This window comes from Lemur catta, chromosome 22, assembly GCF_020740605.2.
Source record: "Lemur catta isolate mLemCat1 chromosome 22, mLemCat1.pri, whole genome shotgun sequence".
NCBI lineage: Eukaryota > Metazoa > Chordata > Mammalia > Primates > Lemuridae > Lemur > Lemur catta.
Genome location: NC_059149.1, coordinates 12,152,273 through 12,224,361, shown reverse-complemented (window position 1 = coordinate 12,224,361; position 72,089 = coordinate 12,152,273).

Genomic DNA, 72,089 nt, shown 5'->3' with positions numbered 1-72,089 from the left:
ATCCAATGAATACTGTATTTTCAATCCTCATTTGAAAAAAATCCCCATACAAGTGGACCTGTGCAGTTCAAACCCATGTTGTTCAGGGGTCAACTTTATAGCAAAAGCGACTTTGCAAATGTCATTAAGTTAAGGATCCTGAGCTGGGGATAGCAGCCTGGATTATTCAGGTGTGTCCAATATAACCACAAGGGCCCTTGGAAGAGGGAGGCAAGTAGGTCAGAGTCAAGGAATAGGTGATGAGGAGAGGAGAAGAGAGATAGAAAGAGGTTGATGGAAGGAGTAAGGAATTGGATCTTCCTGGATGCTCCAGAAGGAAAGCAGCCCTGCAGACTTATTTCAGATTTGTGCTCTGCAGAGCTGTCAGATAAATTTATGTTTTAAGCCACTATGTCAGTGTTGATTTGTTACAATAGCAAGAGAAAGGAATACACTGGCCAATTGTAAATCCAACGTGCAGGCAAAGGAAAGACATTTTTGATATTCACGCCTCAAAGGCCGTACCTTCCTTTCCCTTTTAGCAGGAATTGACTAGAGAAGGTACTTACTAATTGAAGGCCCAGTATGAGAAAGAGTACGAGGTTCAGGAAAGAAGAGACCCAAAGGACAGAGGTGAGAGGCATTCCCATGATGAGGGTGAAGGGAAGTTCCAGGTAGGTAACTATGCAGGCTATGAGAAGGCAACTGCTCCAAGCTGGAACAGCGCTAGGCAAAGGTGGGGGGTAAGAGGCTGGTTGGATGACTGCTCATTTGACTATCTTGGGTGATGATTAAGAGCTCAGCCTCCAGAAGCCAGAATGCTTGGGTTTCCATCTCAGTTGCATCACTTACTAACCCTGCAGCCACATTATTTAACTCAAATTTTCTTTTTTTGCAGAGTGGAAATAATAATAGTAATAATGTTACCATGTAGAGTTGAGTTGAGGGTGAAGTTAATATTAATACATGTAGAGTGCACAAAACCATTTTAAAGTTTCTGGCACATAATGAGGCCTCACTTATGTTACCCTTTTAGTTCTAAAAATGTTTTATAGATCTGTGGGATAATTTGGGGATGAGTTACCGGTAGGCACATGGAATATTGAACAAATATTCCCCTCCTCGAGACAGTTACAGTATTATAGCACAAGTTTTAGCTGTCAAGGATGTTTACCATCATGATTATATAGCCATTAACTATTGATTTAATCAACATTGTGGCTTAAGGGTTTTGGGAGACAGAAAGGGGTGGGGTGTGTGCGTGTGTGTGGTAGGGAGATGAGTTGGGTGGACAGGAAAGCAAATGATAAAGTATCAAACTGTAAAATCAAGAAGTAGCAATCTGAGCACATTATTTAGAAACAGCTAGAAGAGTTAATATTGATTATCTCTAGGGATTGCAATACTGGAGTAGGGTGAAGTAAGACAGGGAACTATTGATTTCCATTATAAGCCCCATGGTACTATCTGACTTTTTAAAGTATGTACCTATATATTTACTATTTTTAAATTCTTTTGTATAGACAGGGTCTTGCTTATGTTGCCCAGGCTAGTCTTGAAATCCTAGCCTCAAGCAATCCTCCCATCCACCTCCCAAAGTGCTGGGATTATAGGTGTGAGCTGCCACACCTTGCCAGGACCTATATACCTTGATAAAATTTTTTTAAAAAAGGAATGATCAAATTTACATATTTGATAGAACACATTTAGCAAGGCAGGGCAAGCCACATTAAGTTTCAATACCCAAAGTGTGACAACACTCTTTGACTCTATTGTCCAAAAATGTGAGCTGTAGAGCAAAAATTAACTGTAGGGTCTTGGAAATTGCAAATAGTCAGCAACCTTTCGATCTTGTCTCTAATGATGTTTCAAAACCAGTGGTGCTCAACCTGGGCTGCAAATAAAAACCTCCTGGGTTATCATAGTCACCCAGGGGACTTCTAGAAGTTCCAATTTCCCAGCCCTATCCCAGACCAATTAAGTCAGAATCTCTGGGGGTAGGATGCAAACATCAGTATTTGAAAGCTCCCCAGGTGATGACAACATGTCACCAAGATTGAGAACAACTGCCTGAAAATATTTTGGGTGGTGCTTGGTGGGATTTCCTTGTATTCACTGGTTTTGTAGCAAGCAACACTCCCCATTTATCAGCTTGGTAGGAACAGATGTAGAACTGGTGGTAGTGTTCAAAAAAAAATATGAAGGGTGTGTATGCATATATATATATAAATATATACACACGCTTTCTAAATATTAAAAATATATAAATTTCCTAAGTATTATAATTTGTATTGGGACCATGTTTGAGCACTTCTTTGGTTAATTTTGTCAAACTGTAACTAGCCTTACACTAGTTTTTTGACTTATTCAATGTGTGACTCAGATTCCTAAGTCTTAGAGATTTGAACACTGATTGCTGTTGAAACACATTGATCTGTGTGAATGCAGGATTTCCTAAAGAACTAATGAATAATAACTAAATTACACCAGGAAGACTCAGTATTAATTACCATGTAATTCATACTGCAGTTTATAAGTCAGATACAGAATCCAATAATTATAGGACAATTGCTATGTAATTACCTTGACTCTACATAGTAATTACAGTGTAATTTTGTCAATAGTTCACATCACATATTCATAAAGAGAACAGCTATTACTTTGCATCCTGGAGTTGAAAATAACTAGCTGGATTATTCTAACATTGGTTTAGGAAGGGATCAATATATGATCTTCACTTTAGTTTAGGATCCAGAAATCATTGAAGATTTAGTTTGTAACCTGCTCAGTATTTGGCATTGTAGTAATTGATGCTAGAGATATTTAACATGCAACACACGTGGTGCAGGAAGAATTTAAGCTGCTATTCTGAAACATCCAAAATGTAAATTAAATCATATATAACTAAGCAGATGAAAGCAAATATTCATGAGGAGGAATACTTTGATTAAGAAGATTTAGAACAGAGTAGAAAATGCTGCTCTTCCTATGAAGACATAGCCTGGATAGTTTTATTCTAGTTGAACTTGATTTGTTCAAAGGTTTCTTTAACAGGTGGGTTGACTATGATTTGTTTAGCTCCCTGCAGGGAGGGGTTTTGTTTTACCGTTTGATATTTTAGCTCCACTGGCAACACACTATACTGGGTAAGGAAGACAGATCCAGAAGGGGGAGGAGTGAATAGAAATATCATGAAATGGTGTAAAACCTAATATTGTTTTCTCCCCAGTGAAGCAGTCTGAGATGAAATCTAAAGAAAGACAAAGAAGTTTCTGCTCACATCCAAGGAGAGCTGAGGCTGAAGCAGGAATGGCATGTGAGTAAATTTCCTATGGGTCAGTCTAGAGATAATGTGTGTGCCAGTACAGGGATTGAGTCATTTCATGGATTTCATCAGAGTGGCAAAGAAATGGTGACAGGACACACAGATTTGTCAGATCTTCACCACCCACAAAAAGGGTTACTCTTTGACATCAGTTCCCTGGAGAACAGAAAAATCCCAAATGGGATGGGATCTTGGAAACGTTCAGGAAATCCTGTCTCTCCAATAGGGACACAGACGTCCTCAGGTGGAGGGTTGAGAGGACAATTCCTTCTGACACTCTAGGCTGAGGTTCTCAATACCCTGGACTTGAAACATTTCATTCCAATTGTTTAAAGTGGCAAAAGTGACAGCCACAGCACTATCTGGAAGATTATAGAATAAAAATGAAGCTCAGTTAGTTAATGAAACCCAATCTACTGACTTCCAAAGCTTTTCTGCCAGGGAAGGATGGCCAGACCTTCCTGAGAGCTAGGCTCCTGGGCATTTATAATTAGAAACCATAGAAAGGATCAACTTTCAATGGTGCCAAAATAGATTGATGACTCCCTGAATCCTGTTCACCCGAACTTAATGAGGTAATTGTTAGCTAATCGATGAGGCAATGAAACTACAAACGGGATGCGAACTCCACTTGGGCAAGACTTTGCAAATGGAAGGAGTGGCCTGTAAATGTATGGTAGCCTTCCTGAAGCCTGAGGTGCCCACCGAATTAGGTAAAAAGGAAAGAACTCCACAGTGTGGCCTTTAATGCCCTCTACAAAGTGTCTTCACTAATAACTGGGGTCTTTTCTCTCTCTGTGCACTTTTGTGTATCCTGCACTTCAGTCATCCAGAATACTTGTCTTTTGTTAAGCAGTCCTTGCAATGTCCTGCCACCAGCCTCTTCCCTTTGTCTGAATTGGGCCATCCATCATTGTGTCTTCTGTCCAAATTTTACTCATTTTTAAGGTCCAGCATAAATGCTCCTCTGCCTGGAAGCATTTGCTTAGTCACGTGACCCCCTTTCCTTCTTGGAAATCCTAGCTTTGTTCTGTGTGTGTTTTTACACACATCTTCTCTATTGGCTTGTAAATTCCTGGAGGCAGCTACCATGATTTATGTGTTTTTGGATTATTTCAACATCATTACTATTAAATTTCACATATAACAAAACTAGAATGAATGTACCTGTTGAAATGGACTTTGCTAAATTTAAGTATTTCTATGCTATATAAATTATTAATACTAGACTCCAAGTTACTGATTCATGGAGTAAACATATTTAGTATAGGTTTCTGAGCCCTCTCCCCCCTCAAAAAATGTTTGTTTCATCCTAATACAACTATTAACAACTTGCTTTTTGAATGACACTGAAGATTTGGTGTAAGAATTTGAAGTGACCTCTTTGATATGAACAGGATACCTAAGATTCTGTTATTAGACCCAGGCGGCTCTCTTTGAAGAAATTATAGTTCTGTCAAGACTTAAAAAAAATAATTTAAAGAGATTTATTTTGAGCCGAATGTGTGTGACCAGCCTAAAGCATATGACCTCAAGAGGTACTGAGAAAATGTCACAGTTTGGTTTTAACATTCGTGAATACAGGAATTACATGTAAAATCATAAATCAATGCAGGGAAGGTGTACATTGGTCTGGCCTGAAAAGGTGGGACGTCTTGAAGCAGGGGCTTGCAGGTTATAGGTGGGTTTAAATCTGTTAAGACTTGTAAGTCACACCAGATTTGAAGGTAGGGACAGTGAAGAAGAAATCCCTGCATATTGTCAGGAGAGCCCCAGGTGGGGGTTCAGCAGACCAGGGGGCTCCCCATTTTACCTAATAACTGGCCATGTGATTTGGGACACACCAGGGAACACCTCTGCAAAATGAAGGTTTATGTTATGTGAGCTCTGAGACTTCATAAGTCTTAAGAAATCATGTTGTGAATATATATCTTGGAGAGAAATACTGTAATGAAAAGAAAACAAAAGGCTAGAATGAAACTCCAAACTGTTAGGAAAGGTAATTATGAAGCAATGATAACTTTTTCCTGAGACTTGGCCTTAGGTAAATTATGGCTAATTTAATTTTAATTCTCTCCTTTCCCTCCCTTTCCTCAGTCATTTATCCTTGTTTCAATTCCAAGGGCATTGCTTTCAGATTTCTTGACTGATCCCATGTGAAGTTTACAGCAGAAGGCAGTTTAAGGTATTGCTGTTCCTTCAGAACTCACTGTAGGGGGCACAAGAGCCCTGACAAATTTTCAAGGCCCAGAGAAGGAGGTTCTAGTGTGGGATTGGTAGGGATTCCCCCAGGTGATGAGCCCTTCAAATGTCTTCCAGCCCACCCTCATCTCAAAAGAGAGTTGAGCAATTAGGACAAATACCTGGTTCTCATTAGTTGAGACAGATGTCTATGATTAGGATTTCAATCATACTGGCACCTGAGGAGTCTGGTTCCTGGTGATGTTTTTCCAGGCCTGACCACAGGCATTGCAAAGGTGTGTCCTGGCAGGCTCATGGGGGAAGCTGCCCTCCCCACACCAGGCTTGGGGCACAGCCGGTGGATTGCAGTCTCTGCAGGGAGCTGCTTTCATGGTCTCAGACCCCTCTGGCTAGTCATGCTGTCCCCATATTTGCCCCTCCTGGCCCAGGTATCATCCAGGTACCTAGTTTTCTCCTCCTTAGTTATTAACATATATATATTCTTAGGTATTTTATTTTCTTTGTTGCTATTGTGAAAGATACTGAGTCTTTGATTTGGTTCTCAGCTTGACTGTTGTTGGTGTATAGGGATGCTACTGATTTGTGTACATTGATTTTGTAACCTGAGACTTGGCTAAATTTGTTTATCAATTACAGTAGCCTCATGCCAGAATCGTTGGGATTTCCTAGATATAAGATCATATTGTCAGCAAAGAGCGATAGTTTGTCCTCTTTTGCCCCCATTTGGATACCCTTGATTTCCTTCTCTTTTCTGATTGCTCTAGCTAGGATTTCCGGCACTATGTTAAATAGAAGTGGTGATAGAGGGCAACCTTATCTGGTTCCAGTTCTAAGCAGGAATGCTTTCCATTTTTTCCCGTTCAATATGATGTTGGCTGTGGGTTTGTCATATATGGCTTTTATAATTTTGAAGTAAGTCCCGTCCATGCCTCTTTTGTTAAGTGTTCTTATCATAAAAGGGTGCTGAACTTTGTCAAATGCTTTTTCTGCGTTTATTGAGAGAATCATATGGTCTTTGCTTTTACTTCTAATTATGTGGTGAGTTATATTTATAGATTTGCACATGTTGAACCATCCCTGTGTCTCTGGGATGGAGCCCACTTGGTTGTGATCTCCATCTGAGGTCTGTTGAGGCGTCCTTAGGGTGGGGGGTGGAGAAACCCTTGAAGACCTAGTATATTTCCACTCTGAGTCCTCCCATCTTGTGCCTCTCTCCACACTTCTGAGTCCATAGAGCTGTTTGAGGCTCCCTTAAAAGTGAGACACCCCCGGTCTGTGCTGACTCACCTGACCCACCACCACCCTGGGGGAAGATGGGACAGGGCTAGTAGGTACCTGTTTCTCCAGTTTTAGCCTCTTACATACCATTGCAGTAAGTGATTAAAGACTTAATTCTTTCACTTCAGACTTGTTGCTTTAATCAGCTACTCCAACACCTAGGAGCTCAGCACTCTTTCTCCCAGCTCAGCCTGGCCCTGTCAGCACCTTCACTTTCCAAAGAACTGAAATATTGTAGCTCAAGTCAGTTTCTCAGAGCATGTAGGATTAAAAGGTTTCAATGATCAGGACACTACAGGACCCAGCAACTAGCCAGGGAAGACACCCTTTCAGTTTAGTTACTTACATCAGGAGCAAGCCTGAGGCCCCTTATCTGTCACAAAGGGGCTGCACCTCCCCTTCCATGACAATGAAGATTTATTGGAAGAGCACGTATGTTTCCTCACAGCCCGACATGATGCCTGGCACACAGTTGGAGGTTAATGTCTATGTTAATTGTGAAAAAAAATCATAATTGTGTTATGTAATTAATGAATATATGGCTCAAATATTCTTATCAGATTGTTACTAATTTCATCTCAGTGGGGGTAATTAACAAATAAAGTAAATCCCCTGAATTATACTAATATAGGATGAATTAGAATCTAATTATTTGGACAGTCCAGATTTTAAGAGAAACAATTCAAGGTCTTATAAGTAATATATTCTTAGAAACATATACATTAGCAGTTGTCTGTGAAAAAAAAATATACATATCTATCTTGAGTTCTTCTGTCTTTAAAAAAAGTTGCATTCCCTGAATTGATACAGTTTTTCTGTCTGAGCTAGATACATATTCACTTTTGCTTACTCGTTCTGATCTTTGGTGTTGCAATTGACTTTCTCTTCTCTTGACCAAGACTTACTTGAAATAAGCCTAGAGGTGATTTGTAAAACCATAATAGGATTTAGTGAGGGACTGTGGTATAGAGATGAAATATATATGTTTTATAAAGTCTAGATCTTTCGTGCAGAATAAAATTCAGATTTTTGTTTGTTTGTAGCTTCAGGGAAACTGAAGGGGGCTAGGGTGAATGTTTCTTCATTGGCTTCCCAAAGCATTTGATTTAACTGGATGAAGGCTATGCAGAGGATATCCATTTGTCTACCTAACAGGAAAGTAGTAGGTCATTGATTTAGGGTCTTGCCCCAAAGTGAGAGGCTGTTGTGATGAGTGTAACTCAAGACCATTTATACGTATGCTAAACAGTAAGACAAGAATTCAAAGTACCATTGAGTGTTCTAGAGACACTAAGACACTGTCGTTTTTCTAGGAATTGTTCCTGCGTACAAAGTGAAGTCACTTTTCCCCAAATTACCCAGTAAGGTAGCCAGCAATAGTGTGCTAGATACACCAAAATAATTAATCTGAAGATAACTTTAGATGCTCAGCTAATTTGCTTTCTTAATTATGTTTTATATCACTTGATGCCCAATAAAAATTCAGCACATTTTCATGGTGTTTAAGGTTGATTTAATAATATTTTAATTAAAAAATCAGCATTTATAATATACAAAGTAATTAGGAAAAGAGGATTGTCAGATTTTGAAGGAAAGGGACCACTGAATCACAGCCCCAACTTTCATTTGCAGCTGCTGTAAGTAAATTATATAATCTTCTGGAGAGCAATTTGGCAATATGAATGAAAAATCATATAATGTATATTTTTTTCAATACTGTAATTCTCGTTCTAGGAATTTACCATAAAGAAATAATGTTGTATGCACAAAGCTATGTATACGGAGGATATTCAACACAGTCTGGCTTATACTACCAAAAAAATGGAGCCAAATTAAATGTTCAGCAACAGAGGCTTGGTGGCATAAATTAGCAGTCGTCAAAAGTGATGATGCAGATCTATATTTTTTCAGAACATATTGCTAAGTGAAAAGTAGTTTCAAAGCAAAATGTATGGTATGAAGTCTTTTTCTAAGTTTGAAGAATGGTTTGTCAACCTATAGTAAAATCTGGAAGGCTATAAATTAGTTTTCAGTTGTGGTCATGTTTAGATGGTGGAATGATGGGTGATTATTTTCCTTTTTTCTGGACCTTCCATTTTTTCCCCCCGAGGAACATGAATTACTTATGTAATTACCCCAGATGTTATCTCTGTAAGAACTTTAGGAAATAATTCCACCTATATCTTTTAAACAATAGAGTTTTATGATTATTTAGAGCATGCCAAAGAAGAAATTTTAATTTTTCATTTAACATTTCTATAGCACTTACCATATTCTAGGCACTATTTTTTTTCTCTCTCTCTTCTTTTCTTCCTTCCCATCCCCCCTTCCCCACCATTTCTTCCCTCCTTTCTCTTTCTTCCCTCTGTTCTTTTATGTATTCACCTCTCCTCCTCTCCCTCTTTATAGATTTTTTATTGCAGTAAAATTTACTATTTTTGGTAGAAGTCTATGAGTTTTGTTAAATACATGCAGTAGTTTAGCTACCGCAATCAAGACAGAACAGTTTCATGAGCCACCACCCCAAGTCACTCATACCCCTTTGTAGTAAGCCCTTATAATCCCAGCCCCCAGGAACTACTGATCCCTTTTCTCTCCTTGTTGTTTTGCTTTTTTCCCCGAATGTTATATACTTGCAATAATACATCTGAACCCTTCAGAATCTGGCTCTATTACTTAGCACAATGCATTTGAGATTCATGCATGCTGTTGGGTATATCAGTAGCTTGTTCTTTTTTATTGCTGAGTAGTATATTCAATTATATGGATAGACCACAGTTTGTTTACCCATTCACTAGTTGAAGGACATTTGAGTTATTCCTAGATTTTGGCAGTAATGAATTAAGTAGCTCAAACATTTGCATATAGCTTTTTATGTGGACATATGTTTTCATTTCTCTTGGGTAACTACCTAGGAATGAGATTACTGGGTGATACGTTCAGTATATGTTTAAGTTTATAAGAAGCTGCCAAGGTGTTTTTCAAAGTGGCTGTACCATTTTGCCTTCCCTCCAGTGATGTGTGAGAGTTACAGTTGCTCTGCCTCCTTGGCAGTACTTGGTATTGTCAGTTTTGTTTTTAAATTTAGCAGCTGCTATTTTAAGTGTTTACAAATATTAGCTCATTTAACCCTATGAGAGAGATAGTATTATTATCTCAGTTTTGTGAATGAAGAAATTGACATAGATATCAAGTCACTGTCTCAAATGTGCACAGCCAGTAAGTGGCAGAGCTGAATTGGAACCCAGATAGTCTAACCCCAGAATATAGGCTCTTAATATACCATACTATGCTTCTCTTTCAGTCAGTACAGGAAAGAAAGGCTTGCTATCATTCCAGTGTGAAAGTTCATCTATCTCTACTCTTGGAAAGTTGGCTAAATTTTCTGAATCTCAAATTAATTGGCCAAAACTGTACAGTGTGGTTTCACATAGTACAATTCCCATCAGCTAATTAAAGGATGTTGGTAGGCTGGGTCCTGGGAGTCTGTCAGAATGCTGTGAACTTGCTGTATTCCCCAAGGTCCAGAATCCTGCTCTCAGCCCTGCAAACCTAGAAACATAATCCTTTAGGTGTCCCAGGAATGACTGAACTCAGCCGTGTTGGAAGACTTAAGATATAAGGTTCACAAGGCATTGATATGTAAAACATAATGGAAAATTATTAATTTACAGTGAGAAATATAATGACCAAAGGGGAAAAATATTCATTTCCATTTGACAGCACATCTTCTCCCTGTAGAAAAACTGCATGGGAGCCAAGTTATAATCAGAAGGTTTCTGGGTGTGCCTAGAAACATAACTAAGAGAGTTCTTGATTTTAATAGCCTGAAGCCTTTAAACACTCAGTCATAAAACTAAGTCCTGGCAGTTTGTGCTTGAAATATTCTCATTTGTTCATTTGCACAGTATGCATCAGTCTGCCCAGGGGCTACAGAGAATAATCCAGTGCCTGCCTTTTCATTGCTCCAGCTCTGATCAGCCCAACATCTCACTGATATCTTCTTTCCTTAGACATGAATCTTCTCTCTAGTTAAAATCAATTCTTATTCATCTTCAATGACCTAATATTTGTTGATCATCTATTGTGGCCAAGAGTCTTCTAGGAGTAGGGGATACAGCTCATTTTAGAAAGCATTCTGTCTTTTTAAGATTTTGAAGTATCTCTTGTTGGATCCATTTTGTGTTGATACATATGCAGCCTTCTAAGGATGACCTCATTTATCAGGTCTTGATGGGGCACCTCATTGTGGTTCCCATGTACTGACTTAGAACATGTATTCTTTGAACTTGTGTGCTTGATTATGTTTTGTCTCTCTCCACAACCCCTGGTTTCAACTCTAACCAATATGTGAATACTTTTTAAGTCTAAATCTTTTGTAAACACATTTGCTCTCCTGAGCCAAATCCATGGATTACAATTGGCTAGATGCCACCATCTGGATGTTTTGCTAGCCTCTCAAACTCAATGTGCCTCAGATCAAGTCTGCCATTTTCCTTTCACAAACCAGCTCTCATTTTTTTAACTGCTTACTTTTTAAATGAATGCAATAGGCATCATCCAGCCATTGCAGACTTTAGTTCTCTTGCTCCCATTTTTTCCTACACCCAAAGAGTTGACAAGTTGCATGAAGAATGCTTATAAACCTAGCTCTTTCAAGCACTTGGCAGTTTATTTTCCATTACTGTTGCTGTTAGCTGGTTTAGGTTTTCATCTCTTCTCTCCTGGATACTAAGGAAGTTGATGAACTATGCTCACTAAATCTACTCTCCTTTGCTTTCTATTTTTTTCTCTCCTTTTTCATTATATCCAACCATTCAACATATCCAACTAGCACCATGTCATCAGACATGGTGACTGGTGTGTGATACCATGTAAAGGCCACAGGCTTTTGAGCAGCAGACTCTTCTCTTGCTGTTGTCTCAGAGAACTGCTCTTGGCTCTTCTGTCCATTTGCCATTTTGAGTCCCAGCTACTTCATCCTGGGCAACACTACTTGCAATGGACTGAATGTTCAAAATTCCTGTGTTGAAATCCTAACCCTTAAGGTGATGGTATTAGGAGGTGAGGCCTTTGTGAAGTGGTTAGTGCCCTTATAAAAGAGGCCCTAGAAAGATCCCTTGTCTCTTCCACTATGTGAGGACGCTGCTCAAATATGGACATTTGTGAACCAGGAAGTGGGCCCTCAGTAGACACTGAATCTGTTGGTAATTTGATCTTGGACTTCCCAGCCTCTAGAACTGTGAGAAATAAATTTCTGTTGTTTATAAACCATCCTTTCTATTGTGTTGTGTTGTAGCAGCCTGAATGGACCAAGACACCACTCTAGAGCTTTGGTTTTACATGCCATTTCTCTCTTTTCTTGACTGTTTCCTTTAGACTTAAATGCATTGGGGCATCTCCTGAATCTTGTGCCTGCCTTTTTCTGAAATGCCAACTAACTATGCTTCTCTTGCTGTTACGGCAAGTTAGCCTTCCCTCTTTCTTACCCTACCCACCCCTCTCCTCCTCTCCTATGTTTTCCTCCTTTGTTCATCATGAATCCAACCCTACTTAACCTCTGTTTTCCCAGCTTTCTTCCTTCGCCTTCCCTTCCTTCCTGTCAGTCCTTCCATTGTCTCCACTTGCCTTGCTCAGAGATTCAGACAATACCAACACTCCCTAGGTCAAAATCTTTAATATCTCCCAATGAAGAAAACACTTCTTACTCAGATATCTGCAGCATGTTACCATATTGGCCAAGCTTATATTTTCAGGCTTAATTGTTATTATTTTCCTACAAAGAGCCTTGTTTCACTTAAAATAGGGTCCTCCTTCTCTCCTGGTATCCCTTTTCCTAATCTTTGATTCATCCTGGTTGCTAAGCTTATAAAGTTATTTTATTTCTTCTAATCTGTAGAAATTCTACTCCTTAAGCAAATTCATTTTCTCTTTGAGCCTATTCTATTACCCTCACTCTGAAAAGTATCTCTGGAGACTTTAAATTAGAAAAGTACTTTGTTTTTAGGTCATGTTTTATTGTGCTTAAAAGTTATTTGTATACATTTTTCCTGCTCTTCCAGATCGTAAATTTACTGAAGGTTGAAGCTAAGGCATATTAGCTTTCAGACACCCACGCATGGCTACTCAAAGTGCTTAATGACATAAATCTATTAAAGGAAGGAATGAGAAGATGAGGAGTCATTGCAGCCTGAAACGCAATTCCAAGTGTTCTCCATTCACACTTCTGCCATATAATTTTCCTTTTTATCCACATACATATAGATGGGTCAGTATTTGCAGGCAAAGCCCACTCTTTTTCTTTTCTGCCCCCTTAAAGGCTTTGTTGTGGACCACAGCCCTTAGGGTGCCCTTCTTTCCTTCATCCTTTTCTGAGTCTAGCTACCAGTGTGCGGGCTGCAGCCCTCCACCCTTCACTGGCTGTGTGGGAAATTCCTGACATAATAGTCTGACCTGAAATGTCACTGAGGCAGGTTTGTACTGGTTTCCAGTCCAATGCAAACAGCAGGAAGAAATGACAGCATTCTGCTCAACACTTCACCAGTTAAGCTGTCATTAAAAGGGAAACACCTGCTACCCAGAGAGTCTTTATATTTCACTTTACTGCAGGGGTCTACTCTGGACTTGTCAACTGATTGCTGTGGGGCCAAGTTGGAAAAAAATACATTATCGCTCCCTGTAACTATCAAGTAAGGAAAGAAGTTTCCTCTGCATGATTAGGCCCATCCACAAAACAGGCCCGTGGAGAGGCTAGAAGCACATGCTATACTTTAGAAAAAGAGAAATGCATCATGTCTAGCTGTTACATGAAATAATAGAAGATAGACAGAGAGTCATGGTGCAATTAGATTACTTGCAGTCAGTGGGAATCTCTGTCCACAGCAGCCTTCTCTGTTATTCCAAAATTATTTGTTACAGATTAAAAGACAGCAACACAAAGTGCTAGATCTGTGATCTTTTGAATTATAATAGCGTAGTTTGAGGGTTCAAGTTCCAGCTCAACATCTTATTGTTTGATTTTGAACAAAATAGTTCACTCCTCTGAGACAATGACTTCATCAGTATAATGCTGAGATTAGACTGAGTGATCTCAGAATTTGCCTATCTGGTTCTAATAGTCTAAGACTCTGCGACTAGTTAATGCTTCTAGTTTCCTGTACTTATGTAACCTAAAGGACCAGTCAGTAGCACTTTATAAGGCAGAGCATTTTCTCAAGATTTACAGTGGAATCTCCGTGGTTCATGCTCACAGAGGGGGCAGTGAATAGTTTGAATTATGGGATACTTTTTCAGAAATGCCATTTTTATTACTTTCAAATGGGGACAGTAAATATGCTAGGCTAACAAAATGTTGCCAGGATGTTTTGCCAAATATAGATCTTTGTGTGAATGTATCAGAATGATGTGTAATTAACTTTTATTGTTTATACATCATGGTGAGCTTTTAAAGTGCCTAAAAACAGTTTGTTCTCTAAAGTGGTTTCATGAGTATCTTTGTTGCCAGATTTTTATTTACATGATGCCCTGTATGATGATTCATATTACATGTCAACTTGATTGGGCTAAGGGATGCCCAGATAGCTGGGTGTACCTGTGAGGATGTTTCTGGAAGAGATTAGCATTTGAATCAGCAGACTGAGTGAAGAAGATGGCTGAGCTGGGACATCCATTTCCTCCTGCCCTTAGACATCAGCATTCCTGCTTCTCAGGGTTTTGCAGGTGACAGATAGTGGAACCTTTCAGCCTCTGTAACTATATGAGCCAATTCCTATAATAAATTTCCTCTTATATATAATCTATATTTCTATCCTCTTGGTCTGTTCCTCTGGAGAACCCTGATGCATACATCCTATGCAAAATTTGTTGGTGCAAAGGTTGAAACTTATATTTTCTTACTGTTAAAACTTTAAGATAAGTGATATTTAGGATATTTTGAATGATGATGATTTGGTATTACAAAATATCCCTGGATACATATTTCTTTTATGTAACCATTTATTACTAAGCCCTGAAATGATAACGTCTCTGTAGGCTTTGTCTTCACAGTTATCTCATTTATTCAGAAGTTTTGTTTCCTCTTCTTTTTCCAGCTTGAGGTACAAGCTTATGTTGAGAAATAAAAGAGGTTCTTCAGAGTTGGAGCTCTTTGATGCAAAGAGTCATTGGCCATCCCTCCTACCTCCTTACCCTTCAGGTCCTACATATCCTAGTAGAACCTTCGATCCCTTCTTATCTTGTTGTCCTATTGGACATCCCAATTCCAAAGCTCCTCAGTGTAGTTCAGAAAATGCCAATCCAAATAGAGTAAAGCACTGAGGCTTAGGAAATGACAACTGATAGTCACTGACAACCAGGGTTCCCATCAAAGTCTGTGAATTCTTCATTAAGTCCATAACTATTCACTGAATGCCTACCACAAATAAACTTGTAGGGGTTGAGCAAAGGATGAGTAAAATAGAGCCCCACTCTCAGGGAGCTTGCTTACAAGCTAATAGAGGAGGCTAATTTCTTCATAATTATACTTCTATTTTCTAGGGGAACTAATTTTTTTCTTTGTCTTCAGGCTTCAATATCCACAGCAGTATGCAGAAGCTATCACCCTCTCAGCTATGGTGACCACAAAAGGCACGTTTTTTTTTTTTCATTAGGCTTAAACTATGCCAAGGGAGAAGATGACCTCAACATAATATTACTTGGCTTAATTGCATCTTCCACAAAACAAATAATTTACAAAATTACTTGAAACCACAAAGTAGCCTGATGACATATTGAAAATGCCAGAACAAGTGAATAGGGAGAAAGAATATGGATTTTTTTTTTTCAAACCAAAAATTAAACTGAGTTGTTGGGGGTGGGTTGGGATGGGAGAGGATCTTGGCTTAAGTTAGCATCAACTGATAGGCCATGTGAAGGAAGAAGTCCAATGCACTGGGAAGCCTCCACCACCTCTGTCAAGATGGAATCTGTGCTGGCCTCTCCATATAACTTCATTGCTTCCAACATTATTAGGAAGAGATAGCACAAACATTTGCTTTACTTGGTGACACAGAAGCAAATCTAGACCTGCTGTCTGTGCAGTGTGACCCAAGACACTTCAAGGCCAAGATGACGTCATCTTGTTCTTCCCCTAACCTATAGCAACCAAGATTCCCACCATTAAAATTAGTAATTAGGTACTTTCTGGAGACATTTACTCTGTGGGTAGATTAAGGCCTTATTACTTAGAAGGCTAATATCTTGGGTAGTGTCTCACTCTGTTTTCTACTGCTGTAATAGAATAGCTGAGATTAGGTAATTTATATTAATAATAAACAGAGACTTATTTGGCTCATGATTCCAGAGGCTGGGAAGTCTAAGATGGAGGAGATGTATCTGGTGACAGCCTTCTTGTGGCATCATCCCATGATGGAAGGGCAAAGAGAGAGCACGAAAGAACCAAACTTGCTTTTATAACAAACCCACTCTTGCCACACAAACCCACTCCTGCAACAATGAACCTACTCCCACAATAACTACATGAGGGCAGAACCCTCAAGGCTTAATCACCTCTTAAAAGCCACCTTTCAACATTGTTGTTCTTAAGATTAAGTTTCCAACAAGTGCTTTTTTGAGGACACATTCAAACCATATCAGGTAGCGTCTATATAGCAGAGCTTTGCTGATGTAGAGTCCATTAAGGTTCAGTTTGATGTAAGGGAGAGAAGTGAACTGGGGAAAAAGAATAAGAAATTGATAAGGTTTCATGAATGAAGCGTGGAAGGGAGAGAAAGGAGAGAAAAACAAACTAGGGCTGCTCTAAAGATTCAGAGGATTTAGAAAAGGTGTCAAAGGCTTTGTCCATTCAGGGGCTGAAAGAGCCACGTTTTTTTTTGCCTTTTCTCCTTTTACCCTTTTCTGACCAAGAGCATGGCTGGGGTGACTCAGTAATAAGTGGTACCAGATTGTGCGTGCTTGCTTGTGGGGTAGGGGCTGATGGTTTTGGTGAGCCAAACCAGTCACCAAGAGACTCTTCACTGAGACGGGAGTGTGTTTTCATGGATTGGAGATAGCACTGGGCTGGCTACCAGGTGACCTGAGTTCTTGGCCTTGCTCTGCCAAGAATTACTGTGTGGCCTTAGGCAAGTCTATTCTTCTTTCTGTAGACCCCTTTTCTTTAACTCCACCATGCTAGGGATGGTGGGGCCATATAGGACTAGCTGCCTTGTTCCTAATTGGACCTTGTGTTCATATTTTGTAAAAATGGAATAGGCTGTAGTATCTGAGACACCTGGGTCATACAGCCATCATTATCTCAGAAATAAAATTCAATTTCATAGCAAGACATGGTTCTGAACTCTCATATGCTACTTGGGGAGAATCTAATGCGTACAACAGTTGAGTACAAGGCTACATACCCCAATACCTTCCTAATCCTTTTCCACCTGCTGAGTCATCTTCCAAAATCCGGGTATGTGGCTCCTGCGATATGCCCAGCCTTGCCCTGAGCTAGACAGCAGGCATCGAGCAAGGGCAGAAGCTTGGATTCTAATATAACAACCGGAGCCAATTTACAGGAGCAATATGATTTTCTAAATTATTGGAATTAGCTAGTCAAGCCTGAGAGTTACAATTACTCAGAGGCTCACAAGCCCTTATAACATCTGGCAAACTCCAACTGGGGCAGAAAGGAAAAAAAAAAATACATGCAGACACATACCATACCCAACAAGAAGCAAATAAACAAGAAATAAACCCAAGGCATCAACATCCATTTTTATTATGACATCCTTAAGGTCACCATGTCAAGGGATGGAAGGAAATTAAAAGAAAACTTCTCAGAGGACACTGCTTACAAGGATTCCTTTACTTATAGCTTGTTAATTTTCACAGTACAGTTAGCTGCCCTGGGTCGTGAATTAAAGAAACAGATGAAAAAAAAATATCACGCTTTTAACTGTACTGGAGGCCCCTTGCATACTCCTGTGCCTTTTGATGAGAAACATTAAACATTTTTAATTTAGCACATCAATTTGAAAATCTAATTTTTTTTTTAATGCTTTGTAGCAGCAGACGTGTTCACGGTGCTGTCACTACCATAGAAGAATTATGAGAAACTTGAACCGCAAAAAGTAAATTAGAAAAATCTCATTTCAGTTACTCTAAAAAGAGGGGAAATTAGATTTTGATTAAAATCACTCACACATACAATTTTAGGTAAACTAATTTAGCAAGACTGACTATGTAATTTTTTTTCCTGCCAGTATGTCCTTTTAAGACTGGCTGCGAGGTATTTGTACCCATAACCTTTCTTACAACCAACGGATGAAAAAAAGAAACTAATAAAGTGGCCTCTTGACCACTGTGTTCGAGGCCTGGTAGGGAGAGATTAAAGTAGTGTATTTGTCAATATAATAGGCAGAAGCTGCGAATGAATTAAGATTCCTTGTACAAGTCTTTTTTAGCTGGCCCTCAGCCGTGCCTTTTCAACTTTTTTTTTTTAAGGTTTCAACTTGGAAATTTTTAGTTTAAGGAATGATGTGTCAGCTAATGTAGGGGATTAATTGCATCATTAGTGCTGCATAATGTACAGTCCATGGCCAGAGGCCCCAGTCTGGGTTAGACAAATGCTGCCACCTCCAAGGTGAGACAGGAACACAACAGCCGCTGGTTTTCATTAATTAAAGGCAGACCCACCTCGTCTACAAAGGTGTTGCCAGTTGAAGCCAAACGATTATGCATAGAAATGTGTTTTGTAAACTGTAAAGTGTTGCCCAAGACTGTAGCATCAGTATTATTCTGGTGTCTGGGTTCAAATTACTTCCCTCCGGGCTCTGAGCTTGGCCCTCTGAAATCCCAGCATAGAATCTAGGTTTTAGTTATTAAGCATCTGTTACCAAAGCTGATTTTGAAAATTGCATTGTTAATGCATTAGAAAGTTTTAAATTAAAGCTGAGGGGCAAATTACTAACTCTCTGTAAGAACAGGAAGGGCTGGTGTACGGAACTGATCCCCTTCTCTGCTGCGTACAATACTTGAAGAAACAGGTTTCCTTGAACTTGACAAAGAGAGGGGCTGAGATGTGCATTTTGTAATGGGTATGAGAGTCTCTGAAAATGGTAACACATAATGTACAGGCAAGATACCATTTACAAAGACATAAACTACAAACATAACAGTTGAGAAGAACAAATGTAAGTAGACGAAAGGCAAGGAGAGTAGAGAGAGAGGTGTTATTTACCAATCCTTGCCATCACCACGGTCTCTCAGTCCCGGTGTTCTGCAGGAGGAGAGATTGCAGGGATAAGATTGAATCAGGAAATAGAAGAACAGAAGGAAAAATGAGAAAATAAAGAGTGAATTAGGCTGTGGAGGTAGGAAATCCAGAGAGAGAAAAGAGAGGAGAAAGATGCTGCAGAGAGGGAAAGGAAAAGAAGAAAGCAAGAATCAGAAAAATACAGGGGAAGGAAAGAAGGTGTCAGAGATGATCTTGATTTCTCTTAATCATCCTCATCCATTTTTAATACATTTTGGTCGGATAAGCCTCAGATATCACTTTCAGCTTTGGAAATGCCAGACATTTTTCTTAAAACCTTCTTTAAAATATCCATAAAAGTACTGGAGCATTTTTTCACTGGGCATCAGCCCCTGCAGTTTTCCCTCCTAACCGGGAGTCCAAGCCCCACTGCTGTAACCACTCCCTTACAAATACCCACGATTGTCCTTTTCTTCCCAAGCCCTGCTTGAACCCAACCAGTCACCTTCTGCTTGTCCATCACATAATTAAATGTTTATGGATAAAAATCATACAACGGAGCACTGACTTCTCTTTTTAAATTTATTTTTTATTTTTTTATTTCAGAATATTATGGGGGTACAAATGTTTAGGTTACATATATTGCCTTTGCCCTGCCTGAGTCAGAGCTACAAGCGTGCTCATCCCCCAGACAGTGCGCATTGCACCTATTAGGTGTGCGTATACTCATCCCCCCTTCCCCTCCCCCATGCCCCAATTGCCAGCCTCAAATTAACAGGTGAAATTTTTTCTGGTGTTTCTATCCTCTTGTTGCATGAAGTGACTACAGGCATATCCCTCAGAACATCTTCTGGGTTGATGCCACCTGGTTTTGAATCCCCAAACTGCATAAGGCATAAATATTTCACAATGGGACATTTTTGAGGTGGATATTGATACAGAAAATATGTATATTTATATGCCCTAAACTCAACACAATACTTTAAACAAAATGATTTTCAGGAAAAGACTCAATTTGAATTCCCAATACAATTGGTAGACTAAGTACCACTAAGTAGATGTTTTGTAAAGCATGCCACGTGTCAACAAAACAGATGTGCATCTGGCTTGCTGAGAGAGGCCACATTATTGCATGCAAAACAGCTGTCTGTTAATAACTATACTAATTTTTGAGATAAGAAAGAGATTTTAAACATTATTATACATCTTAACATGGTAGCTGATGTATTTATAATATGTGTGTGTATATATATATATCATTAAGAATTTTTTTTTGGTGAAAGCTGGGATGCTAATTCTAAAATGAATATAGAAATGCAAAAGGCCAAGAATGGCCAAGGCAATTTTAAAGATGAAAAAAATTTGGAGAGTTTTCAAATGATGTGCCATTGATACAAGGACAGACACATAGGTAAATGGAACAGAAGAGAGAATTCAGAAACACATTGTGATTCCTAGTTGATAAAAAACCATGGCACTGAAGCATAGGGGGAAGAGGATATATTTTTAAATAGTGATACTGAGTCAATGGAATATTCACATATAACAAAAAGAAATTTGAACCCCTACCTCAAACAAAATACCCAAAAATTGTTTCCAGTGGATCTGCATATATGTGACAAGTAAAACAATAAAGGCTCTAGGACATGGCATAGGAAAATATCTGCATAAACCTGGAATAAGGAAAGATTTCTCAAACAGAATGTACACATACATAAAGAAAAAGATTGATGAATTGGGCTGCATTAAAATTAAAAATTTCCAATAATCCAAACAGTACTTAAGAAGACTGGAAAAGGAAGTTTGCACAAATATAACTGAAGAGGGCTTGAACTCAGAATATATAAATAACACCTGCAAATCGGTAAGGAAAAGAGGACCAACCTATTAGAAGAATGAACAAAAACCTTGAGCAGGTAGTTTACAAAACAAGATATACAGATGGTCAACAGGTACACAAAAAGATGCCTAACCTCATTAGTCATTGGGGAAATCTAAATTAAAACCACAATGAGATAGCATTAGATTCTCACCCAAATGGCTACAATTAAGAAAATAAATAAAAAGTTAATACCAAATGTTAGCAAGGACATGAAGCAACTGGAACTCTCAAACAGTGCTGGTGGGAATGTAAATTGGTGCAACTAGTCTGGAAAACTGTTTTGAAAGAACTACTAACATTCTGGATATATCTGCAAAAGATATGTATGCATAAATTACATTGAAAGACATGTACATGAATTTTCATAATAGAATGAGATTGCATTGAACATATAGCTCAATTTTTAAAATTGGCATCTTTGTAGTATTTAGCCTTTTAATCTATAAATATGGTATATCTCTCCATTTATCTGGATCTCCAAATACTGTTTTATGGTTCTCTATTTCAAGATCTTATATATCTTCCATTAGATTTATTCCTAAGCATTTAATATTTTAGATGGTAATGTAAGTGTTCAATGGTATCATTTAAAAATTTTATTTTCTAATTATGCAGGTATATGGACATACCATTGGTTTTGTATAATGACTTTGGCAGATTGATCTAGCAATATTGTTCAATTTACTTAATTCTAATTGTAGATATTTGGGTAATGTCTATACATAGCAATTGTGTGGTGTGTGAATAATGACAGTTTATTATTTTCTTTCAAATTCTTACACCTTTTATTTCTTTTTCTTGTCTTATTTTTCTGGCTAAGATATTCAGAACACTGTTAAATGGAAGGGATGTCAGCAGACATCCTTGTCTTATTCAAGATCTAGAAGTGAAAACTTTTAATATTTAGTATTAACTTTATGTTTGCTATAGGTTTTTTGCAGATGTTGTTCATCAGAGTAAGAAGGATTATTTTTCCTTTTGTAGTTAACTGATTGATTTTCAAATGCTTTAACCAATTTTACATTCCTGGTATCAAGCCCACTTAGTACTGATGAATTATCATTTTATATATTCCATAATTATTTGCTAAATTTTTGTTTATAAATTTTTGTATAAGAAAACTAGGCTTCTAATTTTCCTTATCATGTTTTGGTATTAATGTCATGTTGGTCCTGCAATATTGGCTGGGAAAAATTTGTCTTTAAAAAAAAATTTCCAGATAAGTTTATTTTGCCATGAATGTAAAATTGTTCTAAAAAGTAAAATCTATTAAATCCTAAAATACATGGATAAATGTCAATAAATAAAACCAGGGTTATTAGAGGGGGTTAGAATGTACATGTAATTGAAAATTAAACATTTTTTTTTGTTGTTGTCTTCTCCTTATTTGTGCTTAGACTGGTGGAACGGGCATGGACTCCATATCAGGCACACTCATTTGGATCCCAGCTCTGTTATTCACAACTCTATGACCTTGGGCAAATTACTCAAACTTTCTAATTCTCAGTAAATCCCATCTACAAAATCTAAACTCTATGTATCCCAATACCAATTTCATTATATTATTGGTAAGAATAAATGACTTAACATATGTGATTAATGTGGTGCCTGGTACATTGTAAGTTCTCAGTAAACCTAACTGGTAGTGATTATAGGTGTAAGAGTCACCTTTATAGTGTTTACTGTTGGCAACGTTCCTGATTCTTGTTATAAGCAAACATACCACTATGTGGTACAATGTGCCAGTTGTGGATAACATATGTTTCTAAAGGATTTTATAGGTTAAAAAGTGGTTTTAACATCTCTTTTTGATATTTACAACAAATCTGTAAATTAGGTGGAGAGAAAGGAAGATGTTGTTATCACTGCCTTTTGTTATAGAGATGAGAAAACTGAGTTTTCTTAGGCAAGTGCCTTGCCTAAGATGCTATAGCTAGGATGTTTTTATTATGAAGGGAAAATAAAAATAAAAATAAAAATAATGCCCTAAATTTTTTAAAAAACCAACTCAAATAAAAAGATTCAAGAATTCAAAAATAAAGTAAAAAAGCAACATAAAAAATAGATGGCAGAGTTCAGGAAAGCAACTAAAGATAAACATAAAAATTTCCCCAGAATGGAGAACCATGTTAGAAGCAGTAAGGAGGACAGATGTTGCTAAAATCAAGTCAAGGCCATGGAAAGGATGCTTGGGAAGATCACACACAAAAAAATGGAGAACCCAGAGATAAAGATGATTCCAAAGAGGAAAATAGATATGTAAAATAAGTAGAATTCAATATGCTAATAACCATTTTTAATGAGAGAAACATACCTTAATATAATAAAACTTCCTTGAATCTATTGTCCTGAAAAGCACACTGTCTCAAGAAAAGAAAACTAATATAAAATAATAGATATTGAAATATAGCCCAAGTAATTTAGTGCGTTCTAAAGGGAAGAGAAATCCCATAAAAATCCAGATAGAAAAAGCAAGAGGGAGGATGTTAAAGCTTGAATTCAGTCTACTGTACTGTATCATTTCATTTTAAAGTAGGATGGATCAATGTCTACAGGTTTTTATAGGCATAGAAAGCAGACGTAAGTATTTTATTTTACATCAGCTTAGGTTTCATGTGAAAAAAAGTCATTCTTAAACATGCAAGTAATTGAGAAATGTCATGCTTATAAATGCTTTTCAAATAATTACTTTACGATGAAATCCATCAACCAAGTGAAATTAAATAAAGGAAATTAAATAAAGGATTGAAGGAAAAGCAACAGTATGAAAGATCTCAAAGTAAGCAATGAATCCATTTAAATACGCAAGTTTAAAAATGTTATGGTTACAAAAGAGGATGTAACTGATATTAAACCTTGATAGTATAAAATGACAATAACTTAAACCAAAAAATTTTAAGGAGACAGAGAAGAGGGGCATTAGAATGACAAGAGAGGGTATTAATTTCCTCATCTTTCATAGCCGGATGTCAAAAGATGGAGTCTAAAGGTGATAAGTCAATAAATAGAGGTTGAAGCATATAATTTATAGTTATATAAGAACCTGAAGGTTTACGTACAGTAAATCTTTGAAATTATCTGAATATGACAAAATTAACACTAAGAAAACATATACTACAAGAAAAAGGGCAAGTAATAGCAGTATAAAAACAGAAACAGGACCATAAACTAAGATGAAACATTAAGATTCAATATGTTTCTTATAAAAATGAGTACAAATGGAATAAATTCACTTAATAAAGCAAGAGTTCTCAGATTACATAAAAGGCACAAATTTAAAGCAAAATAACTCCAAAAGACTAAATATAAGTCAACATACAAAGGCATATCAGGTAAATGAATACATGCTGCTAAAAGTGGACAACACAATAACAAAAACTAGGGGTAATAACTATTAATATTATAAAAGAGTGAATTCAAAACAAAAAGCATGACATGAAACAAAAATAAGGAATTTATATTAGTAAAGGGTGTACACCACATTAGAAGAAAACATTAATTTTTTTGCACCAACTAACATAGCATCAAAATATTTATAGGCCAAGATTCCAGTAAATAAATAAGAAATTGACAAAATTCTAATAGTAGGACTCTCTAATGCACTGTTCTTATCCCATGACAGGTGACAAAAATAAAAAAATAACTAAAATCACATTGAGTTTTTATAATATAAATAATAAGGATGATCACATATATACTTACATGAGCACATATCTATTTTAGTTCCTGAAGGTATTTCACATACCTTCACTTTATTTTATGAAAAAGTCAGAAATTTATAGAAGCTTCTACCTTACAATTTTGGCAAGTTTCCCTGAAGCCATAGAATTTCATGAACTAGAGTTTGAAAACCTCTGAATTAAGAAACGAGAGCTATATTACTGGACAGGCAGCATGAAAGGATTTCCTTTCAATATCAAACAACTTTTCCCATTGCTATTTCAGAGAAAACATTGTTCTGATTACAGGTGTCTGGGAAGCTGTTAGTTATAGCCAATTCTACCATTTTTCTAACAAAGGAACTAAGGAAAACCTGGAATCATTCATCATCTCTCAAAGATGACTTGAGTAATGACACTTGAGTTTGCAAAGCCCGTGAGCTAGTGAGGGCTAGCTGGTGTACCCATCCAAGGTTCTCTAATCTTTCCCCATGACACATTCATGAGTCAAACTTCACTTTTACAGGCGAAGACATATTCCTGTGAGCGTTGAACCCACATCTCCTGGATTATAGTCCTTTGTTTCTTGAAGCCACGTTGCTTTTCCTCAACACACACAAGGATTGTGGATATAAGGCAGTTTTCCTTTGATTGAACATTGCAGGAGATGTTGTATTTAACTGTTTTTCTGACTATCATGGCCCATGGCTTTGGCAATTTTTCAAAGTCTTCATATTCAGCTTTATGTGTGTTCCAGTGTGTAAAATGTGTTTGATTGGTCTATTTGGTATTGTATAACTATCTTGCTCGTATCAGATTATTGTTATAAAGAAGGGCTGCAAATATAGCTTTTTTTTTTTTTTTTTGTGATGGAAGCCTATGCTCAGCTTTTTGGCCATACTAAACACATCTATCCCTGCCCTGTGCTGATATCCTCGGAATACTAACCTAGTAGCTCTGGTCCCATGACCCTACAGGTATTGCCCTACATATGAGTTTCTACATAGGAGCTTCTTTTAACTCAGCATGAATGTGGTTGCATGCATAATTTGGACCTTTTTTCTCTTTTTTTGCTAGTCCTCTTCCTCAATGGTACTTTTGACTAGGTGTTTAATAAACTTGAATATTTTCCTTTACAAATACATATAATTTGTAATGATAAATTAAAATGTTCTTAAAGAATATTCAAAAAGGTCTTGTGATTTAAAAATAAAATATTGCTTTGTTTACTGTTTTTCTAGACGTCTACTCTAAGCTTCTTGGTCTCTTCTGAAGGGACAAAGTTTTCCTAACCCATTGGAAAGGAAGCTAATCCCAGGAAAGAAAAAAGGTGGATAGTAGCTGTTTCTAGAAGAAACATAATTTTGACAAGGGCAGCATCTTCACTTTTACCATCCAGACTGTCTCTAAGCTGAGATATCACACTTGGGTCCTCCTGTAGAAAGATGGGAAAGTTAATTCATATTTATAATGCTGAAAATCTGGCTGTTTTAAAACCAGGTGAGAAAACGTCCCAGAATGGTGAATCTGTTAGTGCAACCTGCTATCAATCATTTCTCATCTTTCCCTTTGGTGTTCCTTTTTAAATTTATGGAAACAAAAAATTTAAAGCTGAACTAATTAAGCTTTGTGTTTTAGGGGAAATCTACATTGAGATAATAATTCACCTCAGGCCCCTGTAGGCAACTTTTAAAAGTTCAAGAGAGCTGTTGATTAGTATCTGAGCTATTTAATAGAATTGGCAGGAAATGAAACATTTTCATTTTCAGTTACTCTGTAAACATTTATTGAATAGCTTCTGCTACAATGTATTAATAAAATATTATAAGGTCTATGGGAAAAAAGAGGCAGTGATCTCCCCAGCCAGACTGTCATCTCTTTGAGGCCAGAATATGACATATGCATAAGTCATTTGAATACAAGATAGGAAACGCTAAGTAAGTGTAATGAGAGTTGGAGGTGAAGGGCCTTGCCAGCGCACAGATTACTTCTGGCTGGGGAATCAAGAAAGAGAACAAGATTTGAGGTGAACTTGAAGAATTACATGGGATTTTAATATGCAGAGACAGGCAACAATATACTTTAAGCAAAGGCAGCATTAGGATCAAATTCGGATCAACTTCCAATTGAATTATTCTTCTGATGATCTTGCTAGCGAATCAGACCCATTTCCAATTAGGCACCCATTTTTCTGGCCCTGTAATAACTCTGATTATTCCAAACTCTAGGCCAATGAGAGCCTTCACCGCTTTAAGGCTCCTAAGGCCAGGGGACCACTGAGCATGTGGCAAAGTGATTCAGAGCAAGGGGACCCATCTGTCCTTTCGAGTCCGTGGCTGGAACATTCTCCTCCGGGCCATCTGTTCCTGCCAGCTGTCCATCACCTTGGAAGAGACTTTCCTTTGTTAAGATGTGCAATGTTGCTTTGTTTTTTTTCTTTTAAAGAGTATAGTAGGATGTGTTAACACAGTGCCCAAAATATTAAACAATTTAAAAAATTGGAGTTTTGTGGTAGTTTCACTATTTGCTAATTTTGGTAAAGTCAAATTACCAGGTTTCAGTTTTTTTTACTTGGAAAATGGGAATATGAGTGTTGGATTTGTCTCTGCCATCCATAGCAGTTGAGAGAAGAAAATGAGTTACGAGATATTGCTTTGAATTTGGCTTTTTCCACGAAAACAGATGCATCTCGTTCTTTGGACTAGATTTAGTTCTATAAATTTACCTATGGAATATTTTCAGCAAGTTATTAAATAAATAATAAATATTTTTCTATTGTTTTTCTTTATAAAAGCAAGTTATGTTCACAGAGGGGGAAAAAACTCAAGACACAAAATCACAAGTAATAGCCAATGAACTTTAAGAAGCTTGCATATCTCAGATCATCTTTTTTTTTTTTGATAACCCACTACTAGTATCAAGGTTAAAATAAGCCACATAATAATAGAATTTACCTGAAACCAAGTTTTCCTTTCCTTGAATTAATTCCATGTGAGAATAAGATAGGCTGTATGGGTTATATGTCATTTAAAATAATGTGTTTCTTCTCTAATAAGTGTCTGGAGGGTTTTTTAAAGCTATCACAAGCATTTATTGCAATTTATTAAAATTCTTGGTCACTTTTCTACATGGCTGGTGGGCCTGTGTACTGGAACAAGCCTCTTGGAGAGCAATTTGACAAATTTATCAAAGGTCTTAAACATATTCACACCCTTTGACCCAGTAATTCCATGCCTGGGAATTTATCTTAAGGCAATAATCAGTGATGTGCCCAAAGATTTATGTATGACGATATTTATCACAGCATTTTCTATAACAGCAAACAGTGGAAACAACCTAAATGTCAAACAATAGGGGGTTGGTTAAATAAATTATGGTACATCTACATCCAGAATACTGTGCGACATTAAAATAATGATCTCAAAGAATTTTTTAAGGCTGTATGAAAATGCTTATAGCATTTTATTAAGTGAAAAAGAAAGAAGTCAATAGAACAGATACAATTTGTTTTAAAGAAAGCATATATATCTCTACACGGCAAAGAGACTAAGGCTATATATATACTAAAATGTTATTAAATAACAGCAATGATCTCTGGGTGGTAGAACAAATGATTATTTTCTTCTTTGTACTTTTTTTCAATTTTTGATTTTATATATGTTACTAGTATCTGCAAAAAAGTTTCTCTCTCTCTTTTTGTGTCATATAATGTAGAGTTGACCCTTGAACCTCATGGGGGTTAGGGAAACTGACCTCTACACTGTTGAAAATTTATGGTATTAACGTAACTTTTGACTCCCTCAAAACTTGGCTATTAATAGCCTACTGTTGACTGGAGGTCATACTAATAACATAAACAGGCTATTAGCCACACATTATTCTGTAGGTTACATGTATTGTATACTGTATTCTTACAATAAAGTAAGCTAGAGAAAAGAAAATGTTATTAAGGAAGTCATACAGAAGAGAAACTATATTTACTATTCATTAAGTGAAAGTGAATCATCATAAACGTCTTCATCTTCATCATCTTCATGTTGCGTAGGCTGAGGAGGAAGAGGAGGAAGAGGAGGAGTAGGAAGAGAAGGAGAAAAAAGAGGAGGGGTTGGTCTTGCTGTCTCAGGGGTGGCAGAGGTGGAAGAAAATCTGCATATAAGTGGACCCACACAGTTCAAACCCATGCTGTTGAAGGGTTGACTGTATAACTTATGTTATTTACCTCCTAAATTTCCCTGACTAATTCAGGGGATTTTCCGGAGGCTTGGCTTTGTGGTGGCTGTCCAGTGTTCCATGGTTAAATCCAGAAACCTCATTTCATCAGTGTATTCAGAAGGTGACATGACTCCAGGGTAGGGGGATATGGGGATGATGATTCTCACTAATAAAACTCAAAAGAGACTGATTTCAGTGAACATAAAAAGAACAATTGAGTGATTTGGAAAATGGATTATAGTTTTCCAGTGATCAGAATCCCATTGATTCATTGAAAGTATGAATTGGAAGGAGCTTCAATGATGACAGACTCCAGAATGGCTGGCGTCACTTTCCAAGATCACATGGCTAGTAGTGACAAAATGACACTGGAACTTACGATTTGGCACTTCATGCCTCCTTCTCTTCTAAGCTGCTTTGAACTGAGCTCTGAGGTTTCCTGTCTAGAACATCCCATTTTGGGTATCAAAAAGCTGGAAAATTGAAGTCACCTAGCTACCTTTTCGTAACTAATTCAGTCTGAGCAAAGACAGCTGAGAAATCTGCTGCAGATGATATAGGCTGACTGAGTTCTCCTTCTTACGAATAAAATGTCTGTTGGGTGGACTAAAATACTTATGTATGCCAAATATATGAGTCCTTTCCAGTCCTTCGAGAGAACTAGAAAAACACTGATGAATTCTTACACTCCCTTCTTTATTAAAGGTTTTTTAATGTTATCAGAGACTTGTCATTCTAACACCATCTGGTTGCAGTTTTCTAAGAGGAAGGCTGCTCTGCATATTTATGTGTTTGCATGTTCCTGATAATTCATAGGAAAATGCCGCTGTTTATTGTGTGTTGTCCTTTATCCACATCCTGTGTTCTCTCCTAACCCATTATGATATTTTTGCAATCTAATTAGTGTTAGCATTTCAAGGAGGGTTCACTCGAAGACACCAAATAGGTCCATATATCCTCTTCATGCTGCCTGAAATTCTATATCTAATTTTTTTCCTAGAAAATTTTCTTTTCCAGTGACATCAGCCCATGATAAGAGATTCAGTTTCCTAATTTATTTCTCCATAAGTAGTTATTTTTGCATTATGTGTTTCCTTTATATAGTATTTTTCTGTGTTTGGCTTCTATCATTACTGCAACTGATTTTTATATAACTTTGTGGGCAAACTGGCGGTAGGATGACATGAATGTTGTGAAATAGGAAAATTATGTAAATATCTTATGACTTTCCTTCTTTATATAATGTAATAAAATCATTTCTAGGTGTGGGATACAGAGGGTGTGGGTCTGGGGAGAAGTGTGTATGGGGAATTCAGCATAGATAATATCAGTGCAACTGCAATACATTTTCCTATTAGATTCCAAACACCACCTGAAGATAATTTGGAAGGTGTAGCAGCAGAAAATTAAACCCTGTAAATGCTGTCTGGCAAATTAAAAGACATAATTGATTATATTAGCTTATTTAAGTGCCTCTAATTGCCAGAGATAGGATTTATTTGGTATAGCTTTTCAACTTGCCAGGCAAAGTTTACACTGTCAACAAGCAAGTAATAGAAGTTGCCAAATGACTCTTAAAAATTTCAACTTTCAGGTGCTTAATTTTAGTCGATACTTTCCTTTTGATGCCAGACTCTCTTCTGTAGCCTACACTAAGTGAAGAAAAATACAATCAAATCATCGTGTCAGACTTAGGTCCCCAGTGCCCACCTATTCTGCACTGCAGGCGACAGTTCTAAACCCATATCCAGACAAAGAGATCCTATTGCTATTTGAGTTACTGATTGTGACATTCACACCTCGTACTCAGAGGCTCCTGGAGCTGATTTTGGTCAACACTTAAGGGTGCCATTCTCTCTTCTGGTTGCTCTGTGACTTGGGGAAACCATTGCCCTTGAGTCAGCACCCAAGTTCTCTAGGCCCAGAGGGCGTCAGCACCATGCTGGCCAGGCATCCTTTGTCAGCACGTTTTTCTCTGGTACAAGTGCGTGAGACATTGAAATAGCACCCTGAGTATTCCTGCTTACTCACATAAAATTCTTAATTACACATGGAAATTACCTGGCACTATTAGGTACAAGCAAAGGGCTTACAAATCCCCCCAACCTCACTGCAATGACATATGTTTTCTGAATATTGAGTCCCTCTATTAATGAATCAATACATATTTATCACACTTTTTATGCACACACCACCATTCTAGATGCTCTTGGGAAAGCAAAGAGAGTATAAGTCAAAGTTTTAGTCCTCAAGGAGTTTACAACATGTCAGGGAGACAATGAATGCTTATCTAAAAATAGCTGCAACATGAGTCAGTTATTTGTAAGTGTCAACTGACATGCCTCAGGGACCTGTTCTAAATCCTGCTAAATTGTAAGTACTGAGAAGGTAAAGGCTCAGGAGTCCTGAAGGCCAGCCTGGGTTTGCTCCCTTGTGTTCACTCAGCATCTACACCAAGAGACAACTCAGAACATAAGGTCACTGTGCTTAGTTCTTGAACGTTTTTAAAGTTCAATAAATGATGTCCTCACTATTGTCCTTTTCTACCTGGGTAGAGGAAACATTAAATGGTCCACTGGCATGTTATTTCCTTGCCCGCCAGCTCTGTTTGGAAATATCACTTAACGAAGGAATGGAACAGGGAGAGACAGCGCCAAGATGGTTTTGATGTGGTCTTGTACATGCTCTTCTATTTGTATGCTGAGCTTGGTACCGGATTTTCCCAGTGCAGATGAAACTGTGCATGCAAAAGTGTTCTTAAAAGCATAAATAATAATAATGACAGCCAGTATTTATGAGCACTATGTACCAGGCACTTGGCTCAGCATTTTGTACACATGATTTATTTTAATCCTTATGACAACTTTATGAAGTCAAATAGTATTTTTAGTATCACTATATTCTAGATGGGGAAACAGAGCTTGAAGAGGTTAAGTCGTTTGTCCAATATCACCTAGCTAATGACTATTGGCAGAATAAGGATTTGAGCCTAGGTCTGAGTGACACTGGAGATCAAGTTCTCTACCATTACTCTATACTGCCTCTTAGGAAGCATTTTGTTACCCCAAGGGATTGTGGTGTTTATTTAGATAACGGTGGTGGGCAAACAGTGACGGCAGCTCATTTTTCCATATATAGAAAGAGGATTCCTGGTGCCACCTGTTGGGATTGCCTGTAATCCCGTTTCCCATAATCCCTAGTTAGAATCAGCAGGATGAGAAGGACATGGATATCACTTGTTTGCATCCACCATGGAGGCTAGGTGTCTCCCTAGGTAGACACAGCATGGTGCTTTGAGACAGCAACCCTTTGTTAGATTGGATCAAGCCTTTGACTTTAGCTTACACGAATGGCTCCCCATTTATGATTCCTTGATCACAGTCTAAGCCTCTCCCTGTCCCACCCCCACCCTCTGGTTAGCAGGATTCCCAGAGACTGGCTGTGTCTGCTCCTGCCCATAGTTATTGTCTGATTCCTAATTTGTGGTTGTGGGCCTTTGACTTTCAGATTCCTTGTCTCTTCCCAATAGCACATCATTGTGTTTCAATAGCCTCCTTACCTGGGCTCTGGTGTCAGTTTCCAAATGAGACCCAATCTGGCTGTGCCATTTACTGGCAGCATGGCCTTGTGTAAGTCCTTTGAAGTTTCTAAGCTTTAGTTTCTCCAAATGTAAAATGGTTTAGTAGTATTTATACATTTTGGTGATGGTAGGAGTTAAATAATGCTTATGAAATGCTCAATACACCACCAAGCACAAAGAAACCAGTTAACAAATGTCTAAATAGTATTAATTAATGTCTGTCTTTTTATAGTGCTTTGTCTTTCTCTGAGTGATTCGACTTTTACCCTTTTCCTACCAGCGTCCTAGGGCAATGGTCTTAGAAAACACCTTTGGACAGTGTTCCAAAGGTGAGAGGTGGGTGGCTGAGATCTTAGGCTTCTAGATCATTTAGATCTGATCCAGGTGCCTCTAAGCTGCTTCAGAAGCTGGTACTGGCCAGAGTGGGGCTGCTGGTTTGGACCCAAAGAAGTCCTAGGCTGGCCACTTGGGGAGCTGTTACAACTGGGGCACCCCAGCAAGCTTAGAGAGCACTGCAATTTTCATACTCCCAACCCCTTTTTATGGTCTTACTAAGTCCGCTTTAGCTACCCCCAACTAAAATCTCAACGGCATTATTGCTTGTCTTGCTACTTGGCTTTTTCCCCGGCCTGCTGACCCAGCCTTCCCTACTTTACCTTTATGGCCGAACCCTGTGGCCAGAACCACTGACCACCAGGCCATGTTCCTCTTCCTGTCACCCCTGACCCAGAGGAAGCACTTGTCAGATTTTAGCTCTGGTGCTTGTGCTGCCTTTAATCCCTCATGCTCACAGCGCTTTGCTTGTTCCTTGTTTCTTTCAGTTCTCATCTCCTCCCTTTTGCCTCTAATTGAGCCCTTGTGTGACAATGCCGCTGCCACCTCAGGTAACCTGAGTAGCAGTGGGAGGAAAGCAATTCCTTCTTCAGTGACCTAAGCCAGGCCATCTTCCTCAGCCACACATGGAGAATTGTTCTCATTATGACGACTTCAATGTAATAAATCTTTGTGCCTCGCTAGTGATGTCGAGTAAAGCCTCATTAATTAAGGCCCCACTGATTCAGAATTTAAGATAATTTGTTCACAGGCCAAGCTGAAATTTACATTTGTACTATCTATGAAAAAAAGGTTCATTAAGTAAATCAATAAAGTAAGGAAGATCGCAGGAAGCCTGTTTAATCTAATTAAGAAAACAAACTATTTTCAAGCGCTTTGTAATACCATTGGCATATAAACAATGTGCTCATTACAAATGACTTTTATGTGTTCATTAAAGCATATTGAGGAAGATGCCTGTTTGACAACTATTTTTTTGAATGATTATTGCAAGTAAATATATGTAATTGAAGATGAGATAACTGCTAAAAATAGTTTGCAGTTGCGGCCTTTCCTATAATCAAACATATCTGTTAGGTATTGGTTAAGGGAGGAACATGCCTGGGAATTGGGATGGAGTTTGCCTCTTGGTTCTCTGCCCGTGAACTTGGGCAAGCCATGTCCTTTCTAGAAGCTGTGATTTCCTCTTCTCAAAGGGATTAAATAATATAATATATGTAAGGTGCTTTTCATAGTCTTAGACATAGTGATAAGCAACAAAAAGTAACCTATTTTTTCTGAGGAAATTTTTATTGTTCTCATTTTACACATGAGGACACATGGGCTCAGGAAGATGGACTAATTTCTCTCAGTAGTGAGTAGAGAAGTTGGGATGGAAATTCAGGCAGGCCTGGTTCCACGCCTACCCTCCCACTTCAGCTCACTGTGTTCTGTCTGGTGGCTGCTAGTGGGGTGACCTGTGCCTCCTGCACCTCACGGGGACATGGATGCTTCCTGTTGGGTAGACTGGCTCCATTACGTTAAAAATCAGCCATGGTTTTATAGCTGTTTGTCTCCACTGTAGGGAAGTAGAAAGAATGAAAGGCTTTTTCTGATGCCTTTATTTTTGAAAGGTGGTCTTGCTAATCTAACTTATCTAACAGAGGAAAATATACTGTCAAACAGAAATTAAGAAAAATAAACTCATAGCACATAATTGCCCCTTTAGAAAAAACTCACAACATGACGATCCCCTTTGTTTTGTTTAATTAAAACACCTGTGGTCTAACTCGTTATCTCTAAGACTTCATTCTCTCAGCCTTGAAGAGCCCTATGTGGACAGTAGGGGTACGAACTCCCAACTCCGACTCTCTGCCTCAGTTCCTGCCAAAAACCAGATTCCAAGGCCTCAGATAAGCCAAAAAGAGCACCTAGAACAGCTTTGCCACAATTACTGTTATTAGTCTGCTGAAGCAGAGAAAAAAAAATAACATTTTGCCCTTTAAAATGCCAAACAACTTTCCCTCAGGGCCTGGCATTTTCACTCCTTCCTCTATGTCCCATGGCCACTCTCTCCTTCTTTCTCTCTCTCTTTATTTCTCAGAGAAATAAATGATGTTTTTCTTCTGCATATCCTAATCAGGAGTGAGAAATCTTTCTCAGCCTGCATGTGGACTTTATACTTTCTCAATTTTATTTTTACATTTTAGCAGAAGATTGACTTGGCAGCGAGAGGGAGGACAACGTTAAGAGTACCTGAAATCGGGCTCTTGAGAGGTGCGTCTCAGAGAGTTTCTGGCATCTCGGAGAAGGGAGGGGAGAGAGAACCAACCACCAGGCAAACCTCTGCCACTCACAAATCACTCAGAGGAGACCAAAAGCTGCTGCTTTCAATACTAAAGCTGGAGCTTCCAAATTGATGGAAATCTATTGTGGACAGGAGGGAAGAAATATGGATTAAGCCTATAACTATGTTTAGAGCATCAGGGGATGAATTAGCCTAATTGGAATATTAGTCTCAGTTACAGAGAGTAATCGCTACAGACTGCCTCTGTTTTCATTAGAAATTTAATTAAGTTTATCAATGTTTGGCTTCTCTGGCCTTGGTTTTCCAGACTCTCTCCGGACAGCCCTATTCTTTAACGGGAGTTTTCTTTCATTTTCTTTTGTTTCCTAGGAAGGAGGCTAGGCTGGGACCTGGGCAGAGCTCTGGGGATGGAAGGAAGGGTGTGGAGAGGCAGGTGGGTGGTCCTTGGTGGGGCCGGCCTGTTCCGTAATTCTGCAGCTTAGGCTTTGACAGGAAAGTCTTCTCTAGGAAAACAGATAATTTTATCTCATCACATGGTGTCTGTGGCCACTATTTATAGGAAGAATTGTGTGCACAATGCAAATGCTTCTAGAAGAATGAGGGCTTTTCAGTTCAGCAGAGACTGTGCCTTTCTTCCTTCCTCCCTGCTCCCTTCCTAGCCTCCTCCTCTTCCTTTGTCTCCTTCTCCCTCTTTCCCCCTCCTTGGCCTCCTTCATTTTCTCCTCCTCCTCCTCCCCCTCCTTCTCCTTTTGCAATGAGCTTAGCTCTCTAACGAATGAATTCCCTTCTCCTGGCTCTTCTCTTCCCACCCTGACCCTGGCCACTTCTCATATTTTATTTTAAAAAGTGCTCAAACCTATAGATTGTTACAGTTTCACCATTTTTGTCTCCTCTCTCTCTTTCCATATATGTATACATGTGTGTACTTGTTTTTGATGAGCCATTTTGAAGTAAGTTGAAAACGTCATTGCACTGCACTCAAACATTTGATCATGTGAGAAGTCTTCTGATGTGTTTTGTCACAAATTATTCTGAACGTGAAGTGTAAGGACCCTCTCTCTACAGGAGGGACACTTTGAATGGCTCTCAGGGAGGAAGAGGCAACATGGGGAATTGATTACTGATGATAATTTGTGTCAAATTGAATTGGCCCAACAACCTTCTCCATCCTTATACTGAGAAAAAAACGTCTTTTCTGCCACCCCATGGAATAAACCCAAGACTTTTTCAATATTTTTGTTTCTCCCTTGTAAATGAAATCATTTTTTCAGGATAATTGGTCCATCTTATCCTTTTTTGATATTCCAAACTGAATTGTAAAAAACACTGTGTTCTCTTTTGAGATTTCAACCACTGTTCTCAGCTTTATTTGAAGGGCAATATGGAAATGGTTAAGCCACTTAATCTCTCCGGTCTTTAGCTTCTTCTACTGAAAAATGGGCAAGGAGAGGGTTAAGGGTCTTCTAAGACCTTAAAAAAGTCAAATTTAGTTGTAATAATTTACATACAATAAAACAAAACAATTTTAAGTATATAGTTCAATGAATTTTGACAAATGTATACATCCACGTAACCAGGACCCAAATCGAATTAGAACATTTCCATTATTTCCAGATTGTTCCTATGATGCTAGTCTCAATCCTAGGCAACCCCTGCTTTGTTTTCTGTCACTATAAATTAGTGTATTTTAAAATTTCACACAGTATATAATCTTTTGTGTTAGCTTCTTTAGCTTGGCATGATTTTGAAATTTTCCATGTTGTTGCACATAACAACAGTTATTCCTTTTATGTTTTATGTTGTATTACATGGAATTTGAATGAAATTTCCATTGTATGGCTTTGGTGCTATGGTTGTCAGACATTTTTGTTCTGCATGTATTATAAACTTCACAACACAATGTTTCAATTTTTGCTTTTAAATTATGTTGTAAAGATATTTAAAAAATGAGAAAGCCAACTTTTTCTATTTACCCTTACATTTATCATTTTCAATGTTATTCATTCCTTTGTGTAGATCCGAGTTTCCATTGGGTATCAATTTTCTCAGCCTGAAGAACTTCTGTCCACATTTCTTATAATGCAGGTCTCTAGATGGCAACACTTCTCAGCTTTTGGTTGTCTGAAAAATATTCATCTTTTTTTTGAAATATATTTTCACTGAATATACTACGTTGACTGTTTTGTTTTTGTTCTTTCAGCTCTTTAAAGTTATCATTCTATTTTCTTTTGAGTTGCATTTTTCCTAACAGGAACACAGTGGTAGTTTTTAATTTATTCTCCTTTTCCCTTTTTTTTTTTTTTAAGACAGAGTCGCACTCTGTCACCTGGGCTAGAGTGCAGTGGCATCATCATTGCTCACTGCAACCTCAAACTCCTGGGCTCAAGTGATCCTCCTGCCTCAGCCTCCTGCATAGCTGGGACTATCGGTGCATGCCACCACACCTGGCTAATTTTCCTAATTTTTTGTAGAGATGGGGTCTTGCACTTGCTCAAGGTTGGTCTTCAACTCCTGTCCTCAAGCAATCCTTCCCCCTCGGCCTCCCAAAGTGCTAGAATTACAAGTGTGAGCCACTGTGCCCAGTCTAGTTTCCCTTTGTTTAATGGGGTTTTTCACCTCTGATTTTAAGGTTTTTCTCTTTTTTTATTTCAATAAATTTAGGAGATACAAGTGTTTTTTGTTACATGAATGAATTGTATAATGCTAAAGTCAGGGCTTTTAGTGGACCTGTCATTGGAATAGTGTACATTCATCTGATAGGTAGATTTTTATCCCTCATCCTCCTCCCTCCCTCCCCCTTTCTTAGTTTTCAATGTCCATTACAGCATGTTGTGACCACGTGTACCCCTTGTTTAGCTCCCACTTATAAGTGAGAACATGTGGTATTAGTTTTTTCATTTCTGAGATGCCTAGGATAAATGGGTCTCCAGTTCTGTCCAAGTTGCTGCAAAATACAATATTTCATTCCTTTTTAGGCTGAGTAGTACATCACAGTGTGTGTGTGTGTGTGTGTGTGTGTGTGTGTGTGTGTGTGTATAACCACATTTTCTATATCCACTCATCATTTGATGGGCACTTAAGTGGATTCCATATCTTTGCAATTGTGAATTGTTCTGCGATAAACACTCAGGTACATATGTCTTTTTTTGTAAAATGATGTCCTTTCCTTTGGGTAGATCCCCAGTAGTGGGATTGCTGGATCAAATGGTGGATTTACTTTTAGTTCTTTGAAGAATCTCCATACAGTTTTCCACAGAGGTTGTACTAGTTTATATCCCCACCAACCGTGTATAAGCATTCCCTCTTAATCACATCTGTGCCAACATGTATTGTTTTTTTGCTTTTTAATAAAAGCCAGTCTAGCAGGAATAAGGTGATATCTCATTATGGTTTTAATTTGCATTCCCCTGATGATTAATGATGTTGAACATATTTTCATATGTTTCTTGGCCATATGTCTATCTTCTTTTGAAAAAAATCTGTTCATGATGTCTTTTGCCCACTTTTTGATGGAATTATTTGGTTTTTGCTTGCTGATTTGCTTGAGTTCTTTGTAGATTCTGGATATTAGTCCTTTGTCAGATGTATAGTTTGTGAATATATTCTCCCATTCTGTATGTTGATTATTTCCTTTGGTGTGCAGAAACTTTTCAATTTAATTAAGTCCCATTTATTTATTTTTGTTGTTGTTGTATATTCTTACCTGTCTGTGAGGATGGCATGTGCAAGCTGCTTTTACTCTGTCATCCTGGCCCTTATACCTTGGATTTTTCTCTTGCTTATTGGTTTTAGTCACTTGGTATGAGTTATGTACCTTGATGTGGATTTCTTTATGTTTATTTTGCTTGAGATTTGTTGAACTTCTTGAAAATTTTTCATCAAATATACCTTCCCTCAAATTTGAAAAATCTTTAGACCTTTAATTTTTTTCTGCCCCATTCTTCCTATCTCTTCTCTCCTTCTCAGAGATGATTACATGCTCTGTGGTTTTTTTTTTGTTGTCATTGTTGATTTCTCATTTGTTAATTTGATCTTTTTTTTGCTATGGCCTTAGATTTACTGCTGTTTCCTTGAAAGTGTCTAATCTGTTGTAAATCTCATTTAAATTCTTTTTTTATTTTAGACATTATATTTTTCAGCTTTAGAAGTTTTATTTTAAAAATGTCTATTAAAGCAGAACTTCTAAAGCTGAAAACTACATCTGAAATAAAAAATTGTTTGATGAAATGTAAGCAATTTTCTTTTAAAATCAACTGTATGAAAATGTAATTATGTATAAAAACTATTGAAAGTATATAATTAAAAGCACATATATTATTTTTTCTTTTAATATTCATGTCTTTGTCCTTAATCATATTACTAATAACTATTTTAAAGTTCTTCTCTGTTAATTCCATTACCACTGTCATTTCTAGGTCTGTTTCTCTTGATCTGTTTCTCTTCTGGTTATGGGTCAAAATCTCCTGCTTTTTTGCATGCATAGTAATTTTTGATTGGATGTTGGATATTTTTATGTTGTTGAGGATCGGGATTTTTTTTGTCTTCTTTTAAGTAACTTGAGTTTGTTTTGATATGCAGGCAAGTTATTTGCATATGAGTTGATACTTTTTATACCCACCTGTAAGTTTTCTTAAGAGCTGAAGTGTGGTATTTACTCTATGGCTAGTTTAACCTTCCTACTAAGGCCTGACTGAGATCTTTACTGAATATCCTGGCTGTTCCATGAGATCTCTTTATTCTGGCTCTTTATTTGTGAAGTTTCACTCTATACGTGTACAACTTAGTATTCAGAAACAGTTCTATGAGGACCCCCATGTAGTTTTCTGGATCTCTTTCTCTGAGTAGCTCCATCCTTGTCACTACCATGTCCCACAAATTTCAGCTGCCTCAGCCTCCCTGAACTCCCATGTCCATCTGCTTGACTCCTTGAGACTGCTGCGCTCTGTCTGGCTTCCCTTTCTCTGAGATACAGACTGAAAGTGCCTTTTGAGAGAAAGCAGGGGTATTGTACAACCTACCTTGTTCCCCCTACCGACCCTGCCAGGTTCACTATTCTGTGCTGCTTGTTGTCCAATGTCTGAAAACTCTTGCTTTATATATTTTGTCCAATAGTCTTGTTTCCAGCAAGAGAGAAAGTCTCGTAATAGTTACTCCATCATGGTCAGAAACAAGAAACTTTCCTAATCCTTTTTTATTTCCAAATTCTACCACTTCCAGACTTAATCTATATTATTAGATTTCATATCATGAAAAACTCTTTTCTTGTTCTTCTGTAAAAAATGAAAACAAACACAAACAAAAAGCCATAAATATAGAACCAAGTTTCTTGAATGAAAATACAAACGGTAGCTTTCAATGCTTTTCAGCACCTTTGCCCTCCAGTTGTTTTTTTCTCATCTGTATATACTTTTTTCTCTAGTGGCTCATTAAGATTTGTGTCTATATTTCTGTACCAGTCTCCATATCCGTATTTGTGTCTATATTTGTTTCTGTATATGTATTTCTATATTGACATTTTATTGCAATCTATATGTATTTATTCAAACTTGTATTTTGGCCTCTCTCCTTTCCTATCTATATTACTATTGACGTAGAGAGGTAGTACAGTCTACTATTTAAGAGCAGAGACTCAGGGGAAAAACTCCTTGGATTTGAATCCTATTCCACCAAGTCTTGTGTGTCTTCGGGAAAGTTATCTAACCTTTACATGCGTGAGTTTCTTCACCTGTAAAATGAGAATTATATTACTAACAGCGTCTACCTCGTGAGTTTGTAGTGAAGAGTAAATGAGTTAATATACGTAAAGTACACAGAACAGTGTCTGGTACATAGCAAGTGCTATAAAAACTATAAATGTTATTAGCTATATCTGATTACAGAGAAAGGTCTTATTGAATCCCTGGGCTAAGCTACTAGCATCATTTTGTGTGTGTGTGTGTGTGTTTGTGTGTGTGTGTGTGTGTGTGTGTGTGTGTTTGAGCCTGTAGCACCGGGGCTTGTTTTCAGAAACATTTGGAAGTGGATTTTCTTTTTCCTTAAATGAATAGAAATGAATTTGACTTTGAAGAAAATAACAAAATTTCTATTCGTATCAAGTCATATCTTCTCAGGAGCAGTAGTCTTTCTAGGTAAGCAGCCTGCCCCCTAAGAAGACTCAGGCCAGAGGAGATCATAGAATATCTGATGGTTATTCTACAGCGCTTGGTGTTTCTCAAGCCATTTTATTTACCATGCTATGCGGTGACATTCATGGTGTAACCCAGAGATCAGCTGCCTCTTCCTGCAGCCTCTTTCCTCCCTCCACACCAGACTTAGCACTCAGCCACTGCAGTTTCAGTGTGCGCTTCACACGATCTTCCCCAAGGCCTCTCAATCTATTACAACTTACTTATGCAGAGCAATTTATCTCCTTTCCTGCTTCTATTTCCTCATTTGCATGTTCTCCTCCACCACATTTCTCATCAAAAATTGCTTCTTTAATATGAGGAGCCACCTTCCTTAAAGCTCAGTGAGGAATTATTAATAAACAGAATTTTATTTTATTGCATTAGTATACCTATTTCAGAACTGATAAAATTATTAGGAATAATAATTGCTTAAGGAATAGAGAATATAATCAGGGTCACATGGAGAGTATGTTGCAGGATACGACTTGTATTTCAGCTTGCTTGTCTCCTGATCTAAGTTGTTTGTTGTTTTTCCCCACATCAAACAATTCAGATGGTTTCATTAGGCCTAGAGGAATTCAGTAGTGGAAGCTGAATGCTACCCTTAGCCTGTGTGTGTGTGTGTGTGTGTGTGTGTGAGAGAGAGAGAGAGAGAGAGAGAGAGAGAGAGAGAGAGAGGGAGAGAGAGACAGCATTTTCCCCCTACTCGCCTCATGTAGAAGTCACATTATCCTTCTTTCTTCCCATTACTTTAAAAAGAGGAACCTAGAGTTGTTATATTTCTCTCTGTCCTTGAGTCATCAGAATGGATGCCCAAGGCAATGGAAATTCTATTTCTCCTTATTAAGGCTGCTGGACACCAAGTAAGTGGCTATTTTCTTCTAGTTTCCTAATTCTGGTACTGGTTCTCCCATGATACTTTTCTCTTGGTTGAACCCTGTAGAGGAAAATAAAAGGATGGGAAAAAAATGTTAGAATTTTTCAATCCATTGCCTGCAGATACTTAGAATGCCAAAAATTTTTTTCCACCTGACAGTGAGGACTTAAAATACAGCCCATTTTCCTCTACGTGATGTGGGCTGAGCACACACATGTTGGAATCATGCTATTTTTAATGCAGCAATCAACTCCTTCTGTGCTCTCTCTAACTGAGGATTACAGGATTTTGCTTTGTGTCGTTACAACTGGAAACTGGACTTATTCCAAACTATTGGAAGGTGACTGCTGAGCCCTGAGAAGTTCACTGTTATTTTCAAATCCTAAAGACATCGCTTATTGTATGGGGTTGGTAAATGTAGACAATTAAATAATAGCTAACATTCTCCTATTTGAAAACCAGAGCCCATGATTGATTGCCCTGTGTCTGACTTCGGCCCTGCTGAGGACCAGAGAGGGAATTAACGTGGATTGCATTTAGTGTTTGTCAGGTACAGTGAGCTGGTCTTGGTTGAAAAGGTAAAAGTGTGCGTCTATTTTATAGTAAGTGCTTTACTGTAAGCAGATATTAAAAGCTGACATTGTTGATAGATCTTCTTCGTTCTTTAACAGTAGGACATAGGCACCATTGGGATTCATCTTGTTAATGTAGAGGTCTGAGGGTGACACCTTACTTTATCATTACACCTTAAAAACCCAATGTATATGCACAAATATGCAGCATTGCTTAGCATTTGTCATTAGAGCAAAGGGGCCTGGCAGTGGCTACATACTCCAGTGCATTGTCTAAATTAATCCATTGAGGGATATTGAATCACTTAATCACCACACAGACTTGCTGCCTTGGTAGGCACGCTCTCCCTTCATTAGATTTAATATATTTCTCATTATACAAATCTGCCGCTGTGACAATAAGTCTTGTTCATAAATCAGTTTGCCCTTTTGCTTTGCAGATGCGGAGAACTTTCATCAAACAAGACATAAATGGGGCCTGTTAGACAGGAGGTCAGAGCAGTCATCGCCAGATATTAATATCTATTCATTAAGATGATTTTTAATAGCATATTTTAATTGGCAGAGGTAAAACAATTATGATTCTAACTTCTTGCTTGCATTGTAAACAAGAAAAGGAAAATGTAGTAATAAGGAATACTCAGAACTGCTAAGATAAGTCCTTAAATTCTTCCCTTCCTTCCCTCTAAATGCAGACCAAATGCTTGGGGACTCAGAGCACATGTGTTCTCTCTGGTTACCATGGTGGCATAAAGGCTGATTTAGAAAACAAGGCATAGGGCAGGTGCGGTGGCTCATGCCTGTAATCCTAGCACTTTAGGAGGCCAAGGTGGGAGGATCGCTTGAGGCCAGGAGTTCAAGACCAGCCTGGGCAAAATAACGAGACCCTGTTTCTACAAAAAATAGAAAAAGTAGCTGAGTGTGGTGGTGCATGCCTGTATTCTCCGGTAGTTGGGAAGCTGAGGCAGGAGGATGGCTTAAGCCCAGGAGTTTGAGGTTGCAGTGAACTATGATGATGCCACTGCTTTCTAGCCTGGGCAACAGAGAAAGACCTTGTCTTAAAAAACAAACAAACAAACAAAAAATAAAATCATAAAAATGATATGCATATAAAGGTATACAAAGTGTTTTGAAATCACTTAAAAATAGATATCAAGCAATGGAGCTAAAATTATGTTTACTGGTTTCAGAAAAATGTCTACTTTTTTTTTTTTTTTTGCTATCTATGGTAGCATAGTGCTTGGTAAAGCAGAAAGTTTGAATAGCATTTTTATAAGCCAAATTCTGATTTATTGCACATTTAATACACATCCTGGTGTATTACTGACCCTGTTTCTTATTTTCTTGATCATATTCTCCAGAGCATTGTCTCTGTTATCGATCTTTTCAAAGAATAAGCTTTTCTTTCCCATTGATCATTTCAACTGTTTTCATTTTGTTATTATTTTATTTCATTAAAGTCTATTTTTATCTTTATTACTCTTTCTTCTTCTCCTTTCTTTGGGTAGTGTATTTTATTAGCTTTTGTGAATTGAAAGTTTATTTTATTTCTTTTCTGTTTGTTTTCTTTAGATCTTAGTCTTTGGTTCATGACATACCATCAGCTCACATTTCTTTGCTCGATTACCTATATAATATAAAAAAACTCATATAAAACAACCATCCAAGATAAATGGTAGGACCTTGACAATATCTTGTAAACATACGGACTCTCTATCGTATTTCCTTTTCTTCCTGTACCTGAGGTATTCTAGGTCCAAGGTCTCTCTTTCCTTTTATTGCATCTATATGTAAACCTAAAATTAAATATCTTTATTTTAGTAGTTTTATAGTTTATGAGAATATCATGTTGTATGTAATCTTTTGGGACTTTTCCCACTTAATATAGGGATGTGCATTCTACAGTTGTCTGGATGCAGTGCTTTGTGTACATTAATCAGGTCACGTGTATTAGTACTGTCGTTTAAACCTTTTCTATTATACTTTCAGTGAATTTTTTTCTTCCTACTCTATCACCTACAGAGAGAGGTGTGTTAAAACCTTTCACTCAGATCATGGGTGTGTCTACTTCATTCATGTTTTTGCTCTGTATGTTTTTAGGTTATATTATCATGTGAACACAAATTTAGAATTGTCATATTTTCCAATATAAAATGGAAATAGTCATTGTTTTTTTCTGATGCTTATATTGTTTCATATTTACCCAGTGAGAGGCCCTTCAGGCTGACTTTTGTGTCCCTTGCTGATAATTTCATTAGTCTTTGAGCACTTTCTTATTTTGTACAACAAGATGTCCTGGGTCTGGGCTAGAAGCTTGGTACATGAAGCATCGTCTGAGGACTGGCAGCTTTAGTAGTATCTTGAAGTTTACTAGAAATGCAGAATTTCAGTCGTGACCCCATATGTTCTGAATCAGATCAGCATTTCAACAGAATCTCCAGGTGATTTACTTACCCATTAAGTTTTGATAAATAATGAATTCTCAGTGAAAACACATATAATTGTCCAACTGCTTTCTAAATACTGCAGCTATAACTATTGCAATTTATGCTATCTTTGTAAACTTAAATGGCAGGACATAATACATCCCTGGATCTTTTTTCCTTCCCCTGATAACTATAGGATAATTGCTCCATAATTATGTTTGTCTCAGGGCAGGTAGCCTATGAGTCAATAAACAAAATGGCTGCAAGCAAGGATTCATATTGGCTTCTGCTCTAGCTGCTTCTGTTTCCTCTCATCAGATTCAATTACGGGAGAATAAAGGGGATTCCTCAAAGGGAGAAAACAAATGTCCACAGGAATCTGTTTTGGATTTCCTCTGCCAGATCAGCATTTGCAGACTGCATATGAGTCCCTTCTCTGCTCTGCCTGGACGGAAGACCTGACTAGCAGAACTGAATCATCAACCTCTGAAACACCTTCTTCAAAAAGAGTGATTAGATGCTGGTGACAGAAACCCAGGGGCTCGAAAAGGTTTTCTCAAACTCTGGTTTATGAGAAGTTTTAAGCCTATTGTTTCTTATCCACCTGAAGAGAAATGTTTTGCCATCTCCCTCTTCAAGATTCATTTGCCCCAAGACAGCTAATCTGGGCTTTCCAATTCCATAACACTTCCTGGGTATAATTCAAGGTAACCGGTATCACTGTCATCTTTTTTCCCTATTATTTCTGCTCTGCACATGAATCTGAACATGATTTGGTGCATTTCTCCCCATTTTCCTATTAAGCCCAAGCAAGAAGTGGGGGAGTCTTCATCCTTTAAGTCATTTAGTCGCAGATAATTAAGGTCCATCTGTTGGTGTTTTCTGCATCTTCCACATTTCATATAAACCACCCAGGCTCCCGAGAGACACATACAGTATCTGCCTAGCACAGGTGATAAGGATAACAAATAGTTCCCTGTTTCTGACACTTTTAAATGCAATTAAGAAGTGATAGCTTGTGTGAGCATTGCTGGTGCTCTGGGGTTTGGTGGTGAATAAACTCTAGATGCTTTGATTCCCATCTGTCCTTTCTTTACAGCTTCCTGTCTTAATCTGGCCATGGTTTTCTGAGGGATCTTCATGCGACTTATGCCTATGGCAGTCAATTCTTCCCTTGTTCTTGCTGCAAAAGGAAATTGGCCAGATGGGACTTGATGCCTCTTCTCAATGAACAACTTTGGAGCTAGCTTTCTCCCCTGCGTTCCTACTTTATAACACATACAAAAGGTATCAGGTTTCCTTTCCCTAGGAAAACGGCAGGGATATAGGGTACACCTCTTCCTCCAAGGTTTTCATTTTCTTTCCACAGTCATTGTTCGTTCTTCAACCTTGTGAAATGCCCTTTTCTCAATTGACAGCCTTTGTCATCCTGAGTGAATTAAAAAAATTGAATTATGCATACTAAAATAATAGCATAGCAAAACAAGATGGAAGTGGTAGATTCAAGAACTGAATTTTTTACTATCCTTATGAATTTTGGAAATTTTTAAAACTTCTTAGAGCTCCAATTTTTTTAAAATTCAAGTTGATGAAGCTTCCTGGCTTATTTCCCAAGGCTAAATTGCAGGGGCAATGTCCTTGAAGTCAGACCACTCTTGTACACTCTTTATTTTGAAAAAATTGTAGATTCACATGTGGTTGTAAGAAATAATATACAGAGATCCTCTACATATTCACCCAGTTTCCCCCAGTGGTAATTCTGGTACAATATCACAACCAGAAAATTGAGATTGATACAAATTCACTGACTTTATTCAGATTTTACCAGTTTTATATGCGTTCATTTGTGCAAACGTGCATTTAGTTCTCTTTTACTTCGCAGGGCTTCCCTAACAAAGTACAACTAACCAGGTGGCTTAAAACAATAGAAATTTATTCTCTTTAGTTCTGGAGGCTGGAAGTCGAAAATCGAGGTATTAGTGGGACCATGCTCCCTCTAAGCCTCTAGGAGAGAATCTTTCTTTCCCTGTTTCAGCTTCCAGATGTTTCTTGGTTTGTGGTAACATAGCTCCAATCTCTATCTCTGTTGTCACTTGGCTCTCTTCTCTTGTGTGTCTTCACATCTTCTTCCTTCTTTGCATGTTCTCAATTTCCCCTTCTTCTAAAGACACCAGTCCTATTGGGTCAGGGGCTCACAGTACTCTTATATGACCTCCTCTTAACTAATCACCTCTACAGTGACCCTGTTTCTACATAAGGTCACATTCTGAGTTAACAGTGGTTAGGACTTCAATGTTTGTCTGTAGGGACACAATTCAACTTATAAGCAATTCTATGCAATTGTATTAATATTGCACATTTAGATTTTTGCACCCACCACTGCATTCAAGATAAAGAACAGTTCCATCACTAAAGATCCTTTTATAGCCATAGATACCTTCTCCCTTCCCCCATTGACCTACCCCTAGAAACCCTTGGAATGCCACTCATGTGTTCTCCAGCTCTGTAATTTTGTCCTTTGAAGAGTGTTGTACAAATGGGACCACACAGACCACTTTGTCAACCTAAAGCTTTGCCCTCACGCACACATATATGGCAGTGTAGTTGGATGCATCTGTGGGTTTTTTACCTGATCAAATGGCAAGAGTTTTAGAGTTTGATTTCTCCCAGTCGTTTTCTTCTGGGTTCTTTCTTGGCCTGTATGGAATGTTGGTCAGCACTTTGTTCATCTTCTTTACCAAGAGAGGATTGGAAACTATGGAAAGTGTTTGGTCTCTGGTGAGTGGATTGAGACCTTTCTGCCATTCTGCTCTTCCAAGTTAGACCTGTGCTTATTGTAGAAGAAACTCAACTTGTATTTTCAACATGCAGAAAAATTGTAAATCTTAAGAATGGAAAGATCATATAATTCCCAAGAGCTCCTGATAGAAAAATGCATAATGTACCAACAACTGAATCCCACAATGCTAGAGTTCTATGGGAATGTGAAAGCCATTTTTCCCTCCTCTCACTTTTACGAAGGATATACTCACAGGGATACAGATAAAATCTTCTGCTGCAGTATAGTCAATTGTTCTCGAGGCTGTCCTTGGGAGCTTAGCAAGGACAACCTTCTTCTGAGAAGGCTGAATGCTCTTTACTTAGGTTTTTTTTTCTCGCCCAATGTTGTCATTTCACCTGATTTGTCTGTTCTGACTGCCTACCAACATATTTTCCCTGAATTGGGACAGCTCTCATAGACTTGCCTTATTTCTAGGGATTAAAATAAAATTGGAAGTCATACAACGTGCTTGTTCCAGATTCAGAATGTCTATGCACAAGGCATCAAATTATGTGTCTAAAGAAAAAACACTAAAGCAATTTTTGGATGCCTCTGAATGAAGCCAGAGGTTGATCACTCACTGTGATCCAGAATTGCCAAACCATTTCCTTATGGAGAGTAAGTGGGACCTTTCTCAAAGCTTTCTCATTGTCCAAAACCACAGCTATTTTTGTCCCGTACAAATGTTGTAGCAATTTAGCAATCTATCGATTTGACTTTTTTTCCATAAACATGCTGCCTGTTAGATGCATAATTCAAATTCACACACAAATGGTGAGATGTTTGCTTAGCAAGAGCTATAATTTAAATGTAACCTCTGTAGAAAGCCATTCAACGGCGCCTGTGTGTAAAGTGTAATTTAGTCTGCAGAAGCAATCTTCCCCTCTACTGTTCTAATATGTGAGCTTGTTTGCTAAATAATCATTGTAGCGTTTTGCTCAAAGAGGTGGTTTTATATATTTTTTTCCACCACCACTTGTAAATGTTGCCAAGGTAAATGAGAGTTCTTTGGAAACTGTTACTGTCATGTAGTTTTCATTTGAAAATGTCACAATAAAGCAATGTTCTTTGATGCCAAGAAGCATGGAACATTAGAACATGATGAACATAGTACCTAAATATAATAAAATAACATAGCGTAATGGCTTGCTTTTCTCTTGAAATGAGAGGCTTTTTGTTGTTTTTATTCTAAAGGGTCTGCTTGGGAGACAGAGCTGGGAGTAATATAGAATGTACAAAGAGCCATCAAGGTGAGAGTTTAGAGGGAATTATTATTATTTGTAGCTTGGGCCAAATGGAAAGGAAGAGGAATTTGGGTGAAAAATGTACTCCAAGTAAATATAAGTGAAATGGAGATTATAGTCCAAAATATGCCATTAACACCAAATTACAAAAGTCTTTCCAAGAGCTGGGCAGAGGCACAAAGTAAAAGCAAAGTTTTAAAGGTGTAATTTTAAGAGTCTGGGGAATATACAAACAGAAGAAAAGAGAGGAAAGATACAGAGGCAGTCAGATAGGGGAAAACATCATTTCCTAGGTGCTCATTCTATATCTTTTCTTTGTTCTGTCTACTACAATGTCAGTGAATATGAAGTCTAATTTTTTTGTGTTCAAGTCCTAAAAGATGACCAGACAGTAACATGTGTTAAATCTAGGTGACATGTACATTGGCAGTTCTTATACTATTTTTCCTACTTCCATACTTGAAAATTATGGCAATTTCTAAATTATGAGGTTGAGAATTTGAGTCCATTAAAGAGACCACAGAAATGGCAAACAAATGACATCATGGGATAATAATATGTGAAAAGCTAGCTGCATTGCTTTCAAATATTTGAAGGCATAACAATTTGTTGTATTCTTCATCCTTCCAGAGTTTTTTGAGTTGTTACTATATGCCAATCGGTATGCTGGGCAGTAGACATTGGAAAATGAAACATTTTGCTCCCTGCTGTAGAGGACCCAATATTCTGCAACTTCGTAATGGTAAGTTCCCGGGGAGTTCATGGTGGCTTATTTACCCTTCTGAATAGTTCCACGTTTATTGTTCTTCTACTTATTAAGACACCACTTTTCTCCCTATCATTTGTCCTCATCTCATGAGCTATAAGGAATTAATCATTTCCTATTATAGTGCACTTTGGTTCCGATTACTCATCTTAGGCAAAAGTCATTCATCATTATGCCCTATGATTGTTCACCACTCCATGAAGCTTTCAACCATCAAAATATTTTAAAAGAATGGATCCACTGCTCTAAAGCCAATTTTAAAGCAAGATTTCAAAAATGTTTTCATCAATGACAACATTTCTAGGATAAGTACATTCATAGTAATCACTTTGAAGGGAAAAATACTCATTTAGTTGCCAATGTTCTGATATGTTTCTTTTCTTTTTTTTTTTAAACAAAGAGTCTTAGGACTTTACATGTGTCCATGTGTTTACATATTGAAAATTCAATGGTTGGTCAGTATTTACCATTAATAAACTTTAGCTTAAGATTATCTCTCATCTAGCAGCTAGTGAGAAAACCAAAACACAAGGAAAAATCATGAAATTTACTTGCGGCCCATTTAATTTACTGGGTCCCAAAAGTCATAACCATGAAATCTATAGTATAGCACCATTTTTTTTCATGTAACAGATTATCATTCAAATTAATATCACATTGCAGTTATATTTGTACTTGTTTTAGACTGCAAGTTTCTTGAGGACTGAAACCATAGCCTTTAGTACAATGTGGATCTTTAATAAGTATGGATTGAATGTGTTCTTGTTCACTCAATACCTCATTTTGGGTGCTCCAGTGATATGGCTTACATTTTGAGCCGACTATAGCCTTTTCTCCTAATTGCAGGAACTGAATTGTGTTCAACATTATATAATGAATGAAATTACTCCACGGAAATGTCACAAGGGTGAAAATTATAGTGTGACTTTGGGCGCCTTGGACATGAGACAATATCAAAGTTAGTTTACTAACAAGCATAGAATATTGGGGTAGGCAAAGAAATATACGCAGTGAACCAGATGAAGGCTGTAACACTCTTAACAGCAAGCAGATATTTTAGGAAAGGAATAAATGTAACATGCAAGAGATGCCCCCCAAGGACAGAGATTGCCTTTCAGATGAATGTCACTTCTTTTCACTCAACCCTCTTAGGAGAATTTTTCTACCAGGCTGACCTCAGCAGCCTGCATGCAAACATAGGGTTTTCTACGGCACTTCAAAGGCAAGGTATGATAACTACAAGGTTATATCGTAAGGCCTCATAGTCTCAAAGTGCATTTGGAGTTTTTCAAAGGCCAGCTATGGTTCTTAATGAAGAACCTCATGTTCTAAGGCTTTACTATGAGACTTTCACATAGAGTTGGCTGAAATCATAGCTCCCTGTTGGCACAAGAAGCCAATTATCCCGCATCAACCATTGGCTTAACTCCTAAACTCTTCTTGATTTGGGCCTCAGATGTCTTTGGTGTCTCTGAACCTGGTCAGTGACTTCAGCTCTTCTGGAAGGGCCCACAGCTTTAGCAAATGAGGTATTGTTTCCCTTAAACTGGATACTTTTTCAAGTGAAAAGGGGCATTCTTAATAATTTTTCTTTGTTTTCATTCAAGCTGCTCTCCTTGGCTAAGGACTCTAACCTGACTCTCATATTGTTTTCCTGGGTTCCTAAAGGCACATTCACGCTTGTTCCTAGAAATTGATTCTTCCTAGGATATTTGCGCTTCTCAGGAATGAGAATGGAATTTTGCCACAGAACTGGGGAGCAGTTTCAATGAGCAGTCAATGTCTGTCTTGTGTGGGTGGGAGTGCAAGGGCTTTGCTCTGCTCTTAGTCCATTTCCATTTTGTTCTCCTCTGTAGCTATCTCTTCCTAACTCTCAGAGCATCCCAGGGGAAGCATTTTTTTTGCAGTACATTATAATTCCCCCTGGGGGTGGTTATCAGAAAAGGATTACTTTGGATCAAAAAGCATACACAAAAACTCCAGTTAAATAAAGCACTCTTGGAATGCATTTTTTAAATTAATATGAATGTATACTTAATTGGTGCAAAATGAATTTATGTCTATTATTATCAAAATATAAAGCAGTCTTCAGTGGTAATATAGTTAATAATAGCAAACATTTACCAGGTGCCTATTGTGGGCCAGACATTTTATATGCTTATATTCACTACTAATTTTATTTAAGTCAAACAACTTTGGGAGGTAGGATGGTAATTACCCCACTTTATTGATGAGAAAACTGAGTCTTAGAAAGGTTAAGTAACTTGTCCGAAGTGACGCAGCTAGTAAAAGGTAAAGCAGGGATTTGAACCCAGGAATGTCACACATTGGAACCCAGGTCTTAGGTGCTATTATGTTACTTCCACACAGACTACAGGCAATCTTGAAAGCTTCTGAGATGAGTGTGTGTTTGATGCCCTCCTTGCTTTCTGTTGCGATTCCCAAACCATTACTCCTGCGCCCTCTTGTGCAGTCTCACTCCTTCAAGGTCCTTGCTATTCAACTTAACTGCCATCCCTCTCCAGTGCCTGTGTAGCCTTCTCCTTCCCCATCCCATAGGGAACAAATCCAAGTGAATGAGTTACTTCCTTTCAGTTCCTCTGTCTTCTCATTTCCAGCAAGAGCTCAGTTTTGGAGTCTGCTTTTCAATCAGCTGAGACCAAAGGACTGTGCTTTGTTCAATGGTATGTGATCCATCATGACGTAATGTCATTTCCAGATTTGGACCATAAAATCTCCTAAGCACTCCTCCTTGCCACTGGATGTCATGGTCACCAACGACTGCCATGTGGTTGTCCTTGATGTCAGCAATTGCTCCACAACTGGCCTCATGCAGTGGGCTCTGGTCCCTAGGGGATGGTTTGCCAAGGCCCTGCACTCACCTCTTGGTCTCACTTTCTTCCCTCTTCCTCCAGGTGAACACTGTTTTCCCTTCAGACTGCAGCTTCCTCAAGTATACGTTCCCCATCCTCCCAGTTAGGTCATGTTACCAGCATAAGTTCTCAGGGTGTCTCATGAGCATCTCCTTCTTAGCAAGTGCTTTCAGGACAAGATTTTCTTCTATTTTGCCCACTGTTGAATCTCTGACGCCTAGCACAGTGTCAACACAGAGGAGGTACGAAATTAACATTATTAAAGAATGAATGGATGAATGAGTGAATGAATACAAGATTTCATCCTTCTACTATCCTATTTTCAGAAAAGGAGACACACAGATGCATTTCCCCCTTCAATTAAAAATATGGAAAAGACAGAATTTTGTACGTGGTCCCTCTTGGGATCTTAGCTTTATATGAATTATTTTGGCAATGTTTACTCTAGATTCTTTTAAAGTTTTCTCCCAAACTAGAACGTACAGTTAGAAGTTTGGTCTCATAAGGATTTCAAACATAGCAGAGTTGTGGTTTTGAAACTGTAGGCAAATAAGTATCCTTATATTCCCTGATCATGTGCTATAATTTTTTTTTTTGTTGTTGTTGTTCAATGCAGCCTCTTTCAGTGTATCTTGGCTCCCTAGGGTCCATAAAATTGCAGAGAAAAAGGGAAGTTATTTCCACTGGCTTTTTGCAAATTGTATTTTTACTTTTCCAATAGAATAAACATTAGATTCCATGATGCTCTCTACCTGGAACAAGTCTGACAAAGTGTGAAATTTCATGCTTTATGTCCCTTGCTGATGGTAATTAACATATGCAAGTTCTTCAAAATTATTTTTGTAATTTGCATTTTTTTCCTAAGACTTCAGACATTTAGTTTATTTGCTATAAAGTGTTAAGTTTTTCAAGAGTTGTTAGTTTCTGCTTGTGATCTTAATTCCTAAAAAAATAAGAAAGGAAGAAAGAAAAAGAAAAGAAAGAAAGAGAGAAAAGGCATTTCTTTAGGACTGGCCACTTGATTAGGATTTTTCTAAGATTTTACCAAATTATTTAAAAATATACCTAATTTTTTTTAGATCAAGCCTTAGGGAAATTATAATGGTTAAGAGTATAAAGTGTGATATCTTAATACACTAAATTATGATGAATCATTGAAGGCATCATCATACAAAGAAAACCCCAGGGAGGTCATTAGCAATTTAACATTTAGAGTTCATGAGAGAATGCTAATTTCACGTACTGAAGTAAAGTACAAAGACAGTAATCATTACAAGTAAGACCCAATGATTGCACAAGCCTAAAAATGTGAGTTGATTGCACAGACATACTGAGGATAAATGCATCTGATAATATGGAGCAAGTTGAGCATTCCTGATTCAGTAAATTTCCTTCCAGATTCCTTTTTCTGGAATCCTGAATTGCAGTGGCCTGTTTTGAAGGCATTTCCCAGTTCTGTGATTTTAACCTGCACAGGCAAGCACTAGGTGTAGATTAGGATATAAAAGTAGATTGATGAAACCTTACCTAGTAACTCTAAATGCACTCATGTCTCCTAGTCGATTTGTATCATCCACCCTCTTCCTGGCCCTGGAAACATACAAGCACCTTGTTGTTCCTGGTCTCATCTTTTCCCCTACCCACTAGCTCTTCAGGATCTTAACTGGATTCCAAGACATTAGGAATTTTTTAAAAAATGATCCTTTTCATAAAAAGTCCACCATGTCATTTACAGATAAGGAAACAGATAAGGCTCAAAGAGGTAACATGAATCGTCCAATTATAGAATCAGTTAGTGGAAGAGCCAGGTATATATGACAAACACTTAACGCTTAGCTTGATATTTTTTTCTAGTATGTTATCTTAATTATTTCCATTGGGCTAATAAAAGTTGTTCCATCCTCACAAGCTATGAAACTGGAATCAATCTTGAGCAGTTGCATCACAAAATTACCTGTGTCTCCTTAGAATCAAAAGATCTCTTTCAAATTGTTGTAAAAGACTAATAAGTTATTTTTCTCATGTGGATGAAAAGACTAAAACTTGGAAAATTGGGAGGGCCATAAAAGATAGTGCAAAGGGCACGGGAGGAAAGAAAGGGAATAGAGAGTGTGTCAGTGACACAAATTAGGAGGAGCAGGAAGGAAATGGGAAGGTGGGAAACAGAGACATTTGTGACCCTGTGAAACTCCTATTCTTTCAGATTAGAAATGATGTGAGATAACTTGGATTTTAGGTAAATTATTTTCTTCAAAAAAAAGCTTTTTCCTTAATAATAAGTACTTTGTAAATGTCAGTTATTTTCAGGAAACAGCACTAAACCACTGGCAAAATGATCTTGCTCCATTCTTCCTATATTCACCTGTTTAATCCTCATTTTACCTATGACAAAACTAGCTGAAAAAGTTTTAGAAACATGTTCAAGGTCACTAATAGAGATTCAAAAGTCAGCTGAATTTCCTCCCAGTTTTTTTTTTTTAACAGGGTCAGACACAGGCAAAGATTGCACCCACCTCTTCATCTCAGAGGTGTTTTGCGGGTCTATGAAGTTTACCATCACAGACAATCCTATTGCATAAATTAGGATCCATAGGAAGATCATGCAACCTGACTTAGTAATTCTCCAAGCCATTATTATTCCTCATTGTATAAATTGAGTGATTATCTGAGCTAGGCACTCACATTCACTGGGGAATCAAAGATGAATAAGACAGTCTTGTAGGAAAGAGAAAGCTGGATTGAGGTTATCGTCATACAATGTACTAAACACGGGGATGAAAAATCCTCAAATCAACCTCTGAGAGCATGCAGTGAGATCTTTGCTGAGTTTGGGAGGATGTGAGGAGAAGAGGGCTATACTGATGCTCTGGGGCTGTCATAACAAAATACCACAGTCTGGGTGGCTTAAACAACAGAAATTTATTTTCCGACAGTTGTGAAGGCTGCAAGTACAAGATCAAGACGTTGACAGGGTTGGCTTCTCCTGAGGCTCTCTCCTTGGCTTGCAGGTAGCTGCCTTCTCACTGGGTCCCCACTTGGCCTTTTCCCTGTGCAAATGCATCCTAGTGTCTCTCTTGTGCCCTCATCTCTTTCCATAAGGACACTGGTCATATTGCAGTAGGGCCCACTTTAACAGATCCTTTGAACTTAATTACCTCTTTGAAGGCCCTACCTACAAATGCAGTCACATTCTGTGGCACTGGGATCTAGGACTTCAACATATGAATTTGGTGGGGAGTCAATTCAGGAGGATAACAGGGACCATCTGAGATATTAAGAGAATGACGTGGCTCTGAGAGTTATGTACCAGGAGGAACAGACCCCCCAGGGCTCAGAGCAGTGCTCTCCCCATTCGAGCATTTGCAGAATCACTTACAGGCCTCAGTGAAACAGATTGCTGGTCAGGTTCCGACTCCACAGTCTAGGCACAGGTCTAGGGTGGGGGCTGAGAAATTGCATTTCAATCAAGTTCCCTGGTGCCGCTGCTGCCACCACTGCAGTCACCATGGCTGCCACTGTAGCCACCACTGCTACCATGGCAGCCACCACTGCCACCACTGCAGCCATGCTTTCAGAGCCACCACTTCCGAGTACAACCTCAGATCCAGGTCAATGCCAGAGGCCCTGCTGACCTCTGGAGGGTGTTGAGTGAATTCTGGGATGGGCTTTGCAAGGGTTGCCCCGGAGAAAGGCTGTGCGCTTTTCTTTTTTGAGACTGGTTATAGATGCTCTTTTTTTTTTTTTCCCCCCTGACTGTTATCCTTAAGAAGCTCATTTTGTACACTGGAGATAAAGATTGCCACTGTTTCCTCTTCTCCCCACCCAACCTTCTGCCGTTTATTATTCTATTTTTCTGAGCTGTTTGGTTCAGATCTGCTCTTCATCTGTCTGTGAATTGTGGCTGTTTATTCCCCTTACAGTGTGGTAGTTTCTAGCCTTGCAGAAGACGGTAGCTTTGGGATTTGTCATTGTTAGGCATGGTTTTATATTTCCTTAATATGCTTAGTTCCTGTATCCCGAACGGGGTGTGTGTGTGCATGTAGCAAGGCGAGGGGAGCAGGTTTATACTATTTAGGGGATTGTACATCACGGGAATCCAGCATTTATTTATCCTGAAGACGACTCTTGTTGAGGCCTGGTGCTTTTTGATGCTGTCTTGAAGCTGATAGTTACAATTTAATGCCAACTACCACCAATAATCATAAAGCAAAAAACTAAGAAATTATGTTTATAACATTCTGTTCTCCAGGCACTAAGTGGGCTACAAAGGCGTTCGTTATCATCATGGACATTAGTGTTAAGTGAGTTCATTAATATTTTACTTTGTATAATCAAGGTTGAATGATAGTAAACGCTAACAGGCAGAGTACTGAGAATGCAAACAAAGGGATTTTCCAATTCATTACTCTTTTGCCTGTATGTCCACTTATGTAACGTGCACATGGGCCACAGCAGTCATTTCAACCAGCTCTACGATCCACTGGGTCACTCCATGATTAATCTGGGGCGACAGTCAGTCCAGCTGCCCTCTGGGTAGACATGACCATGTCTGCCTTACGCACTTTGTTCTAGGGTGTTACATAACAGAACCGACTTTGCCTCTGTGTGCGTGTGTGTGCTCGTGTGTGTGTGTGTTTGTGTGTGTGTGTGTGTGCGTGTTATCTATATATATGTTTGTGGCAGTGGACGCCATGAACCCAAAGCAGTTGTACAAATGTTCAGTGTAGGTACAATAGCAAAAGGCACAGGTGAAAAGGGAGTCATTTCATTTGCTCATTAACCATCCCTTGTTCTGGGTCATTAAGGAGTGACTCTTCCCAAAATATAAACCCTTCTCGAGATGATTATGTTGATCATCCATTCACTCAACAAATATTTACCAAGTGCCTTTGATGTGCCAGGCATTTGTATTAGCAGCTGTGAACGGAGCAGTCAACAACACAGGCACAGTCCCTCTTCTCATAGGGCTTATTACATGCTGAAAGGGATAAGGAACAAACAAACAAAATGAACAAATGAATAATCATAGAGTGCCGGGAAATAAACAGGATGATGTGACCACAGGGTGGTCAGGGAAGGTGGGATGAGACGCTGATATTTAAGCTGAGACAGGGAAGACAAGAACGACCTACACATGCAAGAGGAAGACGGCAATGTGGGTAGAGAGGACCATGCATGGGAAAGCCTTAAATTATAAATATCCCGATCAGATTGTCTCCTAAAATCTATGGGATTAAAGGAATATACTGTTGAGTATAAGTCAAAGGTTAATTTTTTTCTGTATACTCATTGAACAGTGGATCAAAGGTAATTTTGAATATAAGTTAGTGTTAGGGGGTGCAGAGCTCGGTGGGCAATCGGTGGACTTTGGGAAAGCCGTAGCCAGAGGGAGAAATAAAGGATGTGTGACAAAGACACAGTTTCCTATTTAGCAACTATATCTAAAATATTGTGATGCTAACAGGAGGCTGTGTGCTGCGGAGGGAGAATTTATCCCAGAACAGGATCCTCTGAGGAAGGTTAGCCTTCCTTAACTCTTGACCCCTTCACATTTGCCTGGTTAAGTGCTGTGGCTTAGCCACGGAGACACACACACACACACACACACACACACACACACACACACACAGTGCCCCGTAGCCTCACCTGCTTGCCTAGGCTGGGGGCAGGATGGGCTAGGTCCCACCTGTACAAATAATCTAGGTCTATTTGGAATTGTTCGTAAGATCTCTGCTTCACTTGGATGGGCTGTTCAGCAAAAGAAGGGAATCCAGTCTTGTGTTCTAGCAGGCCACGCTCTATGCAGCAATACCACGCAGTTGAAGAGTGAAACATGTTTTCAATCAACCCATTGTTTAGTGTTCAAAACATTTAAACAGTTTGAGCAGTTAACCAAATTGGCCAGAATTTGAATGTGCATAAAAACTATTTAAATTAGCCAAAATGAAATGAGGATCAAGACCATTATTCTGGTCTAATCATTTATTCAAACATTTACTGAAAGCCTGATGTGCAGTTGAACCCATTTCTCGCCACCTGGGAAAGGGGGAGTTTTCGAAGTGAGGAATGGTGTTCCGTGGTTGAGTCCGCTTGACCATGGGAAACTCGGGCCTAACTCAATCACATTCCTTTCTCACAACTCAGAGATGGAGTTTACAAAGGCATCACCACACGCTCACAGCCAAGATTCAGTGAAAGCCTGATTTCTAAGTGTTTTACAGAGAGTAGCAATAGCAGCTATCATTTATTGAGATGAATGCAATTTTGCAAAATGATCAAAGAGGAAGCGATCCAGACAGAGGAAACAATACATACTGGGTCTTGAGGTTGGGGGAAAGTTTGCTGTGTTCAAAAACGGTTATTCATGCTCTGCTAGCACACAGGACCAATGGGAAAGAATGATGAGGAGTAAGGTAGTTGGGGCAAGTTTATAAAAATATTTATAAGAATCATTCTGAGAAGTATGAGTTTATTTTTTAGGCTACTGCTTCTCAAACTTTAGTGTAGTTAAGGATTATGATGGGTGTGGGAGTGTTTAAAATGCAAATCCCTAAGAGTTAAACTTCTGAGATACCAATTCAGTGGGTATGAATGAGACTTGAGAATATGTCTTTCTAAATCTGCATTTCATGTTATTTGGATGCAGGAGATCCAAGAATCACAACCTGAAAAGTATTAGTGTAATAGGTAACAGGAAGGTAATAGGGAGCTCTGGGAAGGTTTGAAGCTGGAGACTGACTGTCTTATGAGGTTTGAAGCTGGAGAGTGCATTTCCCTGATCTAGTTGCCTTCTTCCATTAATTTGCTCATTTTCAGCTTTACTGATACTGTAGCAGATAACCTGGTTTTCTGTACTTTCCCATTGGTCACTGTCAGCTGGTACCCACAGGAGACTAATATTAATGCTAACAGGAAGACAAAGATTCTTTGGTGCTACAATGTGCAATGTCCTCCCATAAAAATCCTTCATGATGAATTGAAATATATAGTCATGATTCAATTTTAAAATTTTCCTAACCGCAACTAAGTTTTGCCTACATTTGCATGGTAGATTTTTATTGTGCTTAGCATGCTGCGGCAATCACTGGCTAATCCAAATGTCTTTGTCAATCTAATTTCCCACCATTAAGGCCATTCAGAGTCCTCTGGGGTCTCAGGGAGGACCCTTCACCATTCATCATTGCAACAGCCTCTTAGCTGGTCTCTAACTCCAATCTTCTCTTTCTCAAATCCATTTTTCATATTATTGCCAGAGTTAATTTTCTACAACTCTAGCAAAGATCATGCTGCTTCTTTTAGAAACTTTCAGTTGTTCCCCAGGCTGACGGCTTGCCATTCTTAGGGCAGTGACACAACTCAAATCAGTTTTACTTTACTTGCCAAGTTGCCTCTTCCTTGAATGTCCTTCCCATCACTTAAACTATGGAAAATCTACTTATCTGTTGTACCCTCTCCAAGAAGAGTTTCCAGATTCTCCTGGTCATAAATAATTGTTCTATGTTGTCTTTTTTCACTGTACTTTTTACCTCCACTATAGAGCTAATTTAATTTTGCCATATGACCTACAGTCACACATACTACCTTATTTTATAGTTGTTTCCTTATTCTCCATCTTTCCTTATCCCTTTCCAAACAATTATATAGTATGCTTTCTATCAGAGGCTGGGACATAAAAATGACTTAAGGTTTGGCACCTTCAAGCTAACGACAGTGAAGTACAGTTAACACAGGTATTTCTCCTACCAGTTTGTACTCATAGGGTAGCCTAAATGCCCTCACAAGCAACCCCCAAATCTCAGTGGGTTAACTTAATAAAGGCTTATTTTATTTTATTTTTTTGTTCATGTCATGGTCCAGTGCAGATTGGTAGAGAAGCTCAGTTTTATACAATCACATTCATGAGCCCACGTTTCTTCTTTCTAGGGACTCCAGTATTTTCTGGGGTCTTGAAGTCCTCTGTTGGATGTTTTGCATCTGGCTGGAAGGCAAGGGAAGAGAAAGGCAAGGAAGTTTGCGTAGGATGTTTTATGAACCGGGCTTAAAAGTGGCAAGAAGCACTTCTGCTCATATCCCTTTGGCCAGAGTCCTGTCATATGGCCCTTCCTAATTGCAGGAGAGCCTTGGAAATATAGTTTAGCTGTGAGCCCACCAGCAGAAGAAATAAGTTTGACCAACCTTTAGTTAAATTCTCCCAGGCAGGCCATAAACAACTTGAAATCTTAAAAGCTATGTTGTAGCACATAGCTGAAGGGGGATGGACTTTCTTGGAAACGACAATATGAACCACGACATTGAATCCTAAGAGTGCATCTCATGCATAGCGGATTGGCAAATGGCATTCAGTGATTAAGTATATGTTGGTTACCCTGGCAGTTGTTCATGCATGGAGCCAAAGACCCTAGTCTTACCAGGTTAGATACTCAGACTGGAGCTGGGTCTCTGCTTTTTAAAGTCACACTCTGAGAAGCACAGGACATTCAGTTTGGTCATGAATTGAAATGTTCCTCGTTACAGCTGAGCAGCCTGGTTTCTGCTTTCACCCGGAGGAGGTTCAGTGGCCTGCCTCCTCCTCTGCGCTACTTTGTTACAGGTGGAGGAGGGCGCCAGGGAAGGCTTACAGCTGATTGATCAAACCGGTTTTCTTCAAAGGCTCATCCGACACCCCTCGTCTCTTGTTTCTCACTCAATCCTCCTCTTTCCCTAAATCCTTTACACCGTGGGGCATTTTGGAGTTTGACAAATTGCACTGTCTGCATGGAGATAAACGAGAGCGGTCTGATTCTTACTTAAACCCAGCAAATCGGTGGTAGCCAGACGTGTTCAAACAGACAGCGACACCCAGAGCCCAGCAGAAAGCTGCTGGGAATCGGGGAGGACCAGGAAGGGTACTAAGGCAAGGAGCAGCCCAGAGACCCGTGACGGTGGTTTCCAGAGCTTTCTGGGGGAAAGGACCAGATAAGTTCTGATATGCTAATTAACCAGACTTTGCGATAACGAGGGAGGTTCATCTGGGCCAAGTCCAGTCCAATAACACTGCGGAAATGAATGTATTGTTTTTTTCTCTTCTAGAACACAGGGGCCTCTGGAATGTCCTTATGTCTCACATTTATTTGTTTAAAAGAAAGAGTTTGCTGACAGCACCCCCAGTAAGTGACTGCCTTTATTAATCAATCCCGCCATGCTCCCTGACAGACAGGGGGTTGGTGCTTTTAGAAATAGGTTTTCTTCCCAGATGCAGCAAAACGTGGAGAAAGAGGAAAGAAAAGTGAAATGTGAAGCTTTGTCATGTGAAAGGCAGTTTCATTATTTGTCCCTTTCCTGTTTTTGTTCCCATGGAGGGAGTGTTCGGTTCTCTCCCCAGTTTGGTGACAATAAAAGCCCAACTGTCCAACCATAAAAGACAGAAAAGGACAGAGGGAGGAGAGGATGTTTCCAGTACTAATCCTTGGTCTTCTGAAAGAGACTGAACGAGGATCTGGGGTCTTCTTCATAAATTCTTTCCCTAGGCTGATGTCTTTATAAGAGTTTTTCCAACATTTTCTTCTAGAATTCTTCTGCAAATATTCCAAAATCCAAAAAAATCTGAAACACAGGTCCCAAAGATACTCAACCTGTATAGTATAAAAGTTGTATTAAAGATATAAATATGTAAAAAAAGCAATGCCCTTTAATAAAAGAACAGTGAGATATACGTATCTATAGATATATCTCTATTCTTTTTGTAATTTATAAAAATGGAAACTCACTAAAAAAGAAAAAAAAAAATCTGGAGACCTGTGGCAGTTGCTAAGTATATGTGGGATTGTTCCAAATTAGAGGCCCAGAAAGCTCTCTTGGACACTTTTAAGTCTCCATGGGTGAAAGATAACATCATTTGTACAGATATTTTATTTTATTATTTTATTTCTATTACCATATAATAGATGTACATATTTTAGGGGTACATGTGATATTTTAATACAGTCATATAATGTGTAAAGAACAAACAAATCAGGGCAATTGGGATATCTATCACCTTAAATATTTGTCTTTTTTAATGCTAGGAATATCTGAATTATTCTCTTCTAGTTATTTTGAAATGTATAATAGATTATTGTTAACTATAGTCACCCTACTGATCTATCAAACATTAGGTCTAATTTCTTCTGTCTAATTGTATCTTTGCACCCATTCATAACATACTTTGTAGAGATGTTTTATTTTTTTCAAAGCTCCTTTTCATCGCTAATCCTGTTTATCTAGGGAAGTTTTCAATTCTGAGCTCAGACCTTCTGACTTCTTTTTCCCCACCATGAGACGACTCAAAGGTAACAGAAAGCTGCCCACCATCTCCAGGCCACACTCACTGCGATGATTTTGAGAACACAGGCAGCCAGATGGAATGGGCAGGAGACTAGAGCTAGATGGTGGACAGTGTCTGCTACAGACAGCTGGAGTGGTGCCCCAGACCCAGCCCTGGGTCACAGGGATTGGAAACCAGTGGATGGTTAGGTTCTATTTTACATATTCCTAGCTCTCTGGCCATGGATACAGCATGGACCTCACTTCCTAAACTGTAAAATGTAGCAAGAGCCCTGTTGGTTACCTAATCTCTATAGTTCTTTTCAGCTTCATCAATACCTCTTTGGTTCCGATGCTCCCAATGTTTATGGTGCTTAAAACAAAGAACTTGGGATAATTTATTAGCCCCTGGGCATTAAATATAGCCTAAGTGTCCTCCTTTTAAAATGAGAACAATAATAGTACCTATTTCGTAGGAGTGTTGTGAGCATCAAATGCCAAGAAAATTAAGAGGCATTTACCATAATGCCAGCCATATTGTCAACAATCAATATGTATTAGATATAATTATCAGTCTATTTCACAGACATAGGGGGCGAATGATAGTTTAGGGGTATGGTATCAGTCTTACTCTTTGCAAGTAGAGTCTGTGAAATCCTGTACCCTGGGTTTCAGGGCAGAAGGTAGGTCACATAAAGAGAAGGGGGTTATTCTTGGAGGCCATGCAATATCCCACTCCTGGGTGAACCTCTGCCATTCAGAGGTGTCCTGCTGCCAAACCTGTGAGGTAGAGGCTGAGAGGTTGTATTAATATTTGGCATATAAAGACTAGTGCAAAGCCCAGAGCTCTATCTATGAAAACTAGCCATGGCCAAAAGGAAAGTCTACACTCCCCTGCCAATGTCCTTGGTACCCATGGAGAGTTGGAGGGAGTCCCAGATATATCACAATTTGAGGTAGTTTTAAATGGAAACACTGGGACCAAGTTTTAGGATGGGGCTACACTCAAATGAGTTTTGACAACCCCATGATGAAACATGCAGCATCTCTGGCACAAGCATTGCACTTTTATTTGGGTCTGTTTGTGAAAATGGAGTGAGAAGCAAAGAAATTATAATTAAGGCTCTGCTGGGTGCCAGGCACTTACTACATGTGATTCCCTCCTGTCTTCCAGCTCTTCAGCCCAGTCTAACAGGCAGAGACTAGCCTAATGCCTCTCTCTGGCTAAGCTGGGAAACGGAGACAGACAGGAGCCCTGTCTTAACACCGTGCAAAGCTGTCCTTCCCCAGGGGGTTCAAACTCCCTTCCTGGTTTTAGGTTAGCTACACCAAATAAATTGAATAGGATATAGCATCCTATTCCTCTTGAATTATAGATCAAAATTGGATTAGGTTGTTGATTAATGATTTAGTAAAGCCCAGTGTTTTCAGAGGGCTGATGAGGACTCCTCAGGGTGCTCAATGTTTAGCATTTTGAGAAAACCTAGCTCTCTCCCAACACTGTATTCTTTAAATATGCTTTCAAGTGATTCAAAACCACAGATAAAAGATACAAATGAAAAAAATTAGCATATTTTCCTTCAAGTGTAGGTGGGCGCCTATGTAAATGTGTACTCCGCTGATCTCAATGTGTGTTAACATAGGAGCGTGGGAGTGAGGGACGGATGAGCGAGAAACAGTGACAGCAATTTAATTAATTCTATTGACATTGTTATGCTTTCAAATACAAGTAAGAATTGAGATTGGAGCAACCTGGAAATCTCCATGGCTGCTATTGATCTTGCTTTTCTGTTCAGTAAAAATAGAACTGCAAATTAACAAAACAATCCAACCCCCCTGGCAACTGGGCAACTGATGGTTTATTGATGATGGAATCTCTGAGGAGGTTTGTTGAATGACCTCCTTGTTCAGGAAGGAGGGATTTCTCATCCCCTAGTCCCCTGCGCACGAAGAGTAACAAGGAGTTTTAGCTCAAGGAAAGGAAAAAGGATGGTGTTGTGGGAGTTACCTATTTGTTTCCATGTATCTCTGTCATGTCATTACTGCTAATTAGCAGAAACGCTTTCCTGACAACCACTATTGGAAGTAATTTTACCCACGAAAGTTCTGAAGAATGTAACCTTAAAAGACATGGAAGGGTAAGGAAACTGGGTCAGCTTGCTGTATTTTATTTGACTAGCTTGCATATGTGAATGAAACTCTGGAAACCCATTAATACTGATAGAGAATGTTTGGTTTTCAGATGATCTAGTCTAGTGGGCCAGGGAGAGGATACATTTGTATATGGCCATTGCGGGTGCCACCAAATACTTGAACTTGGGCAAGTCACAGAACCTCTTTGAGAAGTACTTTTTCTTTTTACAAGTTAGATTGCAGGACTGAATAATTTCTAAAGCCTTTGTTAGGTCTATATTCTAAAATTCTCTCTCTGTAGGGCAATGGTTCCCAAGGGAAGAGGAAGGGGAGTGATTTGTCCACCAGGGAACATTTGACAATGCCTGGAGATATTTTTGATTGTCATAACTGGGGTGAGACGAGATGGACAGGGGGACTACAGCTGGCGTCTCATGACTAGAAGCTATTGATGCTGCGAGACATGCTACCAATGCACAGAGCAGGTCCCCACACAACACGTGTCTGGCCAAAATGCCAGTAGTGCTGAGGTTGGGAAACTCTGCTATAGGAGTATAAACAGTGAGCTTATATCCTTGATCCCACTGCCATTCTAATTTTTCTTTGAAAAATTAAAAATGATTCAATTTCCTGATGATTAGCATCAAACATTTCATATGCTGGTCTTCAGGGGCTAAAATTAGACCCAAAGACAGATCGTCCAGGGGACACTCTCTCAAGATGAAAACATGGTGCTTGGGCCTAGAGAAGAGGCTATGCAAGAGCCCTGAATAGTTTAGGATTGGGTTGGATGAAGGTATTTGCAATCATCTCTTATATTTAGGGCTGTTTGCCATGATACAGGTATCAGATAACAGGGGTAAAAGATAAAATAAAAAGTAGTTCTCCAACCTGCTGATAAGCAAATACTTCTGCACTTGAGCTGTTTATGCAAAAACTGATAATCAGGTATCCTTTGCCATCAAAGCAGGTTTTCTAATGCTTCTGAAATAAATCACCACAAATATCATGGAATAAAATAACACAAATGTATTATATTAAAATTCTGTGGGCTAGAAGTTCAACACAGGTACCACTGGGCTAAAGCCAAAGTGTCCACAGGGCTGCATTCCCTTCGGGGGGTTCTAGAAAAGAACCTATTTGCTGGACTTTTTCCAGCCTCTAGGGGCTGCCCACATTCTTTGGCTTGTGCCCCCTTCCTCCATCTTCCAAGTTAGCAACTTTACATCTTTCTGACTATAATTCTGTAGTCACATCTCCTCTCAACACTAACCTCAGCCAGGAAAGGTTTTTTTAGGATGCATATGATTAAGTTGGGTCCAGCCAGATAGTTCATGATAATCTATGCATATCAAGGTCCTTATCCTTAATCACAAAGTCCCTTTTTCCATGTATGGCACAACGTCTGGGGATTAGCATGTGGATATCTTGGGGAAGGCACTGTTCTGCCCATCCATGGCAGGATTATATGTGTTGGGTGCTGTGGTTCCATCTAAATCCCCCTTCAGAATTGATGCACTCATTTCCCAAGCTGCAGCAAGTGTTCGGAGCTGAAAACTTGCAGCTGAGTTGCTCTCTGGGAATTGTCCTTAGCTGAGGAAAACTGCCATTCCCAAGCTCAAGCCTCTTCCCAGAGGCAGCCCATAGCCAATGACTGGTTGCTACAGGGATATCAAATTATTGTCCTCTTATCTCATCACAGGACAGCTCTTATTGGCCATTCCATCTCTGAAGCTCATCATAGATTGGCTGAGACCTTTGCTGTGATTGCATGTGCCCCATGACTATGCACAATTATCTGTCAATTAAGAAATGAAATTAAAAAAGAAGACAATAATTAGTATCTTTAAAAATCCCAGAACTATGAGTTTAATGCATTCCATAACTTACTGCTCTTTTGGAAAGTGTCAATTTGGAATCCTATAATGTTTAACTGATCCTTTTTGGTAATATCAAAAAGAATTATTCAGGATAATATTGAGGACTATTTAAGGGAACAAACTGCAGATGACCCTCCGCCACCCAGAGTACAAGTGCCTGGGGAGGGAGTGGTTGAGAGATATGGACTGGGGAAGGGTGACAGCGCCTTCCAGTACATTGTCCAAATTGCTACATTTTCAACAACTATGTAAAAGATATATGCTGTCATTACTGTTTTGAGGGCCATGATGAAAAGATGTCAGAGGAAGCAGTGTGAAAGCAGGACCACTGGACACATAAATAAATACAATACAGTCCTCCAGTGGTGCCATTTTGTCCATGTGCTCTCTCTCCAACAGAGCACTGCCCTATGTTCATTGCCCTGCTGTCTTCCCAATGCCCTGGAATCTCTGACTTCCTTCCACCCCCATCCCCCCATTCCCACACCTTGTTAAAAACTTTTGAGTTAAAAGTGCCCCTTTGGTACTTGGTTGTTAATTTGTTATGTCTCTTTAAATATAGAACAGAGATCAGCAGGCAGCCAAATCTCATCTGCCCTCTGTTTTTGTAAATAAAGTTTTATTGGAACACAGCCATTCCATTCATTTAAGTATAATCTTTCAGAGTTGAGTAGTTGTAACAGAGATGGCATGGCCTGCAAAGCCTAAAATATTTACTATCTGACCTTTTACAAAAATATTTGCTGAATTCTGACATAGAAAGTGGATCACATTCCCTTTTCACTGCACACTGACTTGTTGAAAAAAAGTAGGCAGTTTTCCTGTAGAGTGACTCACGTTCGTAATTTGTCTGATTTTTTTTTTGATGATGTTGTTCAATTTGTTTCTCTATCTCCTTGTTTCTTAAACTGGGAGTTAACTTTAACATCTTAATTAGATTAATCAAACTTTTTTAATCTATAAATTTTCTTGTTATCCCACAAGCCTCCTTTTGCCCTTATTTAATTAGACAAGAATTGCCTAGAAGAGAAATAAAAGTAAAAACAGTTAATGTTCATTGCATGATTACCACTTGCCAAATGTACTTGTCAATGTTGAATCAACAACAAAGATGCAAAGGGGAATCTGTTATATAGGTGAGGGAGGCATCAGGTTTATTTACGCAGTAGAAACAAATGAATTAAGAAATCCAGGAAAAAGTGGCCATTCAGCAAAACCTTGAAGAAAAACAAAAAGGAAAAAAAGGAGGAGGCAATTGAGGAACGTTTATGTTCTTGTCACTTAAAAGAAAGATGCACCCCAAACACAGTGGAAGTTTAACTGAGATGAATTAGGGTCTCAATATAGACCAAAAGTGGAAATATGTATACGACCCTTGGTTGTCTGGCGAAAGAGACCCTGCAGTTCGCTAATCTCAGTTTTATTCCCACTTTCCTAAATTCATTCATTACTTTTCTGCCCTGCTGTTTGCTACAGGAGGCTGACTTCCGTGGAGCAAATCACCCAGCTCCCCAGCCCTCTGGCTTCTGATTCGAGATCTGTGGGTGTGGGCACAGGGGAAGTGGCAGCGAGCAAGGTATTTATTTACTCACTATAGTTCCATGAGGCTGGAGATTTATATCAGCCAGGTGCCTGGAAGATTTTATCTAAGGAAGGGGTGATATTTAGAAATGTGAGTCACGATAAAAGGAACAAAGAAAGGATGGGAAAAGCACTCCTAGACTAACAGCAACTTGAAGCAGTCCCAGCCCTAAAAAGGGAAGCGGGGAGAAGATGCTGTGGGGGGAGGGAGTGTGAGGTGGGAGGGAGGCAAAAGCCAGGTAAAGATGCTCAGATGATGTCATGAAATGCTTGGTTTTCTGATGATCAGAGGTGGTGTTCTAAGAAGTTTCCTGCTAAACAGATTTTAGATGGTATGTAGTACAGTACAGCATCTCGTGGAGGAATTTCTCCTTCAGTATTAAACATAACCCATCTATTTTGATCACCAGGCTTGTCTTTCCCTGTTAAATGGCTATTTTGGGGTAACCAGTTCTCTTTATCAGCTCTCCTTCCTCTCTCCAGAGAAGCTAAGAAAAAAATAAAAACAAACAGGCCAGCCAAGCTCCCTTCCCTTTCCTGAGGCAAAGGTGTCAGATTTCAGCTTTCAAGGTAAAATTGTCTTACCAGTGAGTGACAATTTAGAGTTTGTAGGAACGCTTCAAGGATTTCTGAAAAATCAGAAAAGCCTGATTACCTTGAGCCAAGAGCAGAGGAGACATTTGCGTTGGAAACAAATCCCACAGAACTGCTGGTAAGCAATTAGTCTGCTAATCATGGCTCTTTTGATTTCATTTAATAATTATCAATAAAGTAGTCCCATGTGCAAAGCTGGTGCTTGGCCCTGAGAGACAGAGAAAATAGCAAATGAATGTTTACATGGTACCATGTTCCCACCTGCAAGGGAATTTCAAATGGACAATTGATTTTCTTATTTTAAATGGACAGTTTGCTTATTTAGACACAAGCCACTATTTTACAATGGTGAAGTCACTTTCCCTTTGGATAACATTCCAAATTTCCCTTTGGCACATCCCTCCATCACTGCCGTACTCTCTGTTGACAGCCTAGTATTTGGTGATGGGTAGAAGTAATAAGTAAAATGAATTGATAGGCATCAAACATTAACTGTTTTTATTTTTATTACTCTTCCAGGCAATTCTTGCCTAATTAAATAAGGGCAAAGGGAGGCTCGTGGGATAACAAGAAAATTTATAGATTAAAAAAATTAAAAAAAAGACATCAAAGGGAAGGAAGTATCTCAACTGTATCAGTTTTCTGTGGCTACTATAATAAATTATCACAGACATAGTAGCTTGAAACAACACAAGTTTATGATTATATCTTGCAATTCTATAGGTCAGAAGTCCAGCATGGGTCTTACTGGATTCGAATTAGGTATCTTCAGAGCTGCGTTTCTGGCAGCTTTAATGGAAGATTCATTTTCTTGCCTTTTCTGGTTTCTTGAAGACACCACATTCCTTGCGTGTGGCCCTTCTTCAAAGCCAGCAGCGGCTGATCAAGACTTTCTCACATCATGTCACCCTAACTCCACCTTCTGTCTTCATATCTCCGCCTCTGGCTGTGACTCCTCTTCTGCCTCCCTCTTTCTCTTTTAGAGACCCTAGTGATTACGTTGGGCATGATGGAATAGTCCAGAATAAGCTTCCTATTTTACAGTGGCTGATTAGCCACCTTAGTTCCGTCAGCAACCTTCATTCCCCTTTGCCATGTAACGTAACATTTTCACAGGTTCTGGGGTTTAGGATGTGCTCATCTTTGGGGAGGGGGCTGTTATTCTATTACATTAACCAATAATTACCCCTCTTTGGTGAGCTTCTGGTATATTCCTAGCTCTGTGCTAGACACTGTGAAGGACACAAGAGACTAACAAGACATGATGGCTGTTCCCAAGTTGCATAGACACTAGTTAGTTGCAGAGCAAAGGCTAACACATATAGAACAATGAATGGATGCTGTGAGGTGTGGAGGTCACAAATTGGCAGCCAGTGCACCAAACGTGTGTTTGGTGGGGACATGCACCTTCCGGTTCACCTGAGCCCTCACGGCTCCCTATTGTCTGATACCTGGACAATTTCACTCATCTAGCCCATTAGCCATACCTTCAAGAGCATCTGAGATTTCCATCATGGTTAACATACTACATGCATTTTGCCTGTAAGCCTAGTGTTGAAAAGAACAGTAAGAGGAGGCACTGTAAACCCTCCCCCTTTATTTCAAAATATCAATTTAAACCACCCCTGCCCCCCACTGCCCCATTAAATTATTGTTCTTCAGAATCAGATGTTTGGAAATGTTTCAGTCATGTAGACACAGGAATTAGAATTACTGTAACAGTTAGTTGTGAAGTTATTTTTTGATGTTCTATCAGCTTTTTGTTCATCTTCTACCTATACTAGTCCTAAGTGAAAAAATAATTCCCTGTTTTCCTTCAAGTTAATTTCTAAGAAATAGGTTAAAAACCAAGTTTAGATATTGGTGAGTCTAGAATTGTCTGGGAAAAATCACCTTCTGTCCTTTATTGGAAGTTTACCTTCCTAATAAGAAATGCTAACACCTGGAAACAGTTTCTAAGTATCAGTTACTCCAAGGACACATAAATGGCACAATTTCTAAGGAGAGCAGAATGGGTAATACTCGTGGATAATGGAACAGGGCTGTCCCTGCACTTCAATAAAAATCTCTCCAACAAGCTCTGGAAGTTGTCTCTTGTGCTAAAGAATTAAGCCATTAACCTTAACAATGCCAGCGTGTTCTCACTTTCAAATCCCAGTTAATTAGTATCTAAGGTAATATTTAAGAACAAACTTCATACAGAAGAACATGTGAAAGCATTAGCTGCTCGTAAACATGATAGTCTTTTGAGACACATTGAAGGAAAGTGATGCCAAGCAGAATATCAACTGTTATCTATGTAAATGGTAAAGAAATTTGAGCCATGAGGTTATATTGTCAGAGGATTAAGTCCCAGACTATAGCACAGCGCTGTCCAAAAGAATTTTCCACGATGATAGAAATGTGTATGTCTGTGCTGTTCACCATGGCAGCCATTAGCCACATGTGGCTACTGGGGACTAGAAGTGTGGCGAGAGCAACCGAGGAAACAAATTTTTAATTTTTCTAAATTATAATTTAAGTTTAAATAAAGCAGTCACATGTTAGGGGCTACCATATTGGAGAGTGAAGCTGTAGTGGTAACTTTTCTTATTTTGTCTTACCCATCACACCCATCTTCACACCTCCTCGCATCCCTGCTCCAAGCAACAACAAAATAAAACAAACAATAGCAATAACAGTCTTCAGGTTCAAACAATAAATATACACACTTGTCCAGAAGGAGCAGCAAGAGCCTGTACCCAGGTCAGAAACCACTGCAGGTCCTGGCCAAGACTAAAATTGGGGGTTTGATACTGAATTATTCAGGTGGACAGCAAGAGAGTGTCTGTATATAGGACTTCTTTTGGAATGTTAGCATTATAGGTTTCACGGTTCTAGTGACCTATACAGATTGGAATAAACA